We start from the raw sequence: 72,089 nt of genomic DNA, 5'->3' as shown, positions 1-72,089 counted from the left end.
AAATTGGCTATTATTTAGCTCATTTGCGGTTTAATCCTAATGAGCTGAATAGGAACACTTTGTTCTTGGAGAATTTTAAATACGAGTTAAACAAGAATACACCAAATTTCAAATGAGCCGAAAGCAATTAGCTCGTTAAAGTTCGGTTCGTTGACACTCCCACATAAGCTATAATTGATTTAACAAATTTTGGTTATAGGTCTATTTAAGGGTTTAATTAATGTGACATCAACATGATATTTTTTATTATTTTAAAGATTTTATACCGTTTTAGGTTTTTGACATTTTGTGTAAGCAATTGAAAGTTAAAATGATGTCCACAGTATTATTGGCATAAATTAATTGAAATAAAATTATAATTGAAGCAATATTATTTTTTTCTTTTGTTGATTCTTAACCTTTATGTGAAACATATGACCTTATATTTCATTGTGTAATATTTTTATGCATAAAACATTGACCATGATTTTCTTTTATTATGAATTTTATATAAATAATTTATTGAAAACATCATGTCCATAGTTTTTGTGTTCTATTTTTTATAATAATGCACTGATTGTATTGTAATACTCAAACATTGAAAATGTGCCGTTGCAAAATAACACGAATATCTTATATGCAAATTTTTTTTAAAAAAAAAAAACTATAAAGAAGCATTTCATTACATTCTACTCTTCAAAAGGATCATTTTGATACAAATATGTTGAAATTAAGAATAAAACGAAATATTTTTATTGATATAAAAAGAGAGTATAAATAACCCTTACATGAATCCTAGGATAAGAAAGACAAAAAAAAGAAAATAACAAGAAGGAAAAAATATAACACATAATATCTCCAATTAATCAGTTCATATTAATTATCTGAAGATAAAATGAAACAACATAAAATATGAAACCCTAAAATAGGAATGGAAATAAATCAAACCCAAGAAAATAAATTTAAAATAAGAAAAAAAAATAAAATTATATTAGGAAATAAATCTAATCCTCATAACTTTTAATAGAAATAAATTATTTCTTAATGTAACCTCTATCACTCCCTTCAAGTTAAAATATGGAAGTTAAAATATGGTTGAAAATCATATTCAACTTGGATTTGAAAACATCAATCAATGAGCGAGGAACATCATGTGAAGTAGAACATGAAGTCTTCATCTTGTACTATGGTTGTCTTTGACTGCAGTTCTTGCAGTGTCTGTAGATAAGCGCAAGACATTTGCAGGTAATGCTCCAGGGGAGTTTGTAGAGAAGCAGAAAAACTGCAAAAAAAAACTAACTTGTTGACTGCGACTGTCTTTGACTGCAGTTCCTGCAATGTTTGTAGATAGACAGAAGACTCCTACAGGTAATGATGCATGGGAGTTTATAGGAAAGTAGACAACCTGCAAGAAATACTGAATTCTAGTTGAATGTGATTGTTTTTAACTGCAGTTCATGCAGTGTTTGTAGGTAGGTAGAAGGTTCTTACATGTAATGCAGTAGAAGAGTTTGCAAGGAAGTAGACAACTAATAAAAAAAACTACAAAGTATGGTTTGCAGAAAAAGAAAAATCTCTCGAGGAAGGTCTTAGTGCAGGAAAAACTCCGGATGAGAGCCTAATACAGAAAAATGCTCCGGAGGAGGGCATGCTACAGGACAATCTCTGGAGAAGGGTATGCTGCCAGAAAAATCACGGAGGGGGGCCTGATGCAAGAAAAAGCCTTCGGAAGAGGGCTTGCTACAAGAAGAATTTTGGTGGTGGACCTGCTGCAGGAAAAGTACAGAGGAGGGCCAAACAAAGGAAAAAATTCCGGAGGAAGATGATCTGCACCGAGGAGGGCATGCAACATGATACTTCTGGCTGCGGAAAGAGTTTCAGTGACAAAGGAAAACTAGAGGACATGCATGGAATTTTTGGGCAATGAGGAAGAAACGATGGAGAAGGGCATGTAAGTCGGTTGTTGGGATTTCATTCAAAGATACATCGAGTTTCACCTCTATAATAACCTTTCTCAAGTTGTTTTGAAAACAAATCAAAGATGAACTCCTCTGTAACAAGTTTTTCTTATTTTCCACAATCCATGCATGTCAAACGTCAAAGGACGTCACAGAGGTGGCTGCAGGAATTGTGGCTGTGCAGGAATTTGAGGCCCGTAGAAAGGTGTTGGTAAGGTCTGCAGGGGAAGTTTTTCACCGTCGGCTGTTAGGGATTAGCAGGGAAGGGGCCCAACTGCTTGAAATTTGCAGAGGTGGATATCATATAGATGATCCTTGAACACACAAGACAACATTCATCTGCCTCATCCAAAACAAACATTTTGATGTAGATAGGAAAAAAAAAAAGACCACCTCCTTAACATATCAAACATACGACCAGGTATGCCAACAACCACATGAACATCGCTAGAAAGTATTTGCTCATCCTCCCTAATGCTCGTCCCTCCCACACAAGCGTGAACCTTCACTAGGTAATCACCAAGTGCTCGCATAGCTTTTTAAATATGGCTAGCCAGTTCCCTTGTAGGAGCAAGAATCAAAGCCTGTCATTCAACCAAACCATAATTGAGCTGTTGCAAAATTCCAGAACAAAAATCGTTGACTTTACCATCCCAGATTGTGCCAATTGAATAACATCCAAACCCTATCAGAAAGGAACAATTCCACTTTGCTAAATAGCAAAAGGTTTCTTAAGCCCGTAACCATAAATGCCTCGCAGAAGATTTTCATAAACCTCATAATAAGTTGTAAAAAAGTCTTGTCCATCACCTGCAAGCAGCTCATTCAATTTTGTGTCGGAATTTTTTTCCATCAAACTGAGACCCTTAAGGTGCAACTCGAGCCATATTTCTGTGAGGAGACAGGTGTGAAAGAGAAAATCTGCCACACCTATTTGCAGTGATCAGATGAGAAGGCTACTGGTTGTGGACTAGCAGGTGAAGTTTGGAAGGGAACAGATGCTGGAAGAATCAGCAGTTAAACCTTCAGGAACCCAACTGAAGGACGCCTGTAGAGAGGCCGATAGTTGAACGGGAGAAGACAAACCTGCAGGGAGTGCCGACAACAGAAGAAAAAAACTACAGGGAAGATGTAGACAACTAGGTAGATGCCCCGACAGCAGTTAGGGTTTGATCCTAGGAAGGGCCTGCAACACGACAAAGATTGTTGGCTACAAGGAATATGAAGTTTCCTGCGGTAGGAGATTCCAGAGTATTTTTCTAGCTTTAATATCATATTTAAATTCAAAATAAAGTAAAATACTTTTATTGATACGAAAATGGGGTATAAATAGCCCTTACATGAATCATAGAATAGAAAAGACAATAAAAAGAAAAAACAGAAATAGAAAGATATAGCACCTAATCTCGTCCGTTAATCAATTAATATTAGTTATTTGAAGATAAAAGAAACAATATAAAATAAGAAATAAAAAACTCATAGGACTTCCAGTTGTGAAAAATGATGACAATAAAGCGAAAAATGGAACGAAAAAAATTAGGAACGAGAAAAATTGCCCGCAGAAAAACCCCAGAGCGACACAGATTTACGTGGTTCGACAAATTTGCTTACGTCCACGGAGCTACAGATGATTTTATTTTTTCGTAAAATTACACCGTCGGGCGCCTCGACGTTTACAAGACATCGTCGAGCGACTCGATGTTTATAAGAAAACCTGTATTTTCTTCTCTCCCTTCCTCTCTTTCTCTCTTAGAGGACTTGGCTTTGCCCTTGCTTGACTTAGCTTGTGTTGGCTTGTACAAAGCCATAAGAGGCTATTTATAGAAACTAAGAGAAGGGTAGGTGGGAGGTAAGTGAGTGGGAGCCGAGCTTTTTTGACAGCCCTAGCGGTAGGTGGGTGTAGTAGGTGAGCGGTAGGTGGGAAGGTAGGTGAGCGACATGTGAGATTCTTAATTAGAAAGCTAATTAAATTGCGGTTGACCAGGTCTCCACATTACCCAATAATTCTCTCACTTGGAGATTGGGACACTGACTGCATCATATACTGGCTGCATCATCTACTGGTTGTACCGACTTTTTCCTCAAACATGATATCATCCACCTCTACAACTCAAATCTCCTGTTGTTCATGCCAGAAGATCAGCTGAAGTCGAGCACAATTTCAGTTTCTCACGAGTAACACCTTCAGTTGACATATCATCGTTAACGTAGCATTGTACGATCAAGCTCTTTCTTGGGTTACTTCTATATCTGCTTACAGCTCCCACTGCATGAGCAATATTATGCCCCTGTTGAAAGCCCTTTTCAACAAGTCCAGTCTTGTACCTTTTACTATCACCAAGCGCAGTCTTCACCCGGTACAACCACTAGTTGTGTAATGTCTTCTTCCATGGTGGAAGTTCTGTCAGCTCCCAAGTTTGATTCCCTAGCAGAGAATCCATCTCTTCCTTCTTGGTCAGTTCTCACTTGCTCGAATTCTTATCTTGCAAGATTTCTTCATAGCTCTGTCGTTCTCAACCATTTGTCTGTACAAGATCCGGTTTTCCTGCCTTTGATGCTCTGCCACTTTTCAAAAAATTGACTTTCTTCTGCTTCCTCATAATGCACCTCTGACTCATGTTTCCACTCCTGAGTAAACCTGTAGTCATATATAGTGTGTCAGTTTTCTTACCCCGAGTCAGTACTAATGCTCCTTTGGTAACCTTCCATGTGTTATATGAGAAAGCCACCGAATGACCACCCTCATTGAACTGCCCAACAGACATGAGGTTTTTCTTTAACTCATGAACGTGTCTGACATTTTGCAAAGTCCATTTGCTCTTGTTAGAAGTGCAATATCAACGTCTCCGATCCCCACCACGTCCAGAGCTTTTCCATCAGCCAGATATAACTTCCCAAAGTTAGCTGCAACATAATTTCGCATTAACTCCCGGTGGGAAGATATATGGAAGGAAGCTCATGAATCCAGTATCCAGTCATCAACAGAACCATGAACTACCAGCTATAGTGCATCCTATATTTATTCAGTTACAACATTAGCGCCATCATTTTCCTTCTTCTTAGGATTCTTGCAGTTCTTTTTTATGTGGTCAGTCTTGCCACAATTCCAGCAGGTTGCCTGCTGACCAGAATTTGATTTTGATCTTCTTCTGTTTGAGTTCCTGTCATGTGATCTCCCTCTGGAATTAACATTCAACGCCGAACTTGAACACGAGACCGCACACCTTTTTAGCTAAAATCAAATCATGAATATCATCATATTTCAGCTTAGATTTACCTGCAAAACTGCTAATTGTCATTCTCATGACTTCTTAGCTATTTCAATGAAGCCAATAATATCAACGTACGTATCTCATCATCAAAATCAATTTTAACAGACGACAATTGATTTGTGATAGTATTGAAATCATTCAGGTGTTGAGCAACAGATATCATCTTCAAGTTAAATAACTTTTTCATCAAGTGCACCTTGTTATTCGTCAATGACTTTTCATACATACCTGATAAAGCCGTCATGAGATCTGCAGTAGTCCTCTCCTTGATGACGTTGTGGGCAACCGATCTCGACAGGGTTAATCGTATAACCCTCAGAACTTGTCGATCCAACAGATTCCATTCCACCTTATTCATCTTTTCCGATCGCTTTCCAAGTAATAGAAGATGAAGTTTCTTCCCATAGAGACAGTGCTCTATCTGCATCTTCCAATAAGCAAAATCTGTGTCATTGAACTTATCGATCCCCGATGTCATCATTTTGTCTCCGCCCATCATTCTTCCTTAAATCCAAACCTAAAATTTTGATACCTGTTATTGTGAAAAACGACAACAATAAAGCGAAAAATGGAACGTGAAAAATTGCTCGCAGAAAAACACTGGAGCGACACACAAATTTACGTGGTTCGACAAATTTGTCTACGCCCACAGAGCTACAGAGGATAATATTTCTTCAAAGAATTACACCGTCGGCTCCTCAACTTTTACAAGAAAATCTCTATTTTCTTCTCTTCATTCCTCTCTCTTTCTCTTCCTCTTTCTCTCTTAGAGATCTTGACTTAGTCATTGCTTGGTTTGGCTTGTGACAAGCCATAAAAGACTATTTATAGAAACTAGGAGAGTGGTATGTGAGAGGTAGGTGAGCGGTAGATGGGTGTGGTAGGTGAGCGGTAGGTGAAATTCTTAATTAGGAAACTAATTAAATTGCGATGGACCAAGTCTCCACATTACCCAACAAAAATATCCAATCCAAGAAAAAAATCTAAAACAGGAAAGGAAGTAAAGTTAATTAAAAAATATATCTAATCTACGTAACTTCTAATAAGAATAAATTATTTCCTAATATAACCTCTAACAAAATAAGAGCATGTTAATTCTAAAAGACAATGAAATTATTGAATCAATTTTGATTTTCATAAAATTTTCCTAATTTTTTGATCAAATTTTACTTTTCATCCACTATTACCAGGCCTGAGAAGCGGAATTCCGACTGTCCACTATGCAGAACATGCAAAGGTAGAGGAGTAATTGGACGATTGGGATTAAATGCATTAAGTAGTTATTATATATAGTATATATGTAAGTATATTAAGGTTTATACTCTCATTTCCCGTAATTTCCCCAACTCGTGAGCATTCTGAAAGCAAATTGTTCCTTGAGAAAAAAAAATTAGGGAAGAAGAAGAATAGTAGAAGATGTTGGGAGAGATCGTAGAATTTGATTCAAGAGATTCGAATTAAAACTTAGTACAGAAACACACAAAAAAGAAACACCGAAAAAATATAAAGAACATCAAGATTTAACATGAAAAAACCAGAGAACAAAAAAAAACCACAGAGTCATACCACACCAATAAATCCACTATGAAAGATGAGAATTTTACAAATTACACCACACTCAAGCCTCTCTACACAATTGGAACTCAAGAACAATCTTTTCTCTCGAAATTTAGAAAACCAACTTGAACACACATGAAATCTAGTAGCAAATCCAAAATATAAAACTCAAACTGCTTGAATTTAGTTATTGGCATTGGGGCGCCGCGATAGTGAGGAGCAATGCTGCATTCGAGCTCTGCAGTGTTGTGCTCTCGGACTTTTTAACATGGACTAGGCGATGTGGCAATGCTAGTCTCTCCAGGGGGTGCTATAGCGCTTATCTTCAAGTGTTGGAGTGCTGTTCACTCAGGTTTAAACTAGTACCGGGCACGACAATATAGGTTCAAGTGTTGGAGTGTTGTTCTCTCGGGTGTTATGGCGCTTATCTTCAAGTGTTGGAGTGTTGTTCTCTCGGGTTTGAATTTATACCGGGCACGACAACGATGCCTTTTAGACACTATGTAAAGTTAAAATAATATCGGGGGTAGAGCCCCCAAATCTAATATAGGGGCCACCCCTCGTATTTTTCAAGCAAACTCACCATTAAGCTTGCTAGGTGAAATTGAGAGCTTTAGGTGTCTAATTGATTAACACAATCAGACTCCATATAATAAAAATTTCTCACTTAGAAACTAATTGCAATTAACCCTGCTTCTCCAAAAAAACTGCAACAACTTCGTAGTTGTGACTGTGATGTTGCTCATCCCTGTCTCAACCTTTTTGAGCTCCAACTAAAGTCCATAGCTTTAGTTTCTCAACTGCTACAGCCTTAGTCAACATATTTGCAGGATTTTGAGCTTGTATGTATCTTTTCCAAAAATAATCGATCAACTTTTAGGAATGAATGAATGAAATTACACCTTAGCTGAATGCGTATCGTCATGGCATAAAATGCGACGTTTTTTTTTATGAATAACACTAATATTGTCGCTATGAAATTAAAATTTGCATTCCATTGCTGCTTACCCAATTCTGCCATAAAGCTCTGCAGCCAAATCATTTTCTTACTAGTCACAATAATAGCAAGATAGTCAACTTCTGTAGTCGATAATACAATATTTTTTTGTAATCTAGAAATTCAACTCACTATTGTGTTCCCCAAAGTGAAAATATAACCTATTGCAATTCTTCTACTATTACTATCTCGTCATATTTAAATCCACATATTCTCGTACATCAATTTCTGCACTTTAATGTAAAGTGCCTTGTTAACTATTCCTCTTAAGTATCTGAGAATTCACTTTACCACCTTCCAATGATGTTTATTTGGATTATTCACATACCAACTAATCACTCTCATTGTATGTGCAATATCTGGTCATGTACATATTATCATATACATCAAACTTCCAACTACTGAAGCACACGAATTTCTTCTCATATGTGTTTGCTCTGCAGCAGACCTATGCAATTGTTCTTTATTTAAACGTGACCATATGTGTTTGCTCTGCAGCAGACCTATGCAATTGCTCTTTAATAAGCAGACCTATGCATATGTACTTAGGGGTGCAAACAGATTTGCCTCACTCATGTTACATCTTTGTAGGATCTTCTCAACATGTTTTGCTTAAGACAACTTCAATGTACCTGCACTCCTGTCGCTACTGATTCTCATACCAAAGATTGTCTTGGTTGGACTTAAACCCTTCATTTCAAACTCCCTTGGTAATTGTTCATTTAAATATATGATCTTCTCAATATATGTTGATATAATCAGCATGTCATCTACATAAAATAAAACAATATAACAATTATCAAATCGTTCAATGAAACAATAATGATCTAATTTACACTTTATACATTCACTGTCTGACATAAATCTGTCAAATCTCTTATATCACTATCTCAGTGCATACTTCAAACCATAAATGCTTTTCTTCAATTTACAAATTATATCTTCTTTTCCTAGAATTTCTTATCTTTGTGGTTGTACAACTCTTCTTCTCAATTATCATAAACAAAGATTGAATTTACATTCAGCTGCTCCAGATATAGATATTTCTTTGCAACTAAGCTCAACACAACTATGATAGTTGTTATCTTCGCTACAAAAAGAAAATATGTCAGCATAGTCAATTTCTTCCTTTTGCTAAAAACCTTTCACAGCAACTCTCGTCTTTTAGCGTTTGCTATCATCTGATTCTTTTTTCAGCATGTAAATATACTTGTCATGCAATAGTTTTTTGCAATCTAATAATCATTCCAATTTTCATATTTGATTTGACATTAGTGATTGCATCTCATCATCCATGACAAACTCTCTTTTGAGTCATATACTCGAATGAACTCATCGTACCACTCTTGTTCACCACTATTAATCAAAAATGAATAATATAATGGACAATACTTTTGTATATGTCGTGAGATTCTGGTGGATCTTCTGACTTTAGCGGTAGGTGCTTGAGGAACTTTTTGTGCTTCATCAGATTGAGCACATTTCCTTCTTTTCATTTTCTTGATGACTAGTATTTTTTATCTCAACTTATTTGGAGGGGTTTTCAGATGCAACTAGTGGATGATAATGCGTTCTATTTTTACCATGTACATCTCCATTTCATTGAAAGTTGCATCCCTACTCCTAATCAAGTTTTTATTCTGATAGTCCCAAAATGTGTAACAAAATTATTTGAGTTATATTAAAACTTAACAAAATTTAAATCAAACTTATTTTTTAATTTTTCATCAACATGAAGATATGATGAACCAAATATTTTCAAGTGAGCTAAATTTACCTCTTTGTTAGTTCAAGATTCTTCAGGTAAGCTCTCATTCAAAGGAAATGATGAGCCACAATTTATTAAATAAAATACAATCTTTACTGCTTCTGCCCAAAACTATTTTGGCAAGCGTGCATGCAACCTCATACTCTTGGCATGCTCTACGATGATTCTATTCTTGTGCTCAAGAATATCATTTTTTGTGATGTCATTAGAATAGTGAATTCATGTTTGATTCCTTCTGTAGTACAATAACTCTTGAATCTCTGATCATGATACTCATCACCAATAATTGATCTGAGACATTTCAATCTCAAATCTGTCTCATTCTCAACCATGACTTTTCACTTCTTAAACACATCAAATACATCAGATTTATTTTTCAAGTGCACCCATACCTTGATGAGAGTGACAAAGTATAGATAACCTCCAGTAGACTGAACAGGAGTAGGGCCCCATACATCAGTATGCACTAACTCAAATTTTTTGGACTTCAAATTTGACCCATTTTAGAGAAAGTAACAATCTTTTAATTGTCATAAACACATGTTTCACAAAAAAAATTAATCTATACACTTTAAACACCGACATTTATTTTTAGAAATGAGGGATTTCATATATTTCTCACTCATATGGTTAAGTCTACAGTACCACAGACCTATACCAATCTTTGTTCTAGCTATTCCAATGGATTCAGACATCTCGTTAATCATATATAGGGTACATTCAGTGTTAACTTGAGTCATCACTATTGCATTTTTAGTCATCTTCCACAAATCACCTGAGAAAGTGGCATATACCCTAACCTTGCAAGCTCACTCACAACAATCAAATTTATTTTCAAACATGGAACATGTCTAACTTAATGTAGTTTTCAAACCGGTCCATTTTGATAACAAAAAAATCAACATCACGCTTTCTAATAATATTATAGGTTTTGTTCTCTCAAATACACAACATGTCTAACTTTATGTAATTTTTTAACACCTTTTTGTGGAGGCAAGCATGGAAAGAGGCACTTGAATCAACTATTCACAATTCAATACTATCTAGGAATAAAAGAAGGGATTCATTTTGAATTTCATACGTGGAGACATTTGTAGAGAGTTTTTCATTTGAACTTTTGCCAGCAACATTATTTGGAGCTTTGCAACCTTTCTTAAAGTGATCCTTCTTCCTACAGTTCCAACATTTACCTCTGTCTTTTTCTCTTACTAACCTGGACCTTCATCTCCTAGACTTGAATCTATCCCTACTTGTGTTTCTATCCAGATTACTTGCTCTAATTTCAATATTTGTAGGAGAATTTGAATTTTCACTACTCACATTCTTACGAACTTTTTCATTAAATAATAACACCACAATATCATCAAAATTTGTACCTCCATGTTAACTGAAGAGTTACTCACCGCATTAACAAGTCTATCCCAGCTACCCGACAGTGAAGATGAGAGTAATAGTGCCTTTGTTTCATCATCAAACTTGATGCCAACATGACAATTGGTTTGTCACAGTGTTGAAATTATTCAAGGGTTCAATCATTAACTACCATTCACCATCATCATATGGAATAACCTCTTAATCAAAAAGTCTTAGTTTGAAGCTGAAATCTTTTCAAACATTATTGTTGGTGTAATCATGAAAACAATAGTCTTCTCATGCTTACAAAGTCATCAATTCTGACTTCTTAGTGATTTCATCCAGTAGCAAATATAGTTTTTTATATAACAAAATTTTAATTTGTATTTTATAGAAAACAAAGTTCGATAAATTGAACTTCTTGACTTGGTCCTCACTTCATCGGTCATTGCTCTCACTTAAACCAAAGATCTTCAAAAAACCCCACTCTGATACCACTCGTTAGGAGAAATGCAAAAACTTAGTGGAAACCGATTCAAGAGATTCGAAGCAAAATTTTAAAATATAAGCACACAAAAAAGAAACCGCAAAAAAAAATACAAAATACTTCAAATTTAACATAAATGGGAAAAAACTAGTGAGCCACATAGTATCAAGAAATTAACCATAAAAAATGAGGAGAATTGTACAAATTGCACCCCACTCAAACCTTTCTACATTTTTGATACTCAAGAACACTAATTTCTATCATCTGTATAAGACAAATCTTGAAATCCAACTTCAAAAAACATGAAATCTTGCGCGAAGCCAAAATATAAAGTAGGAACAGTTTGAATTTGGTTACTGGCGTCGGAGCGCTACGACACTGCATTTGAGCATTGCAGTGTCGTGTTGAACTGAGCGTTGCAGCGTTGTTGGTCTGTTGGGGCACTGTGGAGCTTCCCTCTGGTCATTGGAGTGTCCTACTTTCAAGTTTGAACCCGTACCGGGCGCGACGACACAGTTTTTAGGGTGCTGAGGCCCTGTGTATACTAAACAAAATTTTTACAGGGAGGCACCTCCCATACCCCCTAAGCTAGCTCACCTTCAAGATTGATCAGCGAAATTGAGGGATTTGAGTGTCCAATTGATTAATATAATCAGGCTCCATATAACAATAGAAGAAGAAGAGGGGAGGGGTAGGAGAGGTGGAAAGGAAAAAAAAGAGAGAGGAGGAAAAGAAGAAAAATAGGTAAGTTAAAAATATTAGTTTTTGATTTAAAACACGGATTAGGTGCTTTCCTAATGAATCAGTTTTTAATTAGTGTAATAGATTTCAATGGTCGTCTAAGAGGATAAATTGAGTTTATTTATGAAAGAAAAAAATATAGGGATGTTGGTTTCAAAGGGTATATCGTCAAGTGGATAAAATACATAAATTTAATACAAAAAACTATTTTTTTTCTACTCAATCATATGTGCATTTATAGTTATTTAGATGTATATGTGATACAATGAAATCCTTCATTTTTAGGAACATATATTTATAGCTCACTATTCATGAGTAAATGAATATACAATAATTTTCTTAAAACCAGCATGTAATCAAATATATTATGAGTATATAAATATTTTTTTAGTTGGTGGCACTTTTAAATGAATACATCTGATACCCGTAAACTGCACAATTGTATCACTATTATCCAATATATTTAAATTTAGAGGCCTTTACAAAAATACCACACAATTCCCATGTATTTACATATCTAACATCTAAACTTTTCTTTTTATATTTAGAACACCCAAGTCTTTTATATCACCTCAAAAATACTACCATTGTAACTTTTAAAATATGAAATACAACTTTTCATGCATAAGTAAGATGATGTGCATGTAAAAATTCAAGTTTAGGAGTTAGATATGTAAATACATAAGAATTGAGCGGTATGTATGTAAATCTTTCTTAAAATTAAACCAAATGTTTGTTTGAGTGTTTAATAATAAAATAATATTAAGCTTAACAAAATCATGATATGAGGGAGAAGTTGACAATGACAATTCATAATACATGTACAAGTTAAGCAATATAGATGAGCCATAAATGAATATTGTAACTTGTACAGGTAGAGAGACAAAAGTGAGCTCCTACATAAATATGAAAACTGTATAAGTAGGATGATAAATGTGAGCCCATACAAAGGCAAGGGTGAGCCCCAACATTTAGCTTAATCTTAGATACATAATATATTCTAAAGCTGAGAGAAAATATTCCTTTCTATGCCAAGGAATGATTGAGACAAGTGAGATAAATAATATATAAAAAATTAAGAAAGTTTGATATCATGCATATATCAAAACAGTATTTACAACATTATAAATATTAATATATTTTCTTAAATTCTTTCAAGAAAATGTTGTATTTATGATTAGACAAATTATTGTTCAAATAATTTTATTTTATAACGATTATAAGAAATAACATTAAATTATTTTAATTTTCATATTATTTAAATTCAATATTAAACTTTTGTATCTTCTTAATTCTCATAGCTCACTAGATTGTTGTAAATATTTTTATTGGAAAAAAAAAAATAAAGTTAGAGGGAAGTTGAATCAATAAAATTTTATGATCATATTTTTATAATACAACTATAATATGATATAGAAATTTTGCAGTGATTAACAAAAGAAATTATCCTTTTTATAAAAATTTTGATGTCTTTTAGATACTCTATAGATTTATTTAATTTAAATATTTTGAATTATTTCCGCTTAATTTAATAATTCGATTAAATCAGAGTAATGTGTTATCTGTTAATCCGAGTGAATTTAGGCAATTGAATTTATCTTCCACATTATTTCGGTGACTAGGATACATGAACGGGTGTAATTAGAGATATATTCAATTAATTGAATCACATTTTTCTTACATCGACGTTGACTAGTGGAGGAGATATTCATGAAGTATGATATGTGTTGTGTTGGAGCCCAATCCCGCCTCCCGATCTCCCTCTCCCGCTTCCCGCTCCAGCGCCCGGTCGCAAAACATGTGTCTCCCGCCTGACATCGTTCGCGACAGAGAAACTGTTCCCGCCTCAGCCGTTTCGCGGTTCGCGATAAGAGGAATCACAGGGCTCTCATTCAGTGAAACACAACCTTTTGTTTTCTTCGGTAGTTTCTGCTTCTACGGGATAGAGGAAGAGAAATGCAAGGTGTAATTTCTTGCAGTAGAAAGAAGAAGAAAGAACAAGAAGAAAATTGTTCTCCCTTGGCTTCTTCTTAGTGGCTTGTGGCAGAAGAGAAATTGAGTTTATTTCTCTTACAAGTTTATCTTCTTCGGTGTGTTTTTATTTCTCTTATAAGTTTATCTTCTTCGGTGTGTTTCGGTGTAGGTTTCTCATTCTATTTTTCGTTTCGTCAAAGATCGTTCTCCAATTTTATTTCTATATATATACTACAATAACTTTTATTGTATATCACACAACTGATATCAGAGCTTTGTTCGGATCTGACGAAGAATGATGGCTGCAGATGAAGTGAAGGCTTCAGGGATCGAAAAATTTGATGGCACAGATTTTGGTTATTGGAGGATGCAGATAGAAGACTATCTCTATGAGAAGAAACTTCATCTTCCGTTATTGGGGAAAAGACCAGAAAGAATGGATGAAACTGAATAGAATCTATTGGATCGTCAAGTTCTGGGGGTTATTCTATTAACCATATCGATGTCTGTTGCACACAACGTCGTCAAGGAGAGGACGACTGCAGATCTCATGACAGTCTTACCAGGTATGTATGAAAACCATCGGCGAATAACAAGGTGTACTTGATGAAAAAGTTATTCAATTTGAAGATGACGGAAGTTGTTTATATTGCTCAACACCTGAAGGATTTCAATACTATCACAAATCAATTGTCGTCTGTTAAAATTGATTTTGATGATGATATACGTGCGTTGATATTGTTGACATCGTTGCTAAATAATTGAGAAACTAACACCTGAAGGATTTCAATACTATCACAAATCAATTGTCGTCTGTTAAAATTGATTTTGATGATGATACACGTGCTTTGATATTGTTGACATCGTTGCTAAATGATTGAGAAACTATGAGAATGACAGTTAGCAGTTTTGCAGGTAAATCAAAACTGAAATGTGATGATATTCGTGATTTGAATTTAGCTAAATAAGTGCACAGGAAAAATTCTGGCGAGATCTCAGGTACGAGTTCGACACTGAATGTTGATTTCAGAGAGAGATGACAAGACAGAAACTCAAATAGAGGGAGATCAAAATCAAAGTCTGATCAGCAGACAACCTGCTGGAATTGTGGCAAGACAGACCACATAAAGAGGAACTGCAGGAATCCCACGAATATAGAGAATGATAGCGCAAATGTGGCATTTGAAGAAGTACATGATGCACTATTGTTGATAGTTCATAGTTTTGTTGATGATGGAAGTGAAGAAGAGAGTGGGTCCGAGACACCCATTCCTGTTGTTCAACAAACAGATGTTGGAGAACCACAGAGCTCTGAAGAAGTCTTGCAATATGAAAATTCGAGCAAGTGAGAGTTGACAGAACTTCCACTAGGGAAGAAGACATTACACAACAAAAGAGTGTATCGGATGAAGACTGAGCATGATAGCAATAAGAGGTACAAGACTAGACTTTACAAGACTAGACTTGTTGAAAAACTTGTTGAAAAAAGCTTTCAGCAGAGACAGGATATTGTCCATGCAGTTAGAGTTGTAAGAAAAGACAAGAGTAATCTAAGAAATAGCTTGGAAGTGCAATGCTATGTGGACCTTGCTGATATGTTGACTGAGGGTGTTACTCTTGAGAAATTGAAATTGTGTACAGCTTCAGCTGGTCTTCTGGAGTGAAGACAGAGGCCTTGAGTTGCAGAGGTGGAGGATTCATGTTTGAAGGAAAGGGCGACGCCGCCAGTGAAGGATATCAGTTTGGAAGAAGACGATGTAGCATATGTATTGTTCTCTAAGTGGGAGATTTGTTGTGCTGGAGCATGATCCTGATCCCAATCCCAATCCCGCCTCCAGATCTCCCGCTCCAGCTTCCCGCTCCCGCGCCCGATCGCAAAAGATGCATCTCCCGCCTAGCGTCGTTAGCGACAGAGGAATAGTTCCCGCCTCTGCTGTTTCGCGAATCGTCGCACCTACCTATTCGCGATAAGAGGAATCATAGGGCTCTCATTCAGTGAAGTATGACAGTTTGCTTTCTTCGATAGTTTCTGCTTCCACGGGATAGAGGAAGAGAAGTGCAAGGTGTAGTTCCATGCGGTAGAAGGAAGAAGGAAGAAGGAAGAAAAAGAAGATTTTTCTCCCTAGGCTTCTTCTTGGTGGCTTGTGGCAGAAGAAAAATTAGGTTTATTTCTCTTGTAAGTTCGTCTTCTTCGGTGTATCTTGGTGTTGAGAGAGAAGAACAGAGAAAGAGAAGAAAAGAGAGAGCAACGAAGAGTGAGAGATTCATCTTGAAAGTCGAGGTGATCTACTGGTGTAAACTCCTCAAATAGTAAAATCATCTACAACTCCGTGGACGTAGGCAATTTGCAAAATCATATAAATCTGTGGTTACTGTTTTTCTGGTGTGAATTTTCTCATTCTATTTTTCGCTTCGTCAAAGATCATTCTGTTATTTTATTTCTATATATATACCACAACAACTGCTATCGTATATCACACAACAGATATGTATAATGACATGTTTGTGTCTCATGTCGACATTAATGCTCCATATTTTAGGTATATTCTCACATCAGATTGATTAACGATATATTTTTATAGAAAAATAAAGTGGTTGGCCATGCTCACCCATTCGCTTTTATTACATTGAAAATGAATTTAATTATTGGTGTACCTAAATTTAAACTAAATTGACCCTCTTTGATTCACACTATTTAACAACAAGCTTTGAAGAAAATTAGCAGCATCCATTGTGATTAAAGGCCACATGCTTGAAGTAATTGAAAAGAGCCCTTCAAAAGTAGGTGTATAGCTCCACCTATGATTGAAGGTCATATTAGTGATGAACGATACTGAAATCCTTCATGCATGAGGTATATTCTTTTTTTTTGTGTTGTTCTTCCCAAAAAATAAAATGATAAATCTTCATTTCCCTTCATGAATCAATTAATTTTTTTTAATTTGAATAATTATTGTTTAACTAACTTATTTTTAAAAAAGATTTATGGCATTAAATCAGTTTGTATCATATTAGTTCCAAATAAAGTTTTGATATATTGCCATGTTGAATAGCAACTATAAAAATTTATTGGCCTAATCCATGCAATCAATAAAACAAGCATCTGAATCTCTGTACTCTTTGGGCCCACAAATGCCCATCTACTAGGTAGAAAAATTCTGTCAGTAGACTTGCTTGTTACTGCAAGGGGTAGAATAACAGATCTTCAGTCTAAAAGTTCACAAGATCTTTGATCGCAAATATGTTGTTTGGCTCTTTTCTACAACTAGGATTAAAGCAGTTTCCTTTAGCTGGTCTAATCATGTGCTCGTAAAAACAAAGATTCTTGTGAAAATATGCGCGATCACAGGGTGAAAAGAATTCAGACATGAAGCCAGAGAAAGAAACAAATTGAAAGCATGTCAAAAGAAACTAACCTTTCCACCTACTCTTGCACCATCGGTCAACTTCTTTGGCTCCCCGTTTACCAAATCCAGAACATAAAGTTCGTCATCCCTAACATAAGCGACCATAGTCCCATCCGGGGACAGGTGCGGATCAATGATCGGAGACTCCGGAGAGCTCCGAAGCCTAATTTCTGGCTCCGAACCGGATATATCCTGAAAATATATCTGAAAAAGAAAAAAACAAAAACTATCTTGATGATTTGCATCCCTAAAACTATTTAAAGAGCGCGACCAAGAAACCTACTCCTGAAGGCAAGGGAACCATTATACTGGCTTTTCCAGCGATGTGAGGGCTAGTCCCCCTCCACTCATATCTAGTCACGCCAAGCCCTCTCTCCCTCAACCTCTCTCTCCTCAGCTTTTCCTCAGATGAGAGATTGCTCTCGTCCAGCCCACCGCCGCCCGGAGGGCTGAAGACGAGCTCCTGACGGCGATTCGCGAGATCGAAGGCGAAGATCTTGCGGTAAAGCGTTCCATCGGAGCTGAACAAGTACGATACCAGTCGGTCGTCGTGACTGAAGCTGATCGACGACGGCGCCGTATAGCCAGGAAGAGGATATTGCACGATCTCCTCTATCGAGAAAGGAATAGATTCGTCAGTCATATCCGTTGCCGGCATCTCCGCCTCCTCAGACTCTTCGTCCAGATTCCTTCTCCTCTGCTTATCGGTCTTGGGGCTTTCCTTCCTTAGTTGCTCGCCGATTGCCGCGCGCTTGCTCTTCGAATTTGATTCGTACTCCACTGCGCGCTCTTGCATCAGATTTTGGAGACCTAATTCTTTAGAGATCTGATCAGATAAAGAGATATATAAGCGCTCCGCTCCGGACTATTCTTCCCCTGCCGCCGGCCTCCAGCAGCGATGCGCGGCTCTGTATTAAAAAATGGGTTTTTATTTCGGCTTTACCCGGCACAGACTTTGGCGGAGAGATATTTAATTATAATCGCTTTTATTTTGCGTGCTATTTTTTAGTAAATAACACATTTAAATCATATTTCTAATACTTAAATATTTATGCCACCATGTTCTTATCTATTTACATATCTATCACAAATTTATATTCGACAATTTTTAACACTCAAATCTTTTGTATCATTTAAAAAATATCATTATTTATTATGCTCATTAATAAATTTACATAATTTGACATGAATCTTGATAAATCACCAACATATTTTCAATATCAGGCATAAATCTTGAAACATAATATGAATTTCGAGACTATTTTTTAGGCAAGAAACATTAAAATCTTGATAAAAAGTCATCCAGAATTCAGATTTCAGTAAACATATAGTCAAACGATCGCTTTGATGAGACAGACTTATCAAGCCCAGATCAAGTAATTGAATCACGCTTAGAAGATTTTCAGACACATTTGGAAGGATAAATGATTGTCGAATATGTCAAGTTTTTGCTCAAGTCGAGCGCCTCGACAAGACGAATCCAACGAGTCCAATATCACTTAATTCCGACATCTTTAAGGCACTCAAATGTCTATTAAACATCTTATGATCGAGTGAATCTCTTCAGACCGTCTGATCAAAATGGTTCATATTCCTGCATTAATATATTCATATTCCTGCATTAATTGCACCCAAAATATTATAAATAGAGTTTCATCCCTCTCATGAGGAGGAGCTTAAGCCTAGAGAGAGAGCCTGAGGCTTTGAGGAGAAGCTGCAGTTCAACATCACCGTCGACTACTGTCGGTCGTCATCGACCACTGTCAACCTTTCTCGACAACCATCAACCATCTTCAACCACCGACTGTCATTGACTAAGTCAACCGCTGTCAACCTCGCCAACCTCCGTTGACCATCACCTACCATCGTCAACCACATCCAACTTCTGTCTACCACCGCCAACTATCGTCGACCACTGCTAACCACCATCGTCAATCACTACCAACCACACGACGTCAATGGACACTATAAGCTGAAAAATATAATTACCATTCTCATCTATGGGACAATGAATTTTTGTAATCATCAACCAATAGTAGATTTTTGCAATTGGGTCAAGCCCCGTGGTTTTTCCATTTACGAGTTTTCCACGTAAAAACCTCTGGTGTCACTGCCGTATGTTTCTCTTTCATCTATGTGTGTGTAAAATTCGCATACAATGCTAAGACAATAATTCGTTACTCTACTGCAGTGAATTTTATAGCACACATCAAATCTTAAGGGATTGCGTGAATCTAGAAGCACGAACAAATGTTGATATAATTTTTAAAAGAGAAAAATTCAAACTTTGATTAAAAATTATTAAAAGCTTCGATTTCAACAAACTTACAGCTAAAGTGTCCAACTCGACAAAACAAACCTAACGATACTAAAATTGGTCCAATCTGAGTTAAATCAAGTCAGATCAAGCCATTATACTGTTTTTGAAAGTTTTCAATACATAATTGAAAGGTCAAACAGATTTCAAATCTCGAAACTTATAGTCAAATCGAGCGTCTTGGCGAGATGAATTCAACGAGTTCAAGATCGTTCAATTCTAACATCATTAAAACACACAAATGTTCTTTGAACTTAATCAGAAAGAGGAAATCTATCTGGGTCGTCTGATAGAGTGGTTTAAATCCATTCCTTATTTACAAAGAGACCTCTCACAAACTTTCTAAATCGAGTCCTATCACCCACTTGAGGTGGGTGGGGGCAGACTTGAGTCAGAATATGACTGAAGCATGTAAGATGAGTTGAAGTCCAACACCACTCAGAATACCTCACACTCCTGCAGTAGTCGACCATTATCAACCATCGATTGTTGGCCACTGTTGACCAGCATCAACCAACCCTGACTTGTTAGAATGAAACTACTTTTTGAATCACAATATATATTGCAGAGTAATGAGATATTCTGTAAAAGAACACAACTTCTATATGGTTCAATGACGCCTCCCAAAGACGGTTTAATAATGCACCACGAATAAGATGCAATGATACACCACGATAACGATGTAAAGACGCATCCACAACAGTGCAACGGTTTCTCCTGAAGACGGTTTAACAATGCACCCAGAAAATAGCGACTTTCTTCAAGCTCTTAAGACTCTCTCCTTGCAGCCCACCACCGCAGCCTATGCAGTGCACAACTTGTGCAACTCTCGACTCCAACCCCCATTACATATGAACGTCATCATAACTTACCATTACAACCTACATGGCCAAATATGGCTTACGTGGTCCACAACTAGTGCAACTCCTGACTTTAACCTCCGTAGCCTACGAATGTCAACACAGCTCACGAATAGGACTTATGCTACCAATTACGACTTACATGATCCATAACTCATGTACCTCTCGATTTTTGTGGCCTATGGACATCATCGTAGCTCACCACTATAATTTACCGACCAACTATGACCTACGTAGTCCACAACACGTGCAGCTCCTGACTCTGACCTCTACAACCTATGGATGTCATTATAGCTGTCACTATGACATATGTGACCAATTATTATCTATGTGATCAACAACTCATGCAACTCTTGACTTTGGCCACTATAGTCTACGGATGTCATCGCAACTCACCACAACGACCTATATGACCAACTACAACCTACGTGGTTCAATACTTATGCAGCTGCTGATTGCATCCCCTATAGCCTACGGATGCCATCACAGCTAACCACTACGACCTATGTGACACTTCATAGTTCGTGCAACTCTTGACTCCGACCTCTATGGCTTACGAACATCATCACAACTCACTATTATGACCTACGTGATCAACTATCCACTACGACCTATGTGACACTTCATAGTTCGTGCAGCTCTTGACTCCGACCTCTGTGGCTTACGAACATCATCACAACTCATTATTATGACCTACGTGATCAACTACAACCTGCATAGCTCGTGCATCTCTCAACTATGGCCTCTAAGGTCAATAGACGTCATCACAAGTCACCACTACGACCTCTGCGACAAATTACGACATACTTCGTCCACAGCTCGTGTGTCTCCCAACTACAGCCTCTGCAGCCTACAAGTGTTATCACAACTTACTACTATAGCCGAAGTGACCAACAATGACCTACGTGGCCTCGTGCAACGCTTGACTTCTGCCTCTACGACCTTAGGATGTCATCATATCTCACCACTATGACCTAAGGACCAACTACAACATATATGGTTCACAACTCGTGCGGCTCCTGACTCTAGTCTCTGTGGCATACAGATGTCATCATAACGCACCATTACGGCCTATGTAACTAATATGTCCTACATGATCTACATCTCATGCAGCCCTCGACTCCGGTCTCTACAGTCTACAGATTTCATCACAGCTCACTACTACAACCGATGTGACCAACTATGACTTATGTGGCTCACAACCCTTGCAACTTTCTCCTACGAACTCTATAGCCAACAAATGCTTCTGAAACAACCATCTGCAACCTGCACGACCAACTATTATCATGGTTTTCAACTACGACCAAAATTACAAGCCTAAGCTATAGCTACGTCTACAATTTTCATAGCAATCGACTACGACTCTTGTAGTTTGCTATCACTGAAAACTACATTAATTATAACTAGACTTCAACTATTATCAATGAACTACTGTTGTATATTTATAATGATCAACTTCGTAACTCCATCTTCCATAATTCAGAAAAAAAGTGGATCTATGTACTCACCATTCACAATAAATTATTTCAATTAAGCTTGGTTTCAAGATTTTTTCTATTTTCCGGGTCATCCATATAAAATCTCAAGGTGTCTCCGTCCACTTCTCTTTAATTTTCTGAGTGTATGTTGGGTACGTTAAGATGAAAATTCATTACTGTCGCAGGCCCGTCGACACGAATCAATTTTAAAATATAAAAAGATGAAATATAACTTTTAATGCAAAATAAATAACACATAGTGTGTGTCTATCAGACAGTCGTTGGTACTTTTAGAAAATGATGAATACTCGATATTAGTGGAAAAGATATATATATATATATATATATTATATCTTCCCTAACTCAGGAGAAGAGTGAACTTGTGCATTTATCATTCGTAATATATTATTTCAACTAGGCTAGGTCCCTTCATTTATTTTTTTAAAGAGTTTTTCATATAAAAATTCGAGGTGTCTCGGTCTAATTACTTCTTTTTAATTAACTGAGTGTGTTTTGAGTTTTAGTGCAACACTAAAATGATAACTAATTACTCTACCGCTGGGGACCTTCCGACACGCGTGAATTTTAAATTCTAAAAAGATGAAATACATCTTTTAATGTGTAAATAAAAACTCTATCTTCCCCAATTCATGAGAAAAGTAAACTTGTATCATTACCACTCATAGTGTATCATTCATAGGCTAGATCCTGTTATTTTTTTTTCTTTTTCACGATTTTTCATATAAAAAATCGAGACGTCTCCACCTATTTCTCATTAATTACCTTGAGTGTGTATCGGGTTTTCATGTAATGCCAATATGTTAATTCACTAGACAAAACTTGTTTGAGTCATATTCAAATCAAATTTAAATCCTCTTCAAACATTGGTCTACAATCCTTTTCAAACAATATTCACAACCTGTTCAAGCAATATTTGAACATCTTCAACCTTGTTCAAACGCTAGGTTCCAACTTCAAACCTCAATCAAATATGATTCTAATATGGCTTCAAATAATGCCTTTCATAACAAACATTAGATAAATATTCCATGATAAAAAAGAGAAAATATTTTATTCAAAAGGGGCATTTTCATGCATATCACTCAAATTCCAATGTATTTACATATCTAACACCTAAATTTATATTTTACATTTATACCACCCAAATCTTCAACATCACATAAAAAATATCATTATTTTAACCTCTAAAAAATGAATCTTTTTTTTTTTATTTTGCATAGGCAATGTGGCAGATATATAAAAATTAAAGTTTAGGTGTTGGATATGTAAATACACAAGGATTATGTGGCATGTATGTAAATCTTCCTATTCAAAATAAACATTTTAAGCATATTTCTCCAATTATGAGTATTTCGAGGCATATAAAATTGATTGAAGACAATATTTTCTATATCCTATAATTTATTAAACGTAATAAATTTGAATATTTTTTGTCTTATAAATCCTGAATTCAGGAGGGCATATCCAAATAACCTATAAAGGTCATCATATATAAATGATTTTTGGTCAAGATGGCATGCCTCCAACAAAGTCTAGTTATAAACAGAGTAAATTAAATTATCGGAAGGCAAAATCTATCTAACTCAGAAAGTATATACAACCCTTACATTTAGGTATAATTGAATGCCTCTGAAGTAACAGGTGCAGAACTATAGTTGCCAAAACTATGAGGATTTAACATCCTGTGAGTCCATTATGACCTGAAAAAACAGAATCAAATATCAGCTGTAGCATTAAAAAGAAAAGAGATTTACATTCCAACCATTCGATTCATATGTATTAACATATAAACCAGCTAAACTTCTATTTTTTAGGTACAGACTATCCAACCTATGCCAAAAACATACAAATTCGGTGGTCTGTTCGTGAAGATTGAAAGTTTAGCGTGTGTCGGGGCGCCATGATGAGCACTCAAATCTGGTGTTTTTGGATGCTTCGATTTGTTTTCAAACAATGTGTTATGTATTCGAGCACAAAAATTCATTTTTAGGAGGAAAAAACAAAACAAAAATCATTTTTAGGGGGATGAGCACTCGAATCCAGCTTTTTTGGACCAAGATGCGCCCTCGAATCGGGCGTTTTTGGATTCTTCAATTTATTTTCAACTAATGAGCCATGTATTTGAGCGCAAAAAAATCATTTTTAGGAGGAAAAACCACAATAACTTGATTTTGCAAACCAGTTTCCTTTCAAAAATAATCTGCTTCGCTTGAAAAAAGCATAAAACTCAAAGCACAGAGTCTCCTACCAAAAATGCGGCATTTGACATATTGATCAAAACAAGAAGTAAAATCCAAATAACAAAAGTTACCTCTTTCTGGACTTATCAGCAGCAATCACACCCTTCACAAGTGAGCGAATATCAACTCCCCGTTCATTCATGATCTTATCATGGTAAATTTTGCTTCCAACCTCCTTTAGTTCTTCCTCCACTTCCTCCAAAGTTTGATCCACATTTAATTTTACTTCCCCTTTCTTAATCAAGGTAACGCTAAATCCATTGGCTTTAGCTTCCCTAAAAGCGTCCTGCAGAATGTAAGACAGTAAAACGGAATTTAAAACAAATATTCCGGCAATACTAGGACTTGAGCAAGCGATCAATAGGAGTTTCAGGGTTAGGCAAAATTGTTTACAAGTATATTCCCAAAAAACAATTATTTTCCATACATCTAGATTGATTACTCTAATATCATGGAACATGCATGGTATTTTTATCCCTCCTTCATTTGAAAAAAAGGAAGATTTGCATACATACCATTTAATACTTGTGTATTTGCATGCCTAACACCTAAATTTCAATTTTTATATAGACCTATGAAAAGGTGTATTCTGTTTTAAAAGTTAAAAGAATAGTATTTTTGATGTGATATGAATGATTTCGATGGTTTAAATATAAAAAAGTTGTTATGCGAATATAATGCAGAAATATAGAAATTCACACAACAATCAAACACGAAAAAGTTACGCGGTTCGCACTCTGACTGTTATATACTCAACATCCCTAGTATACAAAGCAACAGTAGACTGAAGAAACGACTTCCAACTGACTGAACCTTCTGCTAATGTGAATAAATAATCCGTCGCAGATCTTCACTTATCCATACCACCTGCGTAGTCTAAGTCAATGTAGCCTACACATAAATTTGCAATAGATGACTGCCTCTCAAACACCAAGCCAAAATCAACTGTATCCTTCAGATACCTCAAAATACTCTTCACAGTCTGCCAATGGCTCCTTCCTGAATCATATATAAACCTACTCACAACATCAACTACTTGTGCAATGTCTGGTCTAGTATAAAATATGACATACATCAAATTGCTAACTACACTAGTAGAATAAACCAATCACATATATTTCCTCTCCTGACCATCTTTAGGACATTGATCTGAGCTCAATTGAAAGTGAGATGCAATGGGTAGACTCATTGCCTTGCTCGAGTCATCAACCTTAAATTTTTTCAACATCTTTCAAACATAAGCTTCTTCCTGCTGACCTGTCCATGAGAAACTCCATGCCAAGAATTCTGTGAGCTTCATCCAACTCTATCATTTAGAAATATTTGGACAGTTGTTCTTGATCCTATCAACCTCAATCTTACTAATAGAAGCAATCAACATATCATCAACATATAAAAACAAATAAATAAATTCACTATTGACCAACTTCTTAAAATATGTACTATGATCATACTGGCATCTTGTGTACTCTTGTTTCCTCATGAACTAATCAAAATTTTTTATACTATTACCGTGGAGATTGCTTCAATCCATATAAAGACTTGTCCAGTTTACAAATCAAATCTTTTTATGCTCCTATCTAGGCAACTGCAACATGTAGGTATCTTCTTGCAATTCTCCGTGTATGAATGCAGTCTTCACATCGAGTTCTTTCAAGATCATACTGTATTGTGATACAAGTGCTAAGAAAACGTGGATTAAGGGATGCTTGACCACTGAGGAGAAAACTTCGTCATAATCAATCTCTTCCCGTTGCGCAAAGCCTTTTGCCACTAATCTTGTCTTGTACCACACATCAACTAAAAGAGACCTTTCCAACTTTGCATACACCTATTTGCACCTAACGACTTTCATTTTTGAAGGAAGCTTCACCAACCTCTAAGTAATATTCTTCCGAAGAGACTCCATCACTTCATCAATTGCCACTCTCCAAAGATCACAGTTTGAGTTCTCCGCTGCTTCTTTGCAGTGACAAGAAATTATTGTCTTTGTGGCCGAAGATGCAAATGCAATGTGATCTTTCAACCAAGCTGATTTTAGGATATTTCAGCACCTAGTCCTGCTTCTAATAATCGATTCCCAAGCAGAAATCTCATCCTCAATGTTTTCTTCCACCTCTTCCTATGTATTATCAACAAATACCTACTGAGTTGCAACTGAATCAGATATTTGAGTCAGAGTGGACGAACTCTATGGAACAAATGCAGTTGCATCAAACTCCAACTTCTGTTGCAAATTTGTAGTCCTAGAAGAACTCTCCACTTGCTTTGAGTCTCGATTTTTAACAAGCTTGCCTCGTCGAATATAACATCCCTTCTAATAACAATTTTTCTTTATGACGAATCATATAGCTTAACGTCCATAACTCCACGCCTAAAGCCAATGAAGATCACCTTATTTGCTTGGGTTCTAATTTATTATTTTGCACGTGATAGTAAGTTGGACACTCAAATACTCTCACGTGCTTATAATCTCTAGCAGAATGTCCTGATCACATCTCCTTTGGGATCTTCTGCTCAATCGATGCAGAAGGCAGACGGTTCACCAAATAGACATGTATATTCGATGGCATCAACCCAATATATTCTACCCAATCCGGCATTGGATAACATACACCGAAATTTTTCCACAATAGTCTGATTCATCATCTTTGCCACCTCGTTCTGCTATGGTGACTCTCTAACAGTGAAGTGGTGCTTTAGCCCAGCTCTATGACACTCTTGCAAGAACGCATCCAAAGTTTCTAATATGATACACCGAAAATTTTTACCAGTCTGAGTCTCAATTCACTTTTTCCAAGTTATGAAAACCTCCAACACTTCACTTTTGTGTTTCATGGTGTACGCCCAAACATACCTGAATTAATTATCAATAAAAGAGACAAAGTATCTTTGTTTGTTGAATGATATTTTCTTCGTCAGGGCCTAAACATCTGTGTGAACATGCTCTTAAATACATTTTTACTATGGATGACAGTCTTAAAAGATATTTGTGTCAAACACACAATGTTCACAAAAATCTAGCTTGCAGTTGCTCGCTCCTTTGATCAATTTTTTCTTTACCAAAATTTGAAGTGAAGCCTCTCCAACATGGGCTAGTCGCATATGCCACAATATAGTGGCGTCAAAAGAATTATCAGTAACAACAACCATTCTAGTCACTTTCTTTTCCAAAGATAATAAAAATTATGATGACGAACTCCTTTCATAAAAAACCATTGCTCCACGACATATCCTCTGAAATCCTATCTCAAAAATTACTTTACCCTTGGACTCTGAAGCCCTCACTGACAGCAAATTCTTCCAGATAGTTAGAACATGTTTAACATCAGTCAGTTCCCTCACAGTACCATCATGCATCCTGAAAAATATACTCCCTACACTAATAATACGACAAGCTTGATCGTTATCTATAGTCACTGAACATCTATCCAACTCTTTATAAGCAAAACCACCATCACTGAGAATAAATGTGATAGGTAACACCTGTTTCTAGAATCCAACATGAATCATCTGTAAATATATTCCAATCACCAATCGTAAGATAAGCTTGATCGTTGCTCATAATCATTGCACAACTATCCAGCTCATTGTACGTACAGACCTACCCTCGATGGGGAAATGTGATAGGTAGCATCTTGATAAAGATACACTCTACACCAATAGTATGACTGACTTGATCATTGCCCATAGTCACAACACAGCTATTCAACCACTTGTATCTCGATGGGGAAATGTGATAGGTAGCATCTTGATAAAGATACACCCTACACCAATAGTATGACTGACTTGATCGTTGCCCATGGTCACAACACAGCTATTCAACCACTTGTATGTACAAAACTACCCTCAATGGGGACAAATGCGATAGGTAACACCTATGTCCACAATCCCACATGAATTATCTGTAACAAACTCTGAGAAACTGCAGATAACGATATATCTAAATTTGTCTCTTCACATCTTTTCATAATGAAATTGACTTTCGATCCAGAAGCAACTTCTTTTCACTTCTCCTTCAGTTTCAGACAATCTTTCTCTAATGACCAGTCTATCAATAGTAAGCACACAAATTTTTCCCAAGACGGTGCCCATGAGACTTGCCCCGCTTTTCAGAAGTGTAACTACTATCACCTTTCTTTGTGAAGTTCCACTTCTTCTCAGATCAGTCATGTTGGAGTGTAGGTGTCTCAGTTGATTTCATCTTCGTGGACTCTTTGTCCTTTCGATGAAACTCGTGGTTCAACAGTGTCGTAGTCACTTCGCCATAATTTACAACCTCCTTCACATGAATGAATGGTGAAATTACAGAAGAAGAGTCTTGTCTTCATATCTAACATATTCATCCAAATTTAATAGATCTGTCAACAATTTTGTAAAATCATTTAAGTGCTCATTAATAGTAACCCTCGTCTCATCTGAAATCTGTAGAGTCGATGCTTCATATAGAGACGGTTCCCCACACTTATCTGAGATATTTGTTCTCCAGCACTCCGCAATTTTCCTGCAAAAGCCTCCATCATCAACTTAAATTTGATATCAATTATTATGCCAAAATAATGTCGAAGCATAGAAAATTCACACACAACAATCAAAGATAAAAGATTTATGTGGTTCGACATTGAATCGGTTCGCCTACGTCACAAGGAGAGACATTCCACTAGACAGATGAGGAGAAAGAAAAATGACTTGGGTTACAACTAAACACTTCCTCACCTTTCTACTCTCATTAGCCCTTAAGTTCCTTTAATAGAGGAGGGCTAGGGCATACAAGAACATAAAACTAAAAGACTAAATTATCCCTAATCACAATTAAGCCATAAATACAACAAAAGTAAGGTATAGGCTTTAGATATGCAAATAAATAGGAATAGTTTGGTATGCATGTAAATGCTAGTGGGAAATATGAAGAAAATACTTGTGGGAAATATGCAGCAGTAAAATGCTTTAGAGAAAGTTTCAAATTAGGAAAGTTTACATACATAACACTCAAAACTTATGTATTTACATATCTAACATCTAAATTTTAATTTTTTACATATATGTCACCTTAACTATGCATGAAAAGATGTATTTCACTTTTTAAAGTTAAAATAGCGACATTTTTGACAAAATATGAAAGATTTGAATAGTGTTATTGTAAAATGTAAAGTTTAGGTGTTAGATATGTAAATTCATAAGAATTGGTTGGTATGCATGTCAACGCCCCTTCAAATTATCTAAGTCTTCAAGAAGCACACAAATCAATGAACAAGATTTGGTTTTTTTAAATCAAAGTAAAATAGAGATAGATTCTCTTAGGGAGGAAGATGATGATAAATAGCATTGCTAGGACTGACCTTTGGAGGGCGAGCAACAACAAAAGCTTTACCATTTCCCAGCAAATCCATCTGAGCTTGCACAATATGGCAGAAGTTCTTAGAATCACCTGGATCCTCAAAAGCAATCACATGAAATTGCTTCGGATTAAGCTCAAGATCTTCAGCCATTTCTAATGAATAAAATCCAACTCTCGAAACATCATCTTCCACAGAGTATAGCTCGATGCACTACCACAAATAAATAAATAAATAAATAAATAAAATTTAAAAATAATAATAAGGAAGATTTATATACATACCACTCAATTCCATAGTATTTATCACCTAACATCTAAACTGCAATTTATACATGCATACCAACTTACTTATGCATGAAAATGTGTATTTCACAGTTTTAAGTTAAAATGGTGGTATTTTTTATGTGAAATGGAAGCTTGAGGTGGTATAAATGTAACAAGTAAATTTTTGGTGTGAGAAATGTAAATACATAGGAATTGGGTGGTATGTATCACCTAATAATAAAAATAATCTCAAGATGAATACCAAATAAAGCTGAACATCAAAACATAAAGAATCTGTGGTGATTTTCACTAATTGGGAAACAAAAATAAAACAATAAAAAAGGCAGGAAATAATAAGGGAAACTTCTCAGTTTACCAGAACGAACTGAAGATCTAACCACCATAGGTAATCTTCCACATTCTCATCTGCATATTCTTTATATTTGCTAACCACTGCTTGTGCTCCATACTTCTCCACCTCTCTTTTAATTTTGTTCATCTTCTTTTCTATAAATCTCTTCTTTTTCTTAGGTATTTTGGTAAATAGATCCGCCGCATCTTTTGCTTCTTTTTCTGTAATCCATCTATCCAAATCCTTTCCCATATCCTTGAGGATAGATTTCACCTCTGGATCTGTCTCTGAATTATAAACTTCTAAGAAACCTTGGGACCATTTCTTTGTATGTTGCCATTGCTCCTTTCCCGTCTTCTTCCCGGGCCTGTTAGAGCTATCACTGCATTCTATAAGAGTTTTTGGTGCAGTTGATGCTCCATTCTGAGACAAAATTACTCTATCATTTACTGGAGAGTGAGGAGAAACACCAACTGAATTCACTGAGTTTTGTGATTTCTGAAGGTTCTCTTGCTTTTTCATAAGAATATCATTCAAATTTCCTATATTGGCAAATTTCTTAAGAAATTCAGGATCTTGATCAATAGGTGGGCCTTTCCAACGAGGGATAATTTTTTCCACTGGATCGTCTAAGCTGATGCCATCTATGTTACATGAATAAACAATAAGGACGATATCAACTTCAGCAACTATCAGTATCAAGCTCAGAAATTTGTTCAAAACATATTATTCAGAAAAAAATGAAAAATATACAAAAAAATGTTATTTTGAAAAATAGGTAATGACATAAATAAATAAGGGGCATTTACATACATACCAGCCAATTCTATGTATTTACATATCTAAAACTTATCCTTTACCTTTTACATTTATATCACCAAAATTTTTTAAATGATATGAAAAATATCACCATTTTAACTTCTAAAAAGGAAAATGCACCTTTTGCATGCATGAGTAAGTTGGTGTGTTTGTAAAAATTAAAGTTTAGGTATTAAATAGGCAAAGAGAAAAATATCAAAATGGTCCCCCGACTCTTTGGAGGGCCCATGTTAGTCCAAGAGTTTATAGCAATTTAGCCATAAGAGTCTTTTAATATGGGTTGAAATAGTCCTCGATGAAGACTATTTTAGCCCCCATTAAAACAGTCCATGGAAAAATTTAACACTTTTATAAGCTCTGGGACTCAAATGGCCAAATGTAAATAGTCATGAGACTATTTTGGCACTTCACTCAATAGGTAAATACATGGGAATTGAGCAATATGTATGAAAATCTCCCAATAAGTAAATAAGAGATTCAATGTTTCTGCGAGTCGGATAGTATATAGGCTCTCCCAGTAATATTACCTGCACCATAGTCGAGATTCTCAATCCTTGAGTGTATCCACTCATGCACCCCCGCCAATTTTTCATTGGCCCTCTCAGCTTTAAGTTCTAGTCCCCGAAAAAAAGCTTTTTGATCATCTGCATCCATCAAGTGAAATGGATCCCGTCCTGCCAATTCATTTTCCTGCACTTGGAAAACAATTTCGCGAAGATTCTCATCTTTCATCCATTCAAGTTCTTCATCTTGATTCCACAAACTGAGTTTACTAATATCAACACTTGAAAATGAGTTCTCTTGTTCCTTCACCTTTGCCAACAAGTAGTTATCTTTGAAGCCATGCCCAATCTTCTTAATAACAGAATCAAACTGCTGAAAGTTTTCCTCTGTCCAGCTCTTTCCAGAAGTTTTAGCTAAATTTTCATTCTGGCAGTCAGAATTAGCAGAACTTGCAGGAATAATTATTTCAGAAGAAATATCATTTAAGGCTTCTTCATCCTTCAAGGCATCAAATGGGACATTAACTATAACTGGATCAACATGTTCTGAGACACAAGTTCTGACAGAATATTCAGAGTGAGAAACATCATTATTACCTCTAGCTTTCTCCAAACTCGACTCCAAATTCTTATTTTGAATGTGCTCAAAAGTCGTATTTTGATTCTTTGAAGCGATGAAATCATTTGACGGGCCAATAATACCTGCATTGTGTCCCATCAGAAGAGAGCCGTTCAAATCAGCAGCGCCATCAAAAGTCAAATCTTTTTGGGTGCTTCCATTTGACCATCCATTTTGAAATCCAGCATTCTTTTTTATATTACTTTCAGTCCCATTAGTCTCCCTGATTCTTTTAAAATTACCATCAGATCTCTCAGCACAACGGCCGATAACTTCTGATATCCCTTTCGAATTATTTGACTGCTTTGGTAGTGCTAAACCTTTATGATGAATTGGCTGCTCAGGTTGTTCTGAGCCTTTATGAATACTGTGTTTAGTACTAAGGTATTCTTTAGCTTCCGTTAGTGATGTTATGATTTTTGCTTTGCCTTTTTTCTTAGTGAAATTAGTAGATTTCCTTTTAATGGTTTGTTCCCCTCTCACACTGTTACTATCTGCCTTACTCTTTTCAACTTCCTGTTTGCCACTAAAAAAACCTGTATCAGGAGCTTCAAGATCAGTCAAATGAGTAACAACAGGCTGCTTCTGAGACCTTTTCAAAAAGATCGTTTCCTCATCTTTGACATCAACAGCATTGTTACCTCCCTTTTGAAATTCAGCATCAACTATAATTGAAGATAATTCATCCTGCTCAGCTGTATGATTGCTCAAAGACCGATTTTTATATTCCGCTTCATGAACATTCTTCACCATAGCTCTAATTTCCCTCACCTTCTCATCAAAATCATGTTTTTCTGCAGTCAAGTGAGCTGAAGGACCTGATAAAACCAATGGATCTCTAGGCTGCTTGGCCTGCGTTATGCTCTTCATTAGTTCATTCCTGTCCAACTGTGGCGTAGTACCATATATGACCGGCAGCTCATCACCATTCTGAAGAACTTCAACGCTTCCCCTCTGCAACTTCTCACTCTCCATCCTTGATTTCTTCTTTCGCCTGAGCATTTCTGCCTCTTCCCTTGTTAGTTCTACATCGCCATATCCTACAAACAACTTCCTCACGGCCCCCAAAACACAGAAACAGCACAAAACCATGAAACAAATGCGGGGGAAGATTCTTACTAGAGATTGCCGGTGAGAAGAGAAGGCATGGAATAGACCAACCAAAGAAGAAGGCTTTCCTTCCACTACAAACCTAGCAATTGAACTATCTCGAGGCATTTGGTACGCACCAACTTCTATCTCTTTAGCAATAAGCCTTGCTATGGATATCTTAGAATTCAAATCCTTAAGTTCTTCACCTTCTCCACTCCCTTCCAAGTTCCATGCTCGGATTCTGTTCCTTTTCAAAATTTCCTCCTCATTGACAGAAGCACGGATGACGTTACCATCAGAATTGTGTATGATGGTGAAAATAGGGCCAGGCCCGATCCCCCAGAACTCTGAATCTTCTTTATATCGACCCACCCAATTATCTAACTTATCCCACAAAGCAGAATTTCCTGAAAAGTCAAACTTTTTAGAATCCTTGGCACCTTCAGATTCCTTTTCACTGTCAAAATCGATACCTAATCTAAGCGCATCACTTTCACAATCTCTTACGCCCAAATCTTCAAAATTAGATTTTGGGTTTGAAATTTCAGGTAAGAGACGAACCTGTTCTTGCCTGGTGATGAGTTTCTTCCTCAGTGAGTTCCGGCGCCGAGGCGGTCTACGAAACTGAGAATAGACAGGCAGATTCGCCCTTCTTCGAGCCGCAAAAGAGCCCCAACAAGGGAGTTTGAGGTATCCCATCAATATTTCTGCTGGCTTACTGCTGAATTGGCTTCGAAGAGTTGAGGCACGATAGGGAAAGGAGTCATTGCAGAAGAAAATACTGGGTTTGGAGAGTGAAGTGATAGAGGCGACCATGGCTGAGAAAAATAAACAAGGAGCGTTGAGTTCAGTTAGGGTTTAAATGCGTTGATGCTACGGTTCTGAACGAGCAGAGCTCGATCGAGCGCGGGGGTTAGTAAGGCTTATCAGCGGATTTCGTGAAATACTCGAATTCGATTCGATTAATTGAATAAATTTAATTAAATTCTTTTTTATTTACTTAAGTTTACAAACAACATATTTATTATTGAACAAACACTTGTCAAAGACTTTATATTAAGTTTATTAAAAACTCATTTACTTAATCTGAGTGTCTTTTAGAGTAATTACAACACAACAATTGAAGTATATTGAACCAGTAATTGAAGATGTTCAAGATTTAAAGGTTGAATCAGGGTTCAATCGGATGAAATAATAAATCATAAATTTATTTAAAAATAATTTAAATTATTTATTAATAACATAATTGATTCTTTAATAAGTTTGTTACAAAGTATAATATGACATAATCTCGCATCTCAATAAGTTTGTTACAAAGTATAATATGACATAATCTGGCATCTCAAATAATAATAATAATAATAATATTATTATTATTTATTAATTTATTTAGAAAATATTAATCACAAAGTAACATATCAATATTAATATTCATAATCTTTAATAAATTTTATTTTTTTATATTTAGATAAAAATATATATTTTTTTACTAAAAATAATATATTATTAAGAATATTTCATGAAAAAAAAATGTATGAATTTCATTAATCACAAAATAATTTTTTTTCTTATTTTATATATTAAATTAATTAATTATAAGGTAATCATTTTTATTAATTTGTTTATTTCAAAATAAGGATATATGAAACACATTATATACTCTATATATATGTGCTAGTAAATCAAGTATAAGTTGCTTTTCCATTTTTTTCTAAAATCTCATGTGGACTAACGTATTGGGGGCTCAACTTTTCACATTTTTAAAATCATTTAACACTGTTCACAAGATCAACCTTCAGAAAAATAACTTCTCCAAACCCAAATTTCATTGATCTGTGTTAAGCATCGTAATATCTTCTGTATCTATATTAAATAGCTCTTTGTCTAACATTAATTGAACATATATTCTCAGCATTTTCATCAACTAACTCAACATTAATTACCTTCCTCTCACCAGTTTCTTCCCAATAAAGAGTTGTGCTTTTTTTTTTTTTTATGTAGGGCTTTATAAGGTCCTCTCACCAGTTTCTTCCCAATAAAGAGTTGTGCATTTTATTTTATGTAGGGCTTTATAAGCAGTCATGCCATTATCGTTCTAACTATTATTGTAGGCAAATTCTATTAAAGGTATGTGCATTTTTCAATTTCCACCAAAATCAAGCATACTGAGCCCAAGCAGATCTTTTAATATTTGGATACTCTCCCTAACTAACCATTTGTTTGGGAATGAAATGATTCGCTAGAAGTTAGTTATGCACCCAAAGTCTCTTCAATTTTTCTCCACAGTTTTAATATGAATCTATGTCTCGATCCAAAATAATTGACCTTGGGATTCCATCTTGTAACACAATTTTATTCACATAAATTTTGGCCAACTTAATCATAGAATTCATCTGTTTAATAAAAAAAATATGCAGATTTAGTCAGAAAATCAATAATCACATATATAACATCACAACCTAACTTGGATCATGGTAACTCAATCACAAAATCCGTAGCAATGACTTCCCACTTTCATTCTAGGATAGAGAATAGTTGTAATAACACACAAAGCTTCTAATGTTTTGTCTTAATAACTTGATAATTAGGACATTTTGACACAAAATTTACCACATTGCTTCAAACGTGACCACTAGAATAATTCCTAAGCTAATGATACATTTTATCGTCTTCTGAATGTATTATATATCCTAAATATTGTGTTTCATGCAAAATTTTCTTCTATAAATCATCAACAACATGAATGCAAATTCTATTTTCATACCTCAGTAATTTTTCTTCATAGTGACATATTTCTCTACCTGACCTATTTTTACCCTATAAAAAATTTCTATAAACTCTATATTTTGATATAATGCATCTTGTAATCTATCCTTCACAATTAATTGAATTAGCATTTGATTCAATAATGCAAAAATTTCATCATTTGGTGTCATTATTGATAACTACAAACATTATATATCTTTAATTAGCTCTTCATAGTATGAAATCATCCAATTTTTAATGTCAATTGCCTTTCTGCTTAATGCATATGCAACTATATTTATTTCCCTTGAATGATAATATATATTTAAATCATAGTCTTTAATCAGCCTACGATATCATCTTTGCCTTAAATTCAACTCCTTTTGTGTGAAAATAATTTCAAGCATTTGTGATTAGTGAACACTTCACATCCAACTCCATACAAATAAAGACTTAATTCATGTATTAACGAGCCAAACACGAAAAAATAATTTTTACGTGTTTCAACTCCGTTTTTACTTAAAATAATTAGTGAACACTTCTCACATCCGAATCCATGTATAATTTCAAGCATTTGTGATTAGTGAACACTTCACATTTTAAGATAATTTATAAAAACATAGTATGTAGAAAAAGGAGACAATAAATAAATCAATTTTGTTATTAGTTTTATTTATTTTATAAAAATTATCCCCAAACTTGGAGTTATCATCTTAATGTGTACTAAAATATATATTTCATAACATTTTCTATAACCTAACTTATTACACTGATATAATTTCTCATTGTGAGATCACATGCTCAAATCAAACATATTGCTCTTTGAACTCACCTTTCCAAAAAAAAAAAAAAAAAAAAAAAAAAAAAAAAAAAAAAAAAGAAAGAAAGAAAGAAGAAAGAACACAAAAATCCATGAATATAGTAAGAAGCCTTATCATTTAATTCCCTTCTCATAGACGTATATTATTATGTTGGCTAAAAAATGGAATCTATCTATGTTCCACATGCTATAATTTGTCTACGCTAAGAACACACCAGAAGAAGTAAATCACCCAATGCGCCTTCTACTTGAGAAATTCTTTTTTATTTTTCTTTTTTATTTTTATAAACAAAAATTGTTAGTCTATTTTTATATATTTGAAATAAATTAATTTATTTTTACTTAAAAAATATTTTTTTATCATTTTTTAAAATATTCACTTTCCGCCGCTGCCTGCTTGCGATGGTTGCCATTAAAGGTGTAAACAAAGCCGAGCTTAAGCAAGCCAAGGCTAGGTTCATGTTTTGCTCGTTAAAAAAATACTACTGTTCTTGTACAACTCATTTGCTCAGCGAGCCGAACATGAAGTGTTCGCAAACAATGAACTATTTTAATAGCCCTAATCACAACCAAAGAAGATTAAAAGAAGATGCAAGTATCACTATTTAAATCACTAAAAAGTGAAAATATGTTTTTAGTGACATATATATATATATATATATCCATATATAAATTGAAGTTTGTGTTAGGCATGTAAATACATAAAAATTATGTGGCATGTATGTAAATTTTCCAACATATAATAATCTTAAAATATAATCAAGACTTGAGACTCGTTGATCCAATTTTTTTTCATGGCACAGATCCTCTTAAATTACATGTACATTTTGAATCAAGAATCATATACTCCCACGCAAAACCACACCATCTGCAACACTCTCTGCAAACGTATTTAACAAAGTTTGCAGCACCATCCAAACGCCTCATAAAATTTCAGTTCATTCCAATCCTATGTAGTAATTCCTAATTACAACACATCAGTTCAAACTACTACTACAGTGAAGACCACCAAAAATTTCTCTATTAACAGAGGGATATATTTATCTATGTGAGCACAAAAAGGAAAAAAGAAAAAAAAAAAACATGAATTCCAGACCTATTATATGACATAACATTTAGAATTTAAAAAAAAAATAGAGGAAATGATAAGGCTCTCATAAATCTGTTGGCAATAGTAGAACCAGCTGCAGTAGTTTTTGCTGGCAAAGCTTAAATGGGTTATTCAAAACATGAACCTGAGCTTCATCTTGGCCTGACAAAATGACCCAAGCAATGCTGTATGATTCGCCCTTCTCCGACGCACAACGCCACTCCTTTGTCGATATAGCGAACCAATCCTTGGTTGCAGAAGTGGTGGCCTTAACCTCGACAAATCGCGTCTTCTGTTCCTCGTCAATAATTAAATCATAAGGAAGTCCCATCTCTGATTCCTCATTGACCCACTTCACAAATTTCTCACCAAGCTTCTCGCTGAAGTATTGATAAGCTACCAGTTCTCCCAGCCTACCAGTTTTATAAGATTGGTTCTCTTCAGGAGGTTCCAGGAAGAGCTTATCAGTTTCAGTGAATTCAAATAAGTTTGTTTGATCATGCAACTCAGTAGCTGATGTGAGTAAGATTTCTGCCTCCTTTGTGGCAGAACTAGAAGAGAGATCAGCAATGGTGGAAGCCGGTGGCATTTCGAGCAGGTCGTCTCTAAAATCACCGGTTGCTTCGCCTCCAGAGCGAATATGACTCTCTTCTGCAGATATCGTTATGCCTGGTTTTGCCTTCGGAATCCTCGAGATGTGTGGTTCGGATATAGAGTCTGAGGAGGATGTAGTATTCGTATTGGCAGCAGGTGGCCAGTTCAATTTGGCAGATGTTCTGTTTGGCTTCAAGCGTCGAAGCTTCACTACAGGAAAAGCATGGAGCGTTGACGGCATCTCCTCTGAACTAAGGTTGGGCGATTCCACGAGTGACCAGATGGGTTCTCCCTCGGGAAGCTTCGGCACGTTTAGATTGTTAAGGATGAAGGATTCAATTTGCTCCTCAGTGGAGTTTAGCTCCTTCGTAATGATGTGAAGAAAGTTGGCCATGTGTAAATTAGGAGTTCCATTGAAGAAGAAACGAGAGAGCTCCAAGAACATGGAATGAGTATCCGCATTTGGCGTTGTGTACAGTCTATTGACCTGCAATGATGATTCCTCAATTAAAATGATAAACAGTTCAATTTGTGCATGAGAGATGAAAGCGTGCATTGACATCATATGTGAATAAAACTGAAGAAAACAGTTTGTTTATATGATCCCCTACACCCTGGAAAGGGTTCCAAGGAGGGGTGTAACTGAGCCAAGCAAACATGTGAGCCAGCTCAGGTTCAACTCGATAAATGCCTCATAAGTTGAGTCAATAAGCTAACAAGCCATGTTCAAGCCAACCCCAATTTGACTAATTAGTTTGTTGTCCACTCATTTAAAAAAAAAATTAATATAGAATATAATCCAAATATACTAAAATTTAGCATTTTATAATTAAATTATTGAAAATATTTTAAGAAAATATTTTACATTTTATATCAAGTGGTTGCATAGTATTTCTTATTATTTATCTTCTAACTGTTTATTTTCTATGCTATTTTATTTTAAAGTTAGCTTAAACAAATCTTATTTTATCTATTTTATAATAAACAAGTCGGTTCGAACTCATAGACTTAGAGCTCGTTTGGGGCAGCTTATTTTGGTGCGGCGGCGCGGCGATTTGAGAACGCCGCCATGCTGTTTGGATAAAGCGTTCAGCAGACGTTTCATAAACGTCGCGACACGCGTTATTTTTTTTATGCTAAGAGTTGATCGGGGGGCTGCCCCTGCGTTCGACGTTCGCAACTGACGTTTAGGGCTCGAATTCCTCCCGTGCCATTGGGTGATCTCCCTCGCCCTCCCCGATCTTCTCCCTCGCAAACATCGATTTTCACTCGTTCCTCTGGTGAGATCTATGTGCTGCTATGTTTTCTGGTTGGTTGTTTTCTGGTTGTTTTTATGGCTCGATCTTCTCCTTGCGAACATCGATTCGATTGTCTTTCTATTTTTTTTTTGCAAGATTCGATTAATGGTTTAGGGTTTTCTTGAGGATGTCTTTGCTGAATTATTTGAGAATGCATTGAATGCATTGGATCTGTGTTCCCAGTGCACTTTCGATTTTTTTTTTTGGTAATATTGCGAGAATGACAGATGAGCAAATCCCTTGAATGCATTGGATCTGTGTTCCACTGCACCTGTTATATTGTTCTGTGAGTATTTCTATTCGTATGAATTCGGGTATACTCTTATATATAGGTTTCAGCTGGTTGGTGATGGGGTAATTTGGAAAATTTCTTCTTTCTGTTTCTATGTTAAACCTTCATGGTTTGAAATGTTGGAATTGGAAAATTGGAATTTTGGAATGCTTGGGATCTATTGGTGGGATTGGTGTTCGTGAAAATATTTTGAATTCTTGTTATTTGTGGAGAAGAAACAATACTTGCCACTTCATTTGCAATGCAAATACTATTTAATGTTAGAAAATAATGGGGGCTTTTTTTGGGAATTTATTTGCAATGCATTTAGATACATTCCAGTTAGAGAATATATCATGGGGCTTTTCTTTGAATGTTGCTCAGTTGTATAATTGGGAATTTATTTGCCGTGGAGATGAAATGCAAGCTATGTCTATGGCTTTGGTGTTGAGATGAAATACAAGCTATTTATGGAATGCTATACACTTTTGATACTCTGCTCTTTAGTTAAAAAATATATCATCGGGCATTTACGTACAAAACCCGCAATTCTTTGAATGTTGTTCTTTAGTGCATGAATTATCTCACTTTCATTTGTGTTGATGAATTATTTCTGCTTGGGTTTGAGAGCATCGGGTTGGTATATATTTATGGGGTTTTCTAGCTTCCTTTGATGCTGAGGGTAGAGAGAAAATACACTTGCTTATATTTTAGACCTACGAGTTGTATCGGTCTTTAGAGCTTCGATTTGCATTGGTCTTTTATGCTGATGAAAATATATATTAATTCAACAGTTGCTTCGGTTGGAATTGGATTCCACGACATGTATGAGAAGGTGCATATTAAATATAAGATGTGTATTGCTTTATTGTCACACCTGTATTTCAGTTAGATGTCTTTCAATACCAGTCAGTCAGTATATGAAAAATGTCTATTGCTTATTTGTTACACATGTACTTCAGTTGTAGTGTTCTCCATTGAGAATCATAGCTATGTAACCTTACACAATTGCATAATAAAACATGTTTGATGCCTTACTGTGGATGTAGGTCTTTGACCGAACCACATAATTCCTTTGTGTAAATATTTTTTTATTTTTTTATGAGCAAATTTGGACACTGTTGTTTGTTCATTTTAGAAATTTATCTTTTTATGAAGTTTTATTTTTATGACAGATGTTTATGCATTTCATCTCTTATGGATTTAGGTTCATTTTGTGGATGTAGGATCATTTTGTTGGTTCATTTGGTGGATGTAGGTCTCTTTCATTTTGTTGGTTCATTTTTCTTTTATGAAGGCATAGACATCTTTCATCTCTTTGTGGATGTAGGTTTTTTTTTTATGAAAGATGTCTATGCCTTTCATCTCTTGTTGGTTCAGTCTAAAAATTTTGCTTGTGCTGTAGATTTACAGTATGAATTTCTTTATGCATATTTAATTCTTCATATAATTTCACCATGACTAAGACAAATGAAGGTGATCCGTCAGCGATGTGGGATAAAAAAGTTATAAATATTTTCTGCAATCTCTGTATCGCCAAGATTGAAATCGAGAATAGGCCAACCACCTATTTCAACAAGGAAGGTTGACAAAATATAACTAAAATGTTTAAAGAACTGACTGGAAGAGATTATGACAGACTGAAGTTTAAAAATAAATGGGATCAATTGAAGGAGTAAAAAATTTGGAAGGAGCTGAAACGTGGATCCACGGGCTTGGGCTGGGATCCCATCAAACGGACAATTGATGCTCCAGATGAATGGTGGGCCGAGAAATTAGAGGTAAAACTGTTATTACCTTTTTGTTTATTAAAAATATTTTTAATTTAAACAATTATCCCCCTAAACCCCCTTCTTCAATGTAATGTTATAGGCAATTTCGACAATGTTCTTGTACTCGTACTTGTCTGTCTTTTTTTATTTTTTCTAATACTCACGAAAGTGTGAGAACTGTTTGTCATCTTTTCAAACTGATCTGTGATGATTTTATGTTTCTGCACTATATGCTTCTGTACTACCAATAAGTTATTTTGAATAAGCAGCCCCAAACAGTTTTACCAGACAGGGGCAGGAATGTCATTTATAAAGCATAAGTACCAATAATCTATTTTAAATAAGCTGTCACAAACAGTAAACCAGCTTATTCTGATAATCTGCAGATTATCCGATTATCAGAATAATCTGCTCATCAACAGTTTATAAATAATCAACAGCTGCCCCAAACAGACCCTTAAACTCAAGCTTGAGCTGGATTTTGATTAATTAATTAGCTAAAGCCCAAGTCCTAGATGACTGAAGCATGACTCAACTCATTTATAACTCTAGTTCTGCATTCCCAAAATTTCAGAACCAGGTAAAGTTTTTGGCATTTGTAAAATATACCCCAAATTTAACATCCTTCAAACTTTAACCGAATCAAGTTCATAAAATTCCACACGTCAAATCGATCAATTTCACGTGATTCAAAGCGGGACGTGTGACTTGCATTTAATGTAACATATAAAATTTGAAAAAATGAGAGATAAAATTAGGAAGTTGTAAGTTCAAGTAACTTTAATTAATCCAAAGTATTCTCCTTAATCTCATTCACTGAAGCCCATTTCAAGCGATTCTTAGCTATGAGATGGTTCAAACGATGGAGATCACAATAAATGCTACATTTCCATTGCATTTTTCCCACTCCCATTTTCCTTTTGCTCGGCTAAAGGATCCCTAACTGCAGCACAGGTCGCAAACAAAGTGGGACGTATGACTTGCATAATGTCACAGACGATAATTTAAAGCTCCCGGATAAAATCAATAAGTAGGAAACCATCTTTCATGCTATTCCAGATATTCTTTTTCTTCCTTACGTTTTCATTTTGACGTATGCCACGAATCGGTGCACATTTCATCTAGTAGTAGGAGATGAACTTGCGTCGAAAGCGACAACATCAGTTTGTGGGCTTCCTTAAGGGCTATTAGCACAAAATAAACGAAGAAAAGGGAGGATTAAGGGAATAAAAAGAAGAGAGAAGAATAATAAATAGTATCGGAGAATGGTTGATTATGCAGAGAAGCCTGCTTGGGATAAGAATTTGTAAATGAGTTATGTTTTAGGTTAAATCAAAATATAAGCCAAGATTTCATAAAATACTAAGATATTTATGAATCTCAGGTTGTCTACACTAGGAGGCGAGATCGCAGTGAGCCGAGAAAACTAGTTGTAGAGCTGTTCAGTTAATTCAGATGAAATAATCATGTGCTAACTTAAGAAAAATAATTCTATAGGTTTTCATGTGATTCCATATTTGATACTGCCGTATTTAGAATTTTCTACATTTGAATTATCCGCATTGACTAAATGAATATAAATTGATTGCTCATTACAATACATGTGACTTTACCATGCTATGAATATGATGAATATATTTATGAAATCATTGCCTCTAGATATTCATTTGTTAAAATTCATGCATTTGATATAAGAAATATCTATGATGAATTCTCATTACAAGAATTATGTTATGAAATGCCACATGTGATGTTATAGGTAAGTTATCACATAAATAATTACAAGCACGAATGATAGAGACAATGAGATTCCCAACTCCTGGTATTCAGACAATGATAAAACTTCGAGAACAGTTGGGATCAGACGGTTACGGAACGTTGGAAACCGTTGGTGTCAAAAGGATTATTGATAATTGCTATGTTAGGGGGACCAACTTTTATCAATAATTAATGTAGCATTCGGACTGGATGACGACCCAATGATATGACATGACATGAATATAGTTAAAACTTATACAATTACACATGACATTGCTATGATAAAATTGATGATTATTATGAACATGCTTATGACTATACATGAATGGATGAAATACATGTTTTATACAATAGTCATAATTCCCTGGACTACATGCCTTTTCTTTTATATATTCTATACGATTCTAGTACGTTGTAACTTATGTGTAGACATGTACAATTATATATGAGCATGCACGTTTCTTTGTCTACAAAATCTTATTTTAGCTAGGACAGGAGCTTCAATAACCTGCTGTTTCAGAGTATCAAAACTAGACTTTGCTTCATCTGACCAAGTGAACTTATCTGATCTGAGAAAGGGCGCCACTATAAAATTGAAATTTCTTATAAATCTAGGGTAAAAGAAGTCAATTCATACAATTGCTTACTTAAGTGAATGATTGTGGCCAAGGCCAATTAAAAATAGCATCCATCATAATAGGGTGCAATCAATGAAATAATATACCTAAGGAAGCATGTTTGTGGGGTAAGAAAATAACAATTCTTAAAATGACCATATAATTGCTCTTTTAAAAGAGCCCAAAAACTAGTTGTAAGTGTTGTTTTGCTCATCCTCTAAAAGGTTGTTTGTAAGAATATCGTCAAAATATATAACCAAAAATTTTCAATAAATTCTAAAAAAATTTGATTCATTAGCCTCATAAAGTGCTAAGTGCGTTGAGTATGCCAAAAGGTAAGACTGTCCACTCATACAATTTTCTCACATCTTGAAAGCGATCTTCCACTTATCCTCAGGCCTCATTTGAATTTGGTGGTATCCACTGTGCAAATCTATCTTTGAAAAAATGCGGGCTCCATGGAATTGATATGACAAGTGATCCAATCTCCAGATGGGGAACCAATTCTTAATGATGATCTTCTTCACTGCCCTACTATCAATGCACTTGTCATGATCCATCATCCATGGGCACAATTAAGGTGACACAACACGCCCTCTGACCATCAAATCCTTGACCTGCTACTATAGTTTCTCATATTTTGTTGGTCAAATCTACTAGGCTGTCGATTGGAGAGCAGTGATTTTGAGATGAAATCTATAGCATGTTGAATCACAAAAAGATAATCCAGGTGGTAGACTGTCAATCAAAACATCCTAAAACTCCTCCAATAAAGGCCATACTATCTTAAGTACCAATACCTCCATCTCATTGCCCTCTAGCAACATTAAGGCAAGTCCAATTGTCATCTCTCTTATAACATATACAAATATAAGCACTATATCTATAATCTCTTTCTGAGCATTCATCACTATAAACCCTTTTAAAGTAAAAAGTAAAATACTCTTTTTGTTCTCGGTAAATAAGAAAGTATTTTTGTGGCTATCACTAAGTGTACGCCTATGATATATACTGATATGGTCAGTCCAATAGAATATTATGCGCATTTAAAGTCGCGATGTCACACCAAACCTGATCATGTAGCTTATCTTTAAAATAAAATTATGTCAATTCCTCATTTTATTTTTTTTCTCACGCTGGCACGGGCGTTTCAAATTCTTCTACAATAGATAAACACTTTTCTTTAACTTAATAATAACTAATTTCACCTTTTGTCAAGTAGAATGCCTTGTACTCAAAGACTTGTCCATTATTTGGAGGTGCTCAATAAACTCGTTTGAATATATACAAACATCAAAATCCGATGGATTAACCTTCACTCTAAAGTCACTCTCTCCTTATATACTCAACGTTGAACTGACGCGACATTGTCTCTCAGCTTTGATACTTCTTGGTGAATAATATTTTCATTATCATTGTTGTAACTTCCTCGGGTTGCCTTTTTTCAAAATTAGTGCGCCTCCATTTTGGAAGATTTCTTGCAGCATATCTTTCTTGATAAGCCCTTGAATATTCCTTTGGGGTTTCTCTATGGCGGCATGCTAGTTATTTCCTTTGAAGGTTTCGATCAAGGTGAAATTTTTGGATCGAGAGTTTGAAACCTGGCCATGATTTTATTCAGAGTTTAAAAAAAGATTTGAAAAATGAGTTGATCTTCAGGAAAAGCCGTTCCAAATCTAACCAAATCATTCTTCATAGTTTTGGCTATGATTCTAAAAATGATTGATCCTCAGATAGACCCCACTAGGTCTAGCTAGGCTTAATCACTTTCAGCTCAGACATCTAATAACAGTGCTCAACGCGTCTAAAAGTGAAACACCCTGAGAGGGCCCCGCTTTGTGTTTTTTCTTTATTCATCTCTAACTTGTTTTATGATAAAATATCATAAAACAATGCTCCAATTAAAAAAAAAATAAAAGAAAAGGCAAATGTGGTAGATATGTTCCACAAAAAAAAAACATAATAAATACCTGCAGAAGAGATTTGCATTCATATCGTTTTTGACTTGTGCTGGAGTTCCCCTGAAGAATATTCCTGTAAAATAACTTTTCAACAACTACAACATCTAGCTGTGTTAGTTTATGGAAGCCAGATTCCTTGAGGTCACAGTATATGTCAGAATGCGACTTATAGAGATAGCGTTGCACATAAGGGAGGATCCAGTTGACTAAGGAAGTCTCTTCTGTTGAATCAGAAATGCCATAGAATATAGCTTCACGATTTATAACCTGATTGTTAGAGCATGTCAAAATACTATATTTGCCAAAAATAAAATAATTAGGAATACGAATTTCTAAGGTATAATACAAGAATATACCTCCGCTAGCAAGGGAAGGCCTATCATCTTCAAGAAAGGAGCCACCTTCACACAAAGCATTTCCTTTTCAACCTCAGTAAGTTTACCAAAATATAAAAAATTAACGTTGTTGAGATGAACATATTCATCTAATAGTTTCTCATCATCAGACCAACATGTTAGGCCAAAACGTGGATGAAGAGAAACCCATTTGTCTTGCACTGTTGGTAGCACTGTGAATTCTGATTTGAGCAGGTCATCTTTCAACTGAAGTATATCTTCGTTTCTGACTAGTCCAGAGTTCCAATCATCACTAAATTTCAAGAATACTTTGAAAACCTGAAAACAAAAAGGATGCGCCGTAAGACCAACATCCCCGTTTCATCACAACAATATAAGACTGCAAAATAGTAGCTCCAGGGTCTGAATAAGCCAAACTGACTTATGAGCCAGCCCTGACTCAACTCATTAGCTCGTGAGAGCCAATTTAAATTTTATTAATAAAAAATAGTTGAATATTAAAATTCAGGAACTTTAGTATAAATTATCAAATATGTTTAAAAACTATATTGTAGTTTCTCATAACAAGTAATTTCTTATTATTTCACCTTGAATTGCTCATTCTTTTTGTCATTTTATTACAGCGGTTGCTTGAATGAAAATCATTTTCTCCCTTCAAGATATATGAGCCAGCACGTGGGGGGCCGATCTATACTAGCAGAATTAAGCTCAAGCTTGAGCACCAATTAAATAATCAAATTCAAGCTCAAGCTCAAGCTATGATCAGCTCTAATTCCGACTAAATAACAAAAGAATAAAACATGACTGGCATTATAACATTAGTACTTACTAATAGAGCAACATCTGAAGGCAAAGATATCTTCGACAAATGAAGCATTATGTCATGATAATGAGAAAATGGTGGACACTCGAGCACGCCGCAATCAGCTACCAAAAAATCATGAAGCTCCGGGTATACAATGTCAAGAGTAATACATTGAAAACAATCATTCTCGTTTTTTAAATTATCTGAATTGCTTGCTTCTCTTATTCGATCCATACAGCCAGTTGGATCTTGCCAATATAATTGGTTTGGCAGCATAAAGTTACCAGATGCAACAGACATAAAATCTGAGTTAGGCACCAAAGGAATGAATATGATGATATTTTTCTTGACTTCTGCGATAATTTTCCCCTCTGATTTAATAAGTTCATCCCAAATAAAGGTGTAAAATTTAGACATTTGAGATATGCTGAACAGAAAAACAAAGATATGAATTAGTATTTTTTTTAAATATATGATGAAATGTTAAGAAAGCACAAAAGGTAATGTTGACAAGAAAATGGATCATCTGCATAGAAAAGCACAATCATCTTCTAAAAAGTTGGCAGATTTGAACAAATTATGATGCTATTAACTAGATGCTCAACATAATGCGTATATTAAAGCGTCAAAATTGCCCCCGACTAACACAAGTTCATTTTAGTTTTAGAGTTTATTAAAGTGCCAAATTTGTCCACATACTCTTTCAAAATGGGTTGAAATAGTCCCTAGGGAGGATTACTTTAGTCCCCATTAAAAAATTCTAGAGAAGATTATTTTAGTCCCCGCCAAAAAAATTTTAGGAACTAAATTGACACTTTTATAGACTCTGAGACTAAAATTTCCTCTTGCAAAGAGTGAGGGGACCATTTTGCCAATTTTCTTGTGTAAATTATGTGTCAATCTAGTTTCAGATACAAAAAAAATGTACTAAGAAATAATTCTTCTCTATGCATTGGGGCAATGAAAAGCATTTGCATAAGAAAAAAAAAAAACTGAGAGATAGATTATCAAAAACAGGAGTGAAACAACAGAAATTGAGTAGCATTCAATGGTAAATGAGAATGGAGCTGATCTCATCCAAAAGAAGGGAACATGATAATGCTGATGCATGGAAACAACTGTACATAATTTCAGAGATGAGCACAAAGATTCAGATTCACTGCAACTACCAGGCCGAAGGAGCTTGAGAATTTCTCCATATTTGCAGGACTTGAAATGCATCGTCAAGCGTCACTGTAACCTTAAATCCAATGTCCTCAACAAATGTTTTGCTGGTAACCTGTTTAGCAAAAAAAAAAGAAAATAAAAAGGTTTAGTATTAAATCTACCTACCATTGCTTAGTAGTACCTTAACTATGTTATATTCTTGTTCTGCATGTTAAATGGGACAAACTGTGGAACCAACAAGGGCCTACATGATTCTAAAAAAACAAACAAACTGGAATCTTATTTAGCTTGGTTCGTTAGATATTAAGCTGAAGATGAATGGTCTCAGTTTACTAACAAAATGGAAAATCCTAGCTCTTTCTTGGTTCGTTTACTATCGATCAAAACACAAGATGAACCAAGCAATAAATCAAGTTACTAACAGTCAAATGCATTATTTATTATTATTATTATTATTATTTATTTGATGGCTTTAGTTGCATGGAAACTTAATTTTGAAATCATAGTAAAACATCTTTTTAAACATCATAAATTTAAAATTTTGTTTTTTCATAATGCTAATATACTTGATTGCTTTTAATAGTATAATATGTAAGAATTACAGTTTTGGGTCCTCTCCAGTTTGTAGACTAAGTAAACTGAAGCAAATTATAATTTATTTCAATATTAAATTTTGCATTATACCCTGCGGTTAGCAAACAGGTTTCAAGCCAACCCTGCAATAATAAACAAATATAAAAAAAAATTAAATTAATCAACAGAACATGAAAACAAAAAAAAAGAAACTTTGTTGGTAACGACACAACCGTTGGTCGAGCGAAACCGGCACCACTCATGGGAGCATTAAGCCAAGGATTTTTCCTCATCTCCTATCATTTGAACCAAGCGAGAGAGGGGGGCAGTGGGAAGCCAGAGAGAGCGAGAGAGAAAGCCAGAAGAAAAACGAGAGAAAAAAAGGAAGAAAAGGAATAAGAAAGAAGAAATTGAAGAGGAAGAAGAAGAAGCAGTAGAGGAAGAAGATGGAGGAGGTAGAGGAGGCAATCGGTTTACCTGGTCATTTCCCTCCACTGCTCGAGGTTGAACTAAAGGAAAGAGAGCTCGAACGGCTCTGTCAAGTGCCGTGAACACCTGATGAAAAGAGGAGGAAGAAGAAGAAGCTTGATTGGGTACCTAGAGGGCTCGAGAGGGCTTTATCGAGTGTCGCGAGCAAGGGGAAGCTCATTTGAGTATCTGGAAGGCTCAAACGGCCTACCTGAGCGAATAAAAGGAGAAGGGGAGAGCTTTTGTGCCTTACCTAAGATAGGAAAAGGAGGAGTTTCGGTCTGCGTCTGCATCGTCGGTCGCAGATTGGCTCGGTCTCCATCGGCGTGCGAGTTCGCTTCTGCGTACAGTTTCATTCCTTCTATTTCGACGCTTCTCTTCTATTTGCGTTTGCGCCCGCGCTTCTCCTTCCGGCCCCACAACAACAGTTGTTTTCTTCTGTTTTGCGTCTGCTACCGTGTTTTCTCTCCGGCCCGACAACAACAGTCTTCTGCTTGTCAGGAACACGCTGCAGGTGAACGCCGACACATCTCCTTGATATGATGTCATTTCCTTCTTCTATGGCTGAACCGGCAAAGACCACCTTTGCTCACGTGGTAGGTAACCCTCAGGTGGAGTCCGCAGTGTTATTTCCCTCATGCTATAAGGATTGTCGCGATGGTACAGATGATTGCCCTTTTGTTAAGAAGGGAAGTAGGAAAGGTGGAAAAACAACAATCTTTTTCTCTGACTCAGAAATTTCTACTCCGACCGAAAAATTCAAGTTTGCTCTTATTGAAAAATTTCAGTGGGGGCACCCACCTATGGAAGTTATCAGAAAGAGAGTTGATGATCTTAAACTAGTAGACAAGTGGAAAGTGAGACTCACAGACGGGAGTTGATTCAACTAACATTGACTGAAGACTACACATGGATTTTCTCCCAGAAATATCTTAATATCGCAGGCAAATCAATGAAGTTACTCAATTGGTTTCCTAATTTTGACCCAAATCATGAAACTCCCACTGTATCGGTATGCTTAGTCTACTTGGTCTAAAGCTGCATTTTTTTCACCATCAGATTTTCTACTCTATTTGGGTCATCCTGGGGACCCTTTGAAGCTAGATCTACCTACTTTTAATCTAACCAGACCTTCTGTGGTCAGAATACTTATGAAAATGTTTAATCTAACCAGACCTTCTGTGGCCAGAATACTTATGAAAATACTGCATTTTTTTCACCATCAGATTTTCTACTCTATTTGGGTCATCCTGGGGACCCTTTGAAGCTAGATCTACCTACTTTTAATCTAACCAGACCTTCTGTGGTCAGAATACTTATGAAAATGGATATTACTTTAATTGATGTTATTGAAGTTTGACCGGGCAGAACCCATAATGGATGTTGGCAACAAATCGTCATGAAACACAAACCTACATATTGTACCCACTGTAAGATGTTTGGGCATGTCCTTGATAAATGCCACGACAAGTTTCATCTAAATTTGAAATCTAAAGTTCAAGTGAATAAGGATGGGTCTAACTCCGCTGCTCTGGACATTTTAGTTCCACCTAGGAAGGATACTACCAGACAAGAGGTGTCTGTTACCCCTGAAGAACCCCCAATGACATTGCTGTTACTATACTATTACTGCGAGTGATGTGATGATGGCACCTTCAAACCCCATAGAAAACAATACTTATGGAATATTACCTACGAAGGTAATATTCAGGAGAACCTCGCAGCTCCCCTTCTTCAGGAAGTATCCGGTGTAGAGACAACTCAAACTTATAGAACTTGTTGTGGGTACTACGGTTGGTAATCCTTCTGCTTCAGCTCTACCACCTCATCAGACTGATTCTTCAGATGAGGAATGACAGGTTTACACTTCTAGGAGGAAGAAGAAGAATGAAGATCTACTTGAGCTCAGGAGTTTTATGGATGATAATTTGGTTACTTCGGGTAATGATACGCACCTTACTACTCTGTTAGTTGGATCCCTTCCGAGAACTAGAGCCAGAGACAATACTATAATGGGATGACCCTCACTTTTTCTGCACCCTGGTGGTTTTGGGTTTTTTTTCATTTTTATATGTATCCCTTTTTAACTTTTTTGTGTGTGTTGTTCCGTGTGGGTTGGGTACCTATTTTGAGGTTCACCCATACAACCTATATGTATCTTTTCTCTTTAATATATCAACCCTGGGGTTTTTTTAATTATATATATATATATGGGGGGGGGGCGCGCGTCCGCGCGTTAATATAAGTAAATAAATAGCTAATGAAATAAAAAACAAAGAAAATAAGCATATAAAATCTAGAATTAATATGAGAGAAGATTAATCTGAAGAAAAAACTAATTACTTTTAAATTGTAATTATATGTGCACCTAAGGACAAGATTGACCCGAGGAAAATGATAGCAGGAGATACCGTTGAGGTGTATAATATGTCTTTATTTTATAATAATTCTGTTTATTTACTTATGTTTTTACTGTTTCTCAATTTTTATTTTTAAACTGCAAAATTCCATATTTCTTTTTAAATCTTAAATGCAAGATAAGAAAATGAATATAATATGATATATGGACATGACATTGTTGAGGTGTGCAATATGTTTTTATTTTATTTGCACCTAAGTACTAGATTGACCCGAGGGAAATGATAGCAAATGACACTGTTGAGGTGGGTAATATGTTTTATTTTACAATAATTCTGTTTATTTACGTATGCTTTTACTGTTTTCTGGCTTTTATTTTTAAATTATAAAAGTCCATATTTCCTTTTAAATGTTAAATATAAGATAAAAAAATGAATAAAATAAGATATATGCACGCATATAGGAGTCACCCCTGGATGGTACTAGTCAGAGAATGCAATGTACCCATGCACGAAATTGAAATGAAAATGAAAATGATTTTCTTTTTCTATAGTGAGTTGGAAATGATAGAACAAATATTTTTTTTTAAAAGTATATTTTTAGACGGTGACTCTCAGTTATGAAAAGTGCAATTAAATAAATGAAAAGAAATAAAATTATTTTCTTTACTGTTCTATTTTACTGCACAACTTTTACTTTTAACATACTTTTATAAAAATAATTTAAAATGAAAATTATCATAATTTAGAAATATTTGTCAACTCGGTAGTTTAACTTAAACTTTAGTTGCTAACATTTTTTACAAGAAAACTAGTTGTAAATTAGATGAACCTTAGGGAGTCCGTGTACAGACGCCATGAAGCGCAAGCTGATAGATATAATAAGCTAGCTTTTATTTTCTGCTAGTTCTAAATATTTAAAAATCGGTAAGAAATGGTTGTAACTTTAAATTTTATAATCAAAATGACTGTTTTGTGCTTTGAATTTTTATTTTTGTGATGAAATGAAACTGTTAGATAGATTTTCTCCATCAGACTATTAGTTTCGCCTTGATAATTTCAAGCTCCTAGGCTGGGTCGTCACAAGAGTAGTATCAGAGCTAGGTTAAGGGCAATAAGAATATGATCATAAAAGAGCCATTAAAAAAATTAATAACAATCATTAAGAAAATTAAAAAGTAATTAAATGTTAGGTTAAAAATGTAATATTTTGTCATCTCAGGACAATTGATTATGAACCGGAAGATAAAGATAGAAATGGAGAGAGGTAAGAGGTGTCGATCATCAGAATCAGGTGCCTCTAGCACATACCAATCCTCCATCTAGTGGTGCTAGCGTCCACAAGGAGGCTATTACTCAGATGACGATAACATTTACAAGACTTATTCATGGTTCTTTGACCTAGGCCAGTGGTAGTGGAACGACTCAGATGGATAAATATCTGAAGTTGTTCCAGGACATGCGACCACCATTATGTTCAGGTGTAGGAGGTCAAGTTGAGACACATAACTAGTTGTTGAGAGTAGAGAAAATCATTGATGGTTTGCCCTGCCCTCAAGAGAGGAGGATCACATTATCTACTTTTGCTTTCGAGGGGGAAGTAGAGGGGAGGTGACAGAGACAGGTTCATAAGAAGTTTGGTGGTAGATCTAGTTGCTACATTAGTGGGAGGATTTTATGAGGATTTTTCATGACTGGTTCTTTCCTCTCTCAGCTAGAAGACAGATGAAAAAGCGGTTCATCAGACTCGTGCAGAGCAATCGTTCTATTATGCAATAGGAGGCCCAGTTCACGATGTTGTCAAAGTATGCATCTCAATTAATCCCCAATGTCAAGGAAAAGTTCCAACGATTTCTCTCTGGATTGAAGGATGTCATCCAATAGCCTTTATTCCTCTTGGAATTGAACATTATTCAGAGAGGGCGAGGATGATAGAGATTGATCTACTGGCTACGTAGAGGCATAAAAATTTCCAAACGAGAAAAGAAGATGACGGGTCTAGATTGGGATAAGCCACCCAGTCTATCCAGTCTGGGCAGTCTAGCATGAAGAAGCCTCGAACCAGCAACAGTGGTACTGGTAGTGGCACTGACAACAGTAACAATACTAGTATGACCACCCGTGTTAGGTGTAGAAGGGCACATCAAAGAGAATGTCTGTCAGGTACAATACCTGTTTTCAGTTCCATCAGCAGACACATGGCAAGGTTCTGCCCTGCCTTCTATTAGAGACCTCAGGTTGATGCCAAATTTAGTGCTCCATCTACTCAGAAGGCTTCCAGTAGACAGAGGGTAGCTGAGTCGACAAGATCAGCTCCAGCTCCGAGTCAAACCCGTTAGAGTGTGCAGCCTCGAGTATATGCACTGACTCAGTAGGAAGCAAACGATTCACCTGATGTCATTACAGATAATTATTTATTTCAGTAGATCTATCAAATTTTTTAATTTTACGAAATTTTTATATTCTCCTTACTGTAGGTTTTGCATCTATCTAAAATAAATTGGTCCTAACTTTATTTGATATCGGGGCATCTCATTCGTTATCTCTGACGAGTTTGTGAACTTAAAAAATTTGGAAACTTTCAGAGTACTCAATGCCTTATCAGTTTACCTAAAAGGTCTCACATGATGGTTGATAGGAGTTCATTCGTTATCTCTGACGAGTTTGTGAACTTAAAAAGATTTGGAAACTTTCAGAGTACTCAATGCCTTATCAATTTACCTAAAGGGTCTCACATGATGGTTGATAGGAGTTGTGTGAATCTTACAATTTGCGATAGAAGCTTGAAAGAGAAGTTGGCAGTGCCACCATTTACCGAGTTCAAAGTGATCTTAGGAATTGATTGACTATCCAATCATTTCACAAATTATTGATTGCTCTAAAAAGATAGTTAAATTCAGTATCTCTGGTGAGGAAGCATTCAAGTTCGTGGGAGATAGAGTCCAGGCTATGATGATATCCCGTTTGAATGTATGCAAATTGTAAGAAAAAGGGTATCAAAGCTTCTTAGCCCAAGTCATTAATATTGTGGATGAACCAAATAAGTTAGAGGATATACTGGTAGTGAAGAAGTACCCAGATGTGTTATTAGATGATTTGTCAGATTTGCCTCCAAGAAGAGAGGAAATTTTCCTATAGATTTAATACTAGGTGCATAACTAGTTGTGAAAAAACCTTATAAAATGAAAATCAAGGAGCTACAAGAATGGAAGAGTAAGGAATCATCAGGCCAAGCACTTCTCCTTGGGGAGCTCCAACGCTTTTTATTAAGTAGAACGATGGGAGCTTAAAATTATGCATAGATTATCGAGAATTAAACAAACTCACAATCAATAACAAGTATCCTCAACCAATGATTGATGATTTTATGGATCAGATGAAAGGGGCTTCAATGTTTTCCAAGATTGATCTGGCTTAGGTTATCACCGATTGAGAATTAAGGAAGATGATATAACAAAGACAACTTTCAGCACTAGAGACGGGCAATATGAGTTTATGCTAATGCCTTTTAGGTTTGTCTAAGATACTTGCAATCTTTATGGACGTGATGAAAAAAATCTTTAAATCATTTCTGGATAAATTTGTGATAGTTTTCATTGACAACATTCTAGTATATTCCAGTAATGAGATTCATCACGCAACTTATCTTCACACTGTTTTACAGACACTGAAAGAGAACTAATTGTATGCTAAGTTGTCAAAATGTGAATTCTGGTTGAGAAACATAGCATTTTTGGGGCATATTATTAGCAGTAAAGGCATAGTGGACCGGAACAAGGTTAAAACGATAGTTGATTGACCAAGATCAATCATTGTTACAGAAGTTCAGAGTTTCTTAAGTTTGACAGGTTATTACAAGAGATTCGTTAATGAGTTATCTCAAATCACAACGCCTTTATCCATATTAACTCATAAGATAGTGAAATATGAATGGAAATATAAATTTGAGGAAGTTATCCAAAAGTTGAAGATGTGCTTGATAAAAACTCCAGTATTGACTATCCTCTCAAGGAGAAAAGACTTCCAGATTTATAATGATGCATCTTTAAGGGTACTTAGGTGTGTTCTAATGCAAAATGGGAAAGTAATTTCTTATGCATCTAGATAATTGAAAAATCATGAGAAGAATTATCTGACACATGACTTGGAGCTTGCAGCAGTTGTATTTGCTTTGAAGATATGTATGATGCCATGTGTGAAGTATTCACTGATCATTAAAGTTTGAAGTATATTTACCTAGAATGAGCTGAATTTGAGACAAAGGAGATAGCCTAAGCTTATCGAAGATTATGATCTCAATATCCAATATCACCTGGGGAAAACAAATGTTATGTCAGACGCACTAAGCAGGAAGTCATGCAAGTGGTAGTGTTAATTGAGTAACTACACAACAAGGAAAGTTGATTAAAGATATGGAGTGATTACAATTACCAGTAGTGATGCTAAATGATGAAATTTTTGCATGTTTGAATCAAATGTTCATTACCCAATAATGTAAAATTTTAAAATAAATATAGATGGTGAATGCGGGTCAGATGGAGAAATACAATATCAATGAAGAAAAGTTGTTGAGATACAAGAGTAGAATTTGTATTCCTCATATGAATGATTTGCGTAAAGAAAACTTGCACAATGTGTCACGACCTGCCCGGGGGAGTTAGTCAAGATGGATATCGTGATCGGACGGTGAGAAAAATTTTCAATATTCATTCTCTATAAATAACATTTTTACAAATGAAAGAGCCACTAATCAAGTCAGTATAATATTCATTTTCTAAACATTACATGAGGCATATTCTATAAATAGTTAAATTACCTCGTTACTGGTTGCTCACATCTTCTATAAATATTTTACCTTTTATCACTCATCTTTTAATAACTTAAAATTTACTTGAAAAGTTAATTTAAAAATAACAGTCAGCTAAACAAGTCAGTGAATACTAATACTTATAAACCACAGTACTACAAGAAAAAATAAAACAATATGCATGTCAGTCAAGCTTTTAAAAAATCAATAAAAATATTTAATATTATTTAAAAAAGCTTATTATATCAATAATATATCAATATCATTCTATATTTGTACAATCAATACAAGAACACCGTCTAAAAATTATATCAATAAAGATACATCAATATCAATATCATTTTCCATATATGTGCACGGGTACATTAGTGCCCCCGACTAGTACCAGCAAGTGACAACTCCATCATAGTCAATCATGCGCATAGAAACAATCTATGCAAATTATATCATTCATAATTTAATATCATCCAAGTATAACACCTTAATTATTTCATATTATGAGATTATAAACATCACATCGAAATGACTAAATGAACAATCAATTGCATTAATCAAATATAAATAACCTATAAATCTGGTTTAGAAAAGATATCAATATGATACTATAGTTTAAGAATAAGAGTACTTACATCAATTCCGGCTCTCTAAAGTTGGAAACCTTAAATAACCATGGTTATTCATATAAAAATTAATTAATTTAATTATTATATTATTCAATATATATATATATATATATATTTATTTATTTATATGCATATTATTATTATTATTATTACTACTATTACTAAAACCCTCCTTACCTCTTATGTCGAACCATGCACGAGGGATCTCCCTCATCTCTTCTTGGACAACAACTTCTCATGGAAGAATAAGCAAACACAAGCTCTCGACGCGACACCTCCTTCCTCTCCTCTGCTTGTCACCGAAGTTGCCTCTGTCGTAACCCTCGCATCTTCCGGCTCTGCCCTAACCCTCACATTGTCCTCCTCTCCTCCCCACGTCGCTCGACTCCCAAGTAAGTTGATCTGCAACTTATATAGGCAAAATCACCTCTTCAACTTCCAGATCTCATTTCCTCTCCCCCTATTTTGTTTGCCCAACCCTCCGCTTCTCCCTCTCTATTTAGTTTCTCGACTGCTCGCTTCCTCTTCTTCAATTGTTCATTTCTTCTCCCTCTTTTTTGGCTCTTCAATACTTCCTTCCCGGTAATGGGACATTACATGAGGCATATTATTCAGGACATATGATACATCCAAGAAGCAACAAAATTTATCAGGAGTTTAATGGTTTATTCTAGCGGCCAAGGTTGAAGCGCAGGATAATAGAGTTCGTGGCAAGGTGCCCTACTTGTCATATGGTTAAGGGTGAGCATCAGAAGCCCAGTGGGTTGTTGCAACCATTGTTTATACTAGAGTGAAAATATGAGGACATTGCTATGGACTTTTGTGATGGGGCTACCAAGATCAAAGCAGGGTCGTGATGTTGTATGGTTGTCAGTCTAACTAAGTTTGCACATTTAATATCTATCAGACAGATGATTCTGTGGAAAAATTGGCCAGACTTTATGTTGATGAAATTGTGCGACTGCATGGAGTCCCAAGGTCAATTGTTTCAGATTGAGATGGTAGATTCACATCCAAACTGTGGAGGAAAGTTCAAGAGGCTTTGGGCACTCCACTGTCATTTATAGTTTTTCATCCCCAAACAGACGGTCAATCGGAGAGAATCCAAGTATTGGAAGACTTGCTTCTACTTTATGTTCTTGATTTTGGTGGAAACTGGAAAATACACATATCGTTGATAGAGTTTGTCTACAATAACAGTTTTTAGACCAGTATTGATATGACTCCTTATGAAACTCTTTATGGAAGAAAATGTAAGACGCCATACTGTTGGGTAGAAATAGGAGAAAGAAAATTAAATGGTGCTGATTTAGTTGATGAAACAACTGAGAAGATCTGGCTGATTCGTGGCAAACCGAGATCAGTCCAAGATAGACGGTGAAAGTATTATGATGTCATAGCACCGACCGGTAGAATTTGAAGTGAGGAAATTTGTTTTTCGGAAGGTCAGTCCGATGAAAAGTGTTAAGTGGTTTGAAATTTTTGGGAAGTTGATTCCACGATATGTCGGGTTGTATGAAATTGTGGAGAAAATTGGAAAAGTGACATATAGGCTTGCTCTACCAGCACATATTTACAGGGTATATAATGTGTTTCATATTGTTTTGTTGCAAAAGTATATTGTTGATGAGACTAGTAAGTTTGTCACAAACCCTATAGATATTCAACCTGACTTGATATTTGTGGATGAGCTACAAAGAATCATAAATTTAGATGCGAAGCAGTTCAAGAGTAGAGAGATTCATTTTAGTCGTCTATTATGAAAGCACATGACTGAAAAAGATGGCACATGAGTGAAGGAATCATAAATGAGAGAAAGATATCCATGCCTTTTCAGCTAAGATAAAAAAGTACAATCTGTACATTAAATTTCGAAGAAGAAATTTTTATAAGAAGGGAAAATTGTAATCATAAACAAATTAAATTAATTTATAGAACATTATAAAAATCTTCGTTGGTAAAGACATAGGTATCATTCACACGAGACCAGATCTGCTCAAGGAAGCATTAAAACGAGGAATTTTCCTCAAATCCTCTCATTGGAACCCAACAAAAGAGAGGGACAGTGGGAAGCCGGACAGAGCGGGAGAAAAAGCCAGAAGAAGAACGAGAGGAAAGAGGAAGAAAAAGAAGAATAAAGAAGAAATTGAGGAAGAGGAAGAAGATGAAGGAAGTAGAGGAAGCAAGCGGCTTATCAGGTCATTTCCCTCCACTGCTAGCAATCTAACCGAAGGAAGAGAGCTTGAACAGTTCTGTCGAGTGCCGTGAGTAGCAGGTGAAAGGAGGAGGAGGAAGAAGAAGCTCGATAAGTATCTGGAGGGCTAAGCGGGCTCTGTCAAGTGCCTAGAGCAAGGAGAAGCTCGTTTGGGTATCTGGAAAAGCTTTCGATTGTCATTTTGTAGGGCGCTTTTGCTATTGGTTTTGCACCTTGGATCAAGTTGATGGAGAAATCTAACTCTCTTAATGAAGGTAAAATTGACAAATCATCTAATAATACTTCTGAGCACTCCTTTACTACTGATATATCCTTTAACTTATTTATTTCTTTTAGTGTCATTAACTTGAGTTATAAAATCTTATTAACATTTCACTAATATTATAATGGCTTTTAGGCTCAATATCATCATACATACTATTCTTCTCTCCCACAAACTTAAATTCTTCTTCTTTAGATATATTGAATTTAATCATATTATTAGATCAATCTATAGTTGCAATATGCTTGGGTAATCAAGTCATCCAAATGATCACTTTGAATTCAGTAGTGGCTACACTACTAGATTTGCCTTCAAGCTTCTATCACAGATGATCATACTCACAAAAAAATTTTTATCAACCATTATGTAAGACCCATTAAGTGAAACAACTGATAATACTTCATACAACCTTAATGCGTTCAGTCCCTCAGTTCTCACAAATTCTTCAAAGATAAAAAATGTTACGCCCCAGTATTAAATAAAATTATGTCCAATTTATTTTGGATATATACAATACTTATAATAAAAATAATATAAAGGTCTAGTATAAAATAAAAAGATATAAAAAATCTAACTAAAGTGAAATGAATACTTGTAATGATGTTAGGTGAGTCATTTGTTTCCTACTAAGTCAATGCATATACCCGAGGCTATACACTTTGGAGGGTCTGACTTTGAGATGGAGCTAAACTTGTTGACTTGACCTATCTCTATCTGACAAAAAATTCTTTAGGGATGTAGATCACTAGCTCTGGTATATACAGAAGGCCTCTAACAGTAGAGAAGGATTTTGCCATGTGTCCTTTTTGATATCACCAAAAGAACGTGTTAGTGCCCGAAAGACATTCTCCCATATGCACCTCCCACACTTTGCACAAGTCATAACACCACTTCTACTTCCACTACTTTTGAATTTAGGTTTCTTCCAATTAGATTTCCATACTGAATAGACTGAATGATATGCCCATATTTGAATCTCTCATCCCTCTTTCCCTTATAAAAATTCACATGCATCTGTATAACTAGTAAATCGATCTTTATCATCTTCACTCTCTTTCAATGACCGATTAATCCTTAATGCCCAAAGAGATTAAGGGCTATCTGATGATGTTCTTCAATCTAAATAGAAAAATATGACACTTTTCTTTTACATTAGGGATCAATAATGGTGTACATTTGAAAAATATCATGAAATCAGTCTCATACTATATGATGGAGCATTTATCTTGCATCGGCCAAATAAATTTATCCTACATTTGCCTCTTGGATGAAAGTGGAACAAATCAATTGTGGAAGCTCTTTACAAAATCCTTCCACTATATTAAAGTGGTGATCGTCCCCCAAACCTTTCTTACAGTTGTTTCGCTCACCATTTTTCTACTTATTCCTCAAAATTAAATGTGGTCAATGTGACCCTACTCTCTTATGGATATGCATATTATAAATATCTTTTTAATCCTCAAGAACCAATTTTTAGTTTTTAGCCTCTATGGACTCTTCTACTTTTGAAAGGACTGGTAGTCTTATATCTTAGAATAACTTTATTACTTATCCATTGATGTTGTCTTATTACCACTAGCTTGGGTATGAGAATTATGAATCAATTCAGTCACTATAACCATCATCTGCGTTAAAGTGTCCATAAGGACACTAACACCACTGGATGCAGAATCAATAAGTGTTGGTGGTGTTAAATGCTACTATTTAGCTGCACTCGCCTTAATAAAAAATTCTCATATATATTCTCTTCTTTATTTACATTACCCTGAGTTATCAAAATTTAACAATTATTATAATAATATTATAATTGTGCCTTACCTGAGCAATAGAATGAGAAGTGCAACGAGTTTTTTCTATCGAACGGCTAGCCAAAGGGGAAGGAGAGCTTGTGTGGCTTGTAGGAAGCTCGACCGAGAGTTTGAAGAAAAAGGAAGACTCAAGGGATCCTACTGTGCGTGAAAAGCGCTCAACTGAGCTTAATTGCTTTAGTCGAATATATTTAGGGCAGGCGGAGGTTTGAATCAAAAGATAAAAGAGTAAATTATTCAGTTACTAATGTTAATTGATTTAAATTAAGTCATGAAATGCAAATCCTAATATTAATTCTTACAATTTTAAATTTTTTGACAAGTGAAAACACAAAAGGGGGGGGGGGGGGGGGGGACTTCAGGTTAAAACTTGATTTTAATAACTAATGATTATTTCCTAACAAATGAATGTTAAAATGAAGTAAAGAACCCTAAATGTAAAATTTATTTATACTCAAGTTACTATTAATGTTGGTTTGCCCAAATAAAAAACTTACAATTTTTAAACATAAAAATTAATTTGGATATTCCTACATATATATGTATACATGTTTCGAGAATACATATATGTATATATGTTAATATAGGTAAAGAAATAGCTAATGAAATAAAAAAAATTATGAAAATAAGCATAAAAAGTCTAGAATTAATAGGAGAAAAGATTAATCTGACCAAAAAGCTAATTTTCTTTAAATTGTTATTATAGGTGCATTTAAAGACTAGATTGACCTGAGGAAAATGATAGCATGCGACACTATTGAGAAGTGTAATATATTTTTAATTTACAATAATTCTGTTTATTTGCGTATGTTTTCACTATTTCATACCTTTTATCTTTAAAATGCAAAAATCTATATTTTCTTTTAAATGTTAAATGCAAGATAATATATATATATATATGCAAGCACATGGGAGTCAACTCTGTTTATTTACGTATGTTTTCACTATTTCGCAGCTTTTATTTTTAAAATGCAAAAATCTATATTTTCTTTTAAATGTTAAATGCATGATAAAAAATAAATAAAATATAATATGCATGCACATGGGAGTCACCTCTGGATGTTACTGGTAGAGGAATATAATGTACTTGTGTACGAAATAGAAATAAAAATATAAAAGAAAATGATTGTCTGCCTTTATGGTGGCTTGGAAATGAGTAAACATATTTTCTTAAAAGTATATGTTTAGACGGTAACTCCCAATTACGAAAATTGCAACTTAAATAAATGAAAGAAATACAATTATTTTCTTTACTGCTCTCTTTTACTATATAGCTTTCATTGTTAACACTTCTTCACAAAAATAATTTAAAAAGAGAATTATTATAATTTAGAAACATTTGTCCACTGAGTAGTTTAACTTAAACTTTGATTGCTAACATTTTTAATAGCAAAATCAGTTGTAGATTAGATGGACCCGAGGGAGTACGTGTACAGATGCCGTGAAGCGCAAGCTAATAGGTATAGTGAGTTAGTTTTTATTTAATGTCAGTTCTAAATATTTAAAAATTTGTACGAATTGATTGTAACTTTAAATTTTATAAATAGAATGACTCTTTTGTGCTTTAGATTTTTATTTTTGTGATGAAATGAAACTGCTTCATGAATTTTCTCCACCCAACTGTCAGTTCCCGCCGTGGTAATTCCAAGCTCCCGGGTCGGGTCGTGCAAACCCTGTAAGGTTCATGACAGACTAAGGTTTATAATGATCATTGGAACTTTTTGTCCCTAAAGATTGCATCATATTAAAATAACATGTACTCATGAATGGGAGGCAGGTGTAACCGATTGTTTATTAAATATTTTAAAAAATAGAAGCAATGAATTCATATATGGCGCAGAATGTTGGCCTATAAAAGAGAAGCATAAAACTAAGTTAAGTTTTGCAGAGATGAGTTAGGTGGATGAATAATTTGACACTTAGAGACAAAATGCGAAATAAATGTATCTGTGAAAGGATTGGTGTAGCTCCAGTGGCAGGCAAGAGCAGAGATAGTCGTCGTATATGGTTTGGTTACATTAAATGTCAACCATTTGATGATCCGATTAGGAGAGTAGATGTTTTAGAACCGACTTATGTTAGAAAAGATAGAAGTAGACCTACAAAGTCTGAGGCGTGTTGTATAAAAAATGATCCTATTTTAATAGAATTAAATGAAAATATAACACTCAATAGGACACAATGGAGAAAAAAGATTCATGTAGTTGTCCGCACTTAGTAGGATAAATGTTTGTTGTTGTTGTTGCTGTTGTAGAAGCAATGAATTCAGAACAAGAAAACCACAAAATCAACCAATACAGCAGAATAATAAAAGCTCCAGCACAAGTTACTAACCTGTGGCATAGCATATGGTGCAGCACCTCCCAAAAGTGAACGCACTGTCTCACAATCATAAAAAAGATGCTTGGGGAAGTGTGCTTCTTCATCCATGCTGCATGCCACCCATTTGAAGTCAGCAATGCATTTCACGAAGGACGATTGAAAGGTTTGTCTTCCTTCTTCAAAAGGACTACTGAAGCATCTAGCCTTAGTACTAAAATGACCATCCCACATTTTGTCAAGTATATCCAGTAGATACCTACTCTTTTCCAAGCATTTATTTGATGACAGAGAAGATAATATAGAAATTAACTCAGGTGATTCCCAGTCATTCACCAATAACTCCACTGGTCTAACATCTTCGAAGCATTTCATGCTCGTAAACCTAGAACAAATCCTCTCTACCTGATTTACTTTCACAAAGTCGGTAACAGCTAATTTTTTTAAGAAATCCCTCCATTTCATCAACCCAAGAGGAAGTGATTCAGTGCTGGGATGTTTCAGGTATATAGCATCAACCTCATTCCATTTAATGTTCATGCCATCAAGAAGTTTCTTTATGTCAAACCCATTGCCAAAATCCTTGCTGAAATGGACAGGTTCAGCACCAGGGCAAATATAACCATGATTAGTTAATAAAATCTTCCTTTTATGTAGCTCTTGCAGTATGCCATCCCGCTCGGTATTGCATTCAAAGCAGGAAGATTGAAAGTGGAGCATTATGAAAATGACGTATTCAATCATCAAATCTGCATTTTTATTTGTAGATTTCTCATCACAAATAGATTGCAAAATGTGATTTCTGATTACGTTGTGAGCCGACAGTTTCTGGATTCCAATTTTATGTAGCACTTTTATGATATTATCAGCTCTGTTCTCCACATTAAAAGGCCTAGATTCCATGGTGAATATACAAGAATTTACAGTCCTAAGTTCTGCATAAAGACCAGGAAGATCCCTAAAAACATTCTCACCTTCAAAACCCTTATCAGATGTGTTATATGGAAACCAAATTGGCCCATTTTCTGCTGAGCAGTATGAACCATCTGAAAGTGGTATGAACGGAATCTTTCGAAGATTATTTAGAAGATCAGATTCGATGGGAGCATGTACAGAGCTTAGATATCCAGATGAATTAACTGCCAATGTGGTATACAAAGCATTCAGCCATGAACAAAGCCATTCTAAACCCAGCTCCTTAATACAATTACCTAGACAAATAGATGATATCAGTCTAATTAATATTTTGGGTCCATAATCCTGAATACCCAATGCCCTTGCCAAAGTATCAGACAAGATTATGTCTTTATTCAGGTAAGACAATCCAAGATGCTGCTGTAGTAGATCATTTGACAAAAACGTTCTCAAATTTTCATTCCAATTTCGAAGCACTCTGCATGGAGGAACCCACTCCACCGTAGAGGCTTCTGTAAGCAAGCAATTTGACAAACACAGTTTAGACACAATCATCTGAGGAAGAGGAGAGAAGAAACCGTGCACTTCGCCACTAAGAGGAACGAAACTCATAAAACATGTGATGGCATTAGCCGAATTACCCTTGAAGCAAGAGAGAGCACAAAAGGATTTCTCAGCAGATACAAAAAGATCCGGCATCTCTGACAACAGCCACTGGTTCCATGCACTGTCTTCGTCAACTTCTTCTCTTGACGACGGTAGAATGAAGTCACCTTGTATAATAAATTTAAGCCCATACTTTCTCAAAGGAAGAAAAGAAAAAACAGGTTGTTGGTCAAGTAGAGGAAGACAGTCACCATTATCTGACAGTTCCATTGAGAAAGCCATAGCAATTTTTGTAGATTGCACATCAGGGCGAACTAAAGAAGCTTGCAGGCTTTTACGAACAACCAACCAATTAAGTTTTTCATGACCCTGAGAAACTATTACTATGCCATCTTTTACAGTTTCTCTTCTCATACTAACAAGCTTGCCATCAAGCATATTCTTGAACATTATACACTTGAGACGTTGAAGAAAAAGTAGCAGGGATGGATGAAGATCTGCGAACATGGAGATAACAGGACTGATTCCTTTCCCTTGTTTAAGCTTTGGCTTGAAAGGAAGAACAATGCAGGTCTTCCAAGGGGTGGCATTGGCTTCATCAGAATCATGTAACACCGTCTCATAAAAATCAATATCAAATGGAGGAATAATAGTTGGAAGAACGAAACCAATCTGGCCTTCGGTTATGTCAAATTTCACGTGAAAACCATTGGAATGAATTTCGGGAGCATCTGTAATCTAACACAAAATGGAAAATACATTTGCAGGGTACATGTTAGCAAAGGAAAATATCAAGTTAGGAAAGAAATTCATATTTAGTAAGCAATATACATACATACATATATATTTGTTTATTTGTTTGTTCCTTTGAACATTGCACTGGTTACTTCTGTTTAAGTTGGAGGGATCCTCTAGTGGATAGTGGACGCAAGAAAAAGATTTTCTTTTTCATTCGAAATAATGACAAGCTAGTAAAAACAGATGCATGAAAAAATAAGAACATAAGACTGCAATCAAGAAGGAAAGAAAAACACCTCAGATCACGCTCACTTAAAGAAAGAAGAGAAATGACACCCTATAAAAGTAGTTTATGCCAACTTAGACATTACAGGTCCTGAATGCCAAAATCATCAAGTTTATGCCTCACTTGAAAACTGGGAGAATGATGAAATTCTTTCTTAGTGTTGCAACGAAAAAATATAAACTGAAACCTTAATTCCACAAAACTTTAACACAATCTTGAGATTGAATCAACTAGTGAGAGTATAAGTAGAATCCTCAATAGACTGGCAAGTTCTGAACCAAGCATGACTCTAGGAAAATCAATAGACTCAAAATTCTCAAAATTCAAAACAGAAGGAACAGAGAGGGTATTACAAGTCGACCTCAATACAAGCTCCATATCTCAAAGTGATTGAATGCAACGTTGCATAAAAGGAATTCAAGATGCATCAATTGCACTTAAAACCATGAAAACAATGCCCTTTCCATAAAATGAACCACGCTGACAAATTCAAATTATTGAAAATACTTGAGATAGATCTCCTCAATAGGCTCGATCAAACATAAAGAAGGAAACGAACAGCGGAAGCAGCATTTTACTCCCGTTTGGATTGCTTCAGATTGAAATCGAAAATGCCCAAACATTGACCATTCACAAAACAGACTACACTGATGCAACAAGAGCGTCAAAATCGTCAACAAAGAGACAGTTCGTGACTTATTCAATCAAACATGGTAAAAAGTAAAATGATGACTAAGAATTAACAGTCTACAATAGCAACTTTGAAAATGAAATCAACTAGGGACTTGCCAATAGTGTAGAATAAAAATATGAAAAGAACTTAAGTTGACTAAAGATTATTCAAGTATTTTAAAAGGTATACAACTATTATTAATATGTTAAAATTATTTTTTAAAAATCAAACTCAAACCCATCAAGTTATGCACGTTCTCGAGTGGGTTGTTTTGCCTATAGAGCAAGATCGTAAGTCCATCTTTTGAAGTCCAGTTCTCTACATCCCTTGACCAAATGAGACAAAACTTCCATCTCTTGATATATTATTAAATTCTTGTTAAGCAAAAATATAATTGAACATTCAATCATAAAACCTACAATATTAATTTTTGAATTACAGTTACACATGGCCTTTATTTTTTCTTACAAAAAAAAATCATGTAAAAAAAATGAAAGCTCTTGAAATTATTAGGCTTGTAAAACACAATGATCATTTTAACTTACCAACTTGATTCTCTATGTACAACGACAGAGTTAATAGGTATACCATTAAATCACAGTATAATGAAACAGCAACTCAAAATATGTTTATGGCATACCATGTATAAGAAAATATTATGTTTCAACATACTACTTGATTGTCAAAAACAAATAAACTTTCAAGTAAAATATATGTGAATTTGAATACCATTTTCACAACTCAGGAAAGCCTGGGGAACAGCAATTTCTCTATGCTTACCCGAAAAACAGATTTAAACCCAATGCCTTTTTGACCTATATAGCCACCACTTGACCCTTTCTTTGTTGAATTTCCAACATCACAAAGCGCTCTAATGTTCTTATCAGAAAATCCAAGTTCATTGTTCATAACAACAATCCCACTATCATGAAGAATAAAAATTAAAGTTGGCTCCACATTTTGATCATAAATGTTATCATCAGCATTCTGCACCTGAACAATCAAGCAAAACAAGTGAGCTCACAGTCGAGCCAAAAAAAAAAAATAATAAATAAATAAATAATAAAGGAAAAAAATAACAAAAAGGTTAAACCTCAAATAAAGATAAATTTTACCTTAGCAATGCAATGCAGAAAAAAGAAAGATAATAAAAAAAAGGAACACTTGCTGTATAATTTACAAGAACAGATTTAGTTATTATAATAGCCCGCTACAGATGCATGGTGTAGCAACACTCAAATTCTAATTAATCTTCCTTTCTGGCAATGATGATGAAATCTGCCATGCAAGGAATTTAAGTCAAAAAATGAATATTATTACAAATGGTACACAAGAATAATTAACAAAACACAGTTTTCACTATTTTTTACAAGTTGAAGACAATTCATGGCTGACAAACACCAGGCATAATCAAACCACAGAAGGAACTCGGGTTATGAGAAGGGCATAACTTGTTTCGAACAGCTTATAATCTTCCTGAGAAGGATTAGAAATTATAATACAAGAACGCATACACAGAGATAAAGGTGACAGCGATGCAACAAAAAAGTTTTTCTTCTTATTACAATGCATGAACTAACGTTATTGAAAATCAATAATTTGCCAACAACATAGTGAGTAATGCATGAATATTGAATAAAACAAACTTAAGCTTGTAACATAGAGTTCAGATGTTCAAATTACAAGGAAAAAAAAAAAAGAGCTTTCTACATGGTAAGGCCGCTTTTATAAATTCCTCTCTAAACCGGTACTGATGGAAGCAATCCACAGGTGAAATTAACTTTCACAACGTAATATCATAATCTGGGCAGTATCTGATGAGTAATAGCACAAGTGGTAATATGAAGACCACCTAGTTTTTCTATATGGTTGATAAGGCGGGTTGATAAGAACAAGAATATGTTCTGTTATTTTCATACTACATATAGCCGCAGGGTTACCAAATTAAGAGAAATAACTAAAAACGACATACAAGCAAGCCGGAAAGTATTATCATAATTTTCCTTCACAATTTAATTTTACAGTGAAACATAGTGAAGGCGGAGCATTCCCACTTCAGCGGGACAGAAGTTGGCGATGGGAAATCCCATCCCACACATGATGCAATGAGAAATTTTCTGCCTGGAACTCCCGATTCAGGATCTATCCCGCTCACAGTATCAACAGGCCATGTCAGACCATTTTTTCCATTATTTTTTATTTGGTATTAGGGTTAATTTTCTTTGGGACTATTTATTCGTTTTGTTTGTGGACTAGTTGGATACTTGCTTTTGGTTTATGTTATTTGAATCTTTTCTCCCTGCTTTCTCTGATCTAGAGAGCTGCATTTGGTTTATGTTTCTCCCAGTCATCCTTAAGTTGTCGTTTCGCAGTTCACCCTGACGTTCTCAAACCAGAAAATCACCGAATAGCTTCAACCTCTTTCCAAACTAGGGAGATTTTGCATATTATCTTCATCTTGCCATTTTTCAAGCTCTCTCCATTAAATATGATCTTAAGGCACCTTCTGAAAATTTTTAGAAGTGTCATTTGGAATCAGAGCCTTGTAACCCTTCATCTCTATAGATTATTTTCCACTCCTAAACCTAAAATCCACATAACCTAACTTAATGCTTGTCACAACACAGCCCAGGTGATTTGACTTTTCAAGGCGGTAACAAAGGGTCTGACACAAATTCAAATTCAAATTTTATTTCTATCACTAAAATATTATAATTCAAATAATTTGAAAGAGCCACCGACGAATAAACTTTAAGAGAGAGAAGGATTATAATTATTTTCCTCTAGAATGGCTGCATCATCTATAGACATTTTTCTTATTGTCACTCATCTTCTAGTTAAAAACTTAAACCTGAAATTGTTATTGGTCGTGAGTTATAACCCAGTGAATATCTGTACATCTAAATTACAGTAGCATAAAATAAAATAGAAATCAATATATACCCTAGTGTTGACCTCATTTTGAGGTCTTCCTTACTCTTTCTTCTAGATACTAGAATCTAGCCATAGGACTTTCCTATCGATTATCTTAGACGACTAGTGCCGAGACTCACACCATTTAGAAACTTGAATAATCTCTTAACTCTTTTGCGAAGCCTCGCTGGGTAGTCTCAAACCATCACCATTTGATCAAGTGGTTGTGTTCACGGACCATCATCATTTGGTTAAGTGGTTAAGGATCATCATGTGGAGGCCCAAAGAGATCCCGTAGGGTTTAAAAGCCTTAGAACACCCATATTGACTTTAATACATTCGCACACATATTAATCAAAATCTAAATCAATTTTTTTTAAAACGGTCAATCACGGACCAAAATTTGAAGAAATATTGAGTTTGAAACATTTTGACCCGACCTTCGGCGAACTTGTCCAAACGACCCCGGATGACGAAATAGATTGTGCCGATGCGTCCGGGACGTGGATTTTACCTAGGGAAGACATCTATTTTCTGGGTTCTGAGCATGAGTAAATCGCATGCAAATTAATATATTTAAGTAATATAATATAATAAAACGGAATAAAATAATAATAATAAAAATGATATGTAACAAAATCCTTAACCTAATTCACGCTCCCAGCTGGTTTCCCCCATTTTGAGACAATTTTGTCTCATGGCTAGCCCCCCCACCCTAGCTACCCGGTTCGGCCACCCTCATTTCCCCCACTCTCTCATGAGCAGGTTTGCACGGAATTGGGAAATTAAGGTCACTTTAAGAACTATTTGAGTTTAATGTTAAGAATGAGAATGGTTATAGAATTGGTGAGTTGGAACATATGAGTGTGTTGCGTAAATTAAAAATACATTTTTTCGAAAATGTGAAGGATGCTAGGGAGGCTTGCACAGCAAAATTACTTGAGAGGAGAAAACCTATATATATCCTTGAATTGGGGCAATACGGTTTATTAATGGAACTCAGACATGGGTGTTGGAAGCCTACGGAACTTTGACAATTCTGACTTATGTGTGAATGTGCTCGAAAATCTAAAACCATACAAAAATCTAAAGTGTTTGACTGTAGTTTCATACAAGGGTGTAAGCTGTGCAAAATAGATGTACAATGCAAGTTTGATCTCCAATTTGGAGCACATCCGTCTAACGGTGCTTGGCGTGGGAAACTCTTCCACCTTTTGGGCAGCTACCCCACCTATATCTCTATTGTTTATATTCATCTTTCTTTTGAGTCAGTTCATTTTAAAATCAGGAACATGAGTTTAGGTTGAACTTAACTATTCTTTGGAAAATTTAAATACACACCGCTCAATTCTTACATATTTACGCATCTAGCATCTTAACTATGTAAATTTCACCTTCTAAAATTGAAATGATGGCATGATTGTGTGGCTTGCATTGAAGTTACATGATTATTTGGAAATATATTTTCTTTCACTTTCGTGATACGAAACAAACAAAACTGTTGAAAATTATGTATTGAATATCAAAGCGGCTTATAAGTTGGAAGCGAGGCTTCAAACTCTCTTTTGGTGGTTCTTAATACTTGTAGCTTGGGTGTTATCTTTGCAAAATGTGAAAATGTTGGGTAGTTCATTTGCAAAATTCGGAAAGTTATGATGCTTAACTTTTACAAAAATCTAAGAACATTTTATGTTTGTTTACAAAGCTTAGAAAGTGGCGGTGTCTTGTTCTTGAAAGATCTGAAAGCTCTCGTATTAAATTTGGAAAGTTCACAAATGCTTTGGTGTTATACCCATGTGAAAATCTGAAAGTTTGCATATTCCCTTATGCACTTGTAGCTTTGGTGCTATACTCATGTGAAAATCTGAAATATTGC

The 72,089-nt window shown here is 35.3% G+C and overlaps 3 protein-coding genes across 4 annotated transcripts in view; all 3 read right to left on the bottom strand.

Annotated features, from left to right (window-relative positions):
- Positions 1–18,487, bottom strand: part of LOC110020995 (dipeptidyl aminopeptidase 4) — a 30,918-nt gene extending 12,431 nt beyond the window's left edge. The window contains exons 1-2 of the mRNA XM_020719306.1: positions 17,777–18,487; positions 17,503–17,697 (exon numbers count right to left, since the gene is read on the bottom strand). Of these exons, the coding sequence (XP_020574965.1) occupies positions 17,503–17,697; positions 17,777–18,289 (708 nt within the window). The 5' untranslated portion in view covers positions 18,290–18,487. The remainder of the gene's footprint in view (positions 1–17,502; positions 17,698–17,776) is intronic.
- LOC110020994 lies at positions 18,342–34,313 on the bottom strand. Of its 2 annotated transcripts, XR_002293593.1 has the most exons (6): positions 31,710–34,313; positions 30,388–31,007; positions 29,749–29,958; positions 24,481–24,695; positions 23,777–23,869; positions 18,342–18,401 (listed from the first exon to the last, which is right to left on the bottom strand). XR_002293593.1 is itself a non-coding variant. In XM_020719305.1 (5 exons), exons 1-5 carry the CDS (start codon positions 34,210–34,212, stop codon positions 23,863–23,865), a joined length of 3,555 nt encoding a protein of 1,184 aa, XP_020574964.1. In that variant the 5' UTR covers positions 34,213–34,313; the 3' UTR covers positions 23,612–23,862. The 2 variants fall into 2 exon arrangements, 1 of the variants encoding a protein (XP_020574964.1); XM_020719305.1 differs by lacking the exon at positions 18,342–18,401 and having other exon boundaries at positions 23,612–23,869.
- A 3,436-nt stretch (positions 34,314–37,749) lies between these two features.
- LOC110020982 lies at positions 37,750–68,293 on the bottom strand (the record flags this gene model as incomplete). The annotated part of the gene is given in 7 exon segments (XM_020719290.1): positions 37,750–39,132; positions 46,332–46,589; positions 46,679–46,996; positions 47,508–47,910; positions 48,653–48,762; positions 64,098–66,341; positions 68,081–68,293. Coding segments are annotated over 7 exon segments (4,563 nt in total), but the record flags the coding sequence as incomplete, so codon positions are not given.
- Between the last annotated feature and the right edge of the window lie 3,796 nt (positions 68,294–72,089).

Source organism: Phalaenopsis equestris, unplaced genomic scaffold, assembly GCF_001263595.1.
Source record: "Phalaenopsis equestris unplaced genomic scaffold, ASM126359v1 Scaffold000114, whole genome shotgun sequence".
Taxonomy (NCBI): Eukaryota; Viridiplantae; Streptophyta; class Magnoliopsida; order Asparagales; family Orchidaceae; genus Phalaenopsis; species Phalaenopsis equestris.
Note: the sequence above shows the minus strand (reverse complement) of the source record. Positions and strands in the feature narration are given on the sequence as shown.

Excerpts from the sequence above, each read along its gene's own strand:
- LOC110020994 (XM_020719305.1), bottom strand. The coding sequence starts at position 34,212 with ATGGTCGCCTCTATCACTTCACTCTCCAAACCCAGTATTTTCTTCTGC. Across the intron at positions 29,959-30,387 it reads TAGATCTTCAGTTCGTTCTG|TGCATCGAGCTATACTCTGT; the intron begins GTAAACTGAGAA and ends TATTTGTGGTAG. Across the intron at positions 24,696-29,748 it reads TTGTTGCTCGCCCTCCAAAG|GACGCTTTTAGGGAAGCTAA; the intron begins GTCAGTCCTAGC and ends TACATTCTGCAG.